Source organism: Rhinolophus sinicus, chromosome 3 (assembly GCF_057876585.1).
Source record: "Rhinolophus sinicus isolate RSI-liver-muscle chromosome 3, RSI-T2T, whole genome shotgun sequence".
NCBI lineage: Eukaryota > Metazoa > Chordata > Mammalia > Chiroptera > Rhinolophidae > Rhinolophus > Rhinolophus sinicus.
Genome location: NC_142503.1, coordinates 64,215,677 through 64,287,765, shown reverse-complemented (window position 1 = coordinate 64,287,765; position 72,089 = coordinate 64,215,677). Strand labels below are relative to the sequence as shown.

Genomic DNA, 72,089 nt, shown 5'->3' with positions numbered 1-72,089 from the left:
TCAGCGAAGTGCTGAAAATGAAATAAATGGTAGACAAAACAGACAGGATTCCTTGTACTCACAGAGCTTACAATCCAGGAGCCAAAGACAGTCAATTAAGGAAGCAATCATGTAAAACCTTTCAAGTGCACACTTAGGTTAAGTATGAAGAGACTATGGGAAGCAAACAGCAGATATATCTAACCTGGTAGGAAAGAGACAGTGCTGGGGAACAGGGTTGCGTACAGTTCGCTCAGAGAACTGCAATCCAGATCCCTTGATTCCCAGGTCAGGGCTCTTTTCAAAATCTCATGCTGTACCACTTCATTGTACCTCCATTAGGAAAAGGTCTACTCAGCCACCACTAGGGCTGCCTACCTGAGCTCTTCCGTCTGGTTAGTAAGCAAGTCCACTCAGTCAGTGTTGGTCACACCCCAGCAAATGGAGTGTTTATCTACTTCAGTCTGGGCATCAGCTTAATCACTTGTTGTACATCAGCACTTAACACACAGAACTTGACTTTGCAAATAACAGCATGAGTGTATTATGCCCACGATAACTATTAAAATGTGACCTCCATTAAGTAATAGCCACTACTGGATACTAATGGTTAAAAGGGTAAAATCAGTCCTAAATAAGGATAAAGTGTATACGAGGTCTGACAATTATGTTCACAAACCTGCTGCAACGATGTTGCTAAACTTTTTTGATATCAGAGGGATTATTCATTATGAATTTGTACCAACTGGACAAACAGTTAATCACGTTTACTATTTGGAAGTGCTGAAAAGGCTGCGTGAAAAAGTTAGACGACCTGAACTTTTTTGCCAACAATTCATGGCTCTTGTATCACGACAATGCACCAGCTCACAGGGCACTGTCTACGAGTGAGTTTTCAGTCAGTCACCAAATAACTGTATTGGAACACCCTCCCTACTCACCTGATCTGGACCCCAATGGCTTCTTTCTTTACCCAAAGAGAAAGGAAATATTGAAGGAAGACATTTTGATGACATTCAGGACATCAAGGGTAATATGACAACAGCTCTGATGGCCATTCCAGAAAAAAGAATTTCAAAATTGCTTGGAAGGGTGGACTAGGCTCTGGCATCCCAAGGGGAGAACTTTGAAGGTAACTGTAGTGATATTTAGCAATGAGGTATGTAGCACTTTCTCTAGGATGTGTTCATGAACTTAACTGTCCGACCTCGTATTCTTAGTTTAATTTACTCTGTAACTCCAAAATAATATGGCTCCGAAGGTAAAACCAGATGAAAGACCCAGGCCTGTTTCACCTGTGCTAGGCCATTCTGGAGGGCCACTTAGCATCATTGTAACAAACTACTTCATTAGGATGGCTATAATAAAAAAGATGGACAGTAACAAGTGTTGGAGAGCTTGTGGAGAAATATTGGAATTCTTTCTTTCTGGAGGGAATGGAAAATGGGCTGTCACTTTGGGAAACAATTCTGGGTATTTTCTTAGAAAATTAAACATATAGTTTGGTGCTACATGATCCAGTAATTTCACTTCTATATAACCAAGACAATTGAAAATGTACATCCACATGAGAATGTGTACACAAACAGTGGCATTATTCATAGTAGCCAAACAATGAAAGCAATCCAAATGTCTATCAACTGATGAAAAAACAAAATGGGGGATATCCATACAAGGAAATATTATTCAGACATAAAAAAGAATGAAGCAATGATATATGCTACAATATGGAGAAATCTTAAAAACATCATGCGGAGTCAAAGAAGTTAGACACAAAAGGCCACATATTGTATGCCTCCACTAATATGAAATGTCCACAATAGGCAAATCCGTAGACAAAAAGCATATTAGTATTTGAAGAGGCTGTGGGCAGGGGAGGATGGAGAATGGTTACTAATGAGCATGGGTTTTTTGGTGGGAAGGGAAGCTGATGAACTTTTCTAAAACTAGATAGTGGTGATAGTTGCACAACTTTGTGCATAACTCTGGGAATATATGAAAAAAGCCCCACTGAGCTGTACAATTTAAAAGGGTGAATTTCACAGTATGTGAATTACACCTCAATAAAACTACTAAAATTGATGTCTAAGGACACGTAGCTTTTATAGAAGTCATGAATATAGTTAATATTTTTATGCTTTTCTGTCTACCCAAAACAGAGTATAAAATTGAGGAAAATGTAAGTTAATTCAAGCCTAAAAATAGTTTTACCATAAATATGGAGCTACTTTATGCAAGTATGACTTTTCCACTCCATTGCCTCTGTTCTCCACTTCATTTCCATTCATATACATGAGCAAAGCCATTGAATGTGACTTTTCATTCTGACCTGGTACTGTAAACTTGAGTTTTATTTCTTCTCTAATCTTGTTCTCCTTGCACTTCTCTCTGTCTCTGTGTTCTCCATGTCCTCAGGCAACTCTTCCCATTCTTTGGTGACACTGAGAACACCCATCTTCCAGGTCATGAAAACACTTGCCAAAGGGCAGCTAATGTGCAGGACACTGAGCCTTGAAGCACATCCTCCTCCCGGATCAGAGCCTCTTCTCCTTCTGTGACCCCCTGCCTACCTGTCAGCGCTTTCATTGTCTAGCTGTTGACCTTGTATCTTTTCCACCCTTTTTGGTTGGATGGATCTGGAATTATTAACCAAACAAAGCGTGGTTGCTAAGCCTGGAAAGACCAAAGCTGCTCACAGACTGCTTCCTGTTTGCCCTGCATGGTGTGGGCAAAGGGTAGGGCAAGGCCTCATTCTGCTTATGTCTGTTTGTACAGGAGATGAGGAAGGCTTTTTGTGTCTTGCTTATCCAGACCCATTCATTCAAAATTGCTTTCAGGATCCATCTGCAGTAAAATCTGAAAATGTGCTATGCACAATTACACAAGCAAACACAATGTCCCAAGACAAATATGCCCTATTAGTAAGCAGGCCAGAGTTGAAGTAAAAACAGGTGTTTCCTATATTAGGTCTGATTGCCTACATGTGTGGCTACTCTGAAATTATTCCTTAATTACTTTGAAGGGTTAGCTCCAACAGAGAGGGAGAGAGAAAGCTCCAACAGGAGTCCTGAGGGCTCTTTGGTCCTCTGCTGAATTAAAGCTTAAGTAGTTGAATCCTGTAATTACTTAAATATTTTTAAAATTACTTAAATATTTTCATGGCCCATTTTTCCTAAACCAGCAAATTATATATTTCAAGTACTAATTAATTTTCCTCTCAATATTATTTTTGGATGATGACAGGCTTTATTAACCTAGTTACCCATTTTGATAGGGACCTTACTTGATTTTGTGCTACATGGTCGATGTGCAAAATGTTCCCAAACTTGGAATCTATATCATATTATGTGACTATAAGAAATTAATTATATAAAAAGAGATATAAGGAGGCATTCTGCCATGTTTGTGTTGCCAACACTGGACCACTCTAATCAGACCTGGAAAGCAGCCATTTATTTCCGGTAAGTAGAAAAGACTGATGATTTTGTTTCTCAACCTCAGTATTTTCTATGGAAAAAGGAGAACAGACCATGCTAAGAGCCAAGAGACTGCCTATTCAAGGGGACTAATTACATATAATATAGGAACACTAACTATATTCTTGGTATTACAGTAGGCACTAAAATGGTGGGAAAATTATAAATTGTAGTCTCTACCTTCAAGAATATTAAAACTAATTTGGTACTTGGAATGCATAAATAAAGATGATTAATAATAAATGCCAAAAAATGGGATACATTCCCATGTATGGTGAAATCTAGGGGTATGAGCTGGGTAAAGATAACGTGGGAAAATGGGATAACCTAGAAACTTCAGTTTATTGACATAATACTAAAAATGGATTGATTCTGAAAATTTTTATGACAACCCTTAAATCAAAGATATTAAGGATTAAAAGCATTAAGTAAAGAGGCCAATTTCCCACAGATAAAGAAACTGGACCCTGGACCCAAACCAGCTAGGTTTAACTCTAAGACCCCATGCCCTTAAATGCACAATATTCCCTTTGATCTGAGAGTATGTCCATTCCTAGTTCTTCGTGCAATAATATACTTTCTTTTATTATACTGTGGTGATGACAGCAACATTTGTTTAAGTGTCTTTACTTGGCAATAAACTAAAAGTTGGCAGCTCTGTGTTTGTTTACCCTCCTCTCCAACCCTTTAATTTTACTGACCCATGAAATCCCATAGTCTGGTAATTACTTCTCTAGATCTAAATTTCTATAAAGGGGCAGATAGTAAATATTTCAGGCTTTCTAGGCTATACTGTACCTTTTGCAACTACTCAGCTCTGCTAATGGAAAGCAGCCATAGGCAGCACATGAACAGATGAGTGTGGCTGCATTCCGATACAATTTTATTTATGGACACTGAAATTTGAATATCAACATTTTCATGTGTTTCAAAACATTATTCTTTCAGTGTTCCAACTGTTTAAAACTGTAATGACCATCCTTAGCTCTCAGGCTGTATAAGAATAGGTGACCGGACAGATTTGGCCCTCAGTCCATAGTTGACTGACAACAGACTAGACAAGCTGTTAACCCATGAGAACAGGGAACAAGAAGACGTATCCTGATAGTTTCCCTTAATGTAAATATATATCGTTTTTAATCAATTTTCCAGAGCAAAATTAGTCACATAAGACGAAATTCACTGTTTTAAATCCCAACTATAAGTTGCACAGATGAGTTATAAACCCAGCACAAAGAGAAGGTACAGCTGGCTGTCTAGGTGGACATTTTCAGCTGCATGTCCCATCACAGTCCCTGTGCTGGGAGGGATGGCTTCCAGAGCAGGACAGCCACCAATCCATACTGAGTTCAGGGAGAGACAGAAAGAGAAAAAAAATGCAACTTCCTAGGGACTCACTTGTGCAAAACCATACGGGTAGGAACACTTGTGTTCACTTTGAAAGACAATGAATGCATAAATCAAAGGATTGGATTTGGCAAAGGAATAATTGAAGGTAAAGTTGCAAACATGGTTAGAGGAGGGCTTAAGGAGAGCTAAAAGTTTGTATCTTATTTTGGAGGTCTAAAGTTGAAAGGGAGTTATCAGGAGCTTCACCTAATATATGGATGTTTTGTTTTGTCTATATAGTGTTTTTATATATTTGAACCAATCTGTCAAAATGCAGTTTCTCCTGAAAAAAAAATCAGAAGATCTGGCAACACTAGCCCAGTGTTGCTCTCACCTTAAAGAATATGAGTACCCCGGTTTTTCAGTTTCAAACTCTTCTTACTGACTTATGTCTGTCTCGTTTCATTTGTTTTTGCTACAGCAATATAGAAACTTCTCTCAGATCATTGAAGCCATCATGCTGTCATTCATGTCTAGGCCTTCACACACACATACACACACACACACACACACACTCACACACACACACACACACACTCACACACTCATCATCCAACTACAGCCTGGCATCTCCTACCTATCCTTCAGGGATAACATTAAATATGCCCTCTTCCAAGTAGCCTTCCATGATGTGCCAAATTTGAATCAGACATTTCCATAGCATTCTGTACCTTCCTGGCATTTATCCATTAACAAACATTTATTGAGTATGTATAGTGCCAATTACTGTCCTGGGTGCTGGGAATACAAAATTACGTCCCAGTTCTCTTGCAGCTTAAATTCTAATGGAGGGTGACAAATATTAAGTTAATAAACAAGTAAATAAGTAGTATGTAAGATAGTGACAAGTGTTATAGCGAAAAGTAAATCATGATAAGGGGGCTGAGTGCTACTTCTGTAAAGTGTTTAGGGCAGGCCTCAATGATAACGTCAAATTTGAGCAGAGACCTAGAGAAAGTAAGGGAGCAAGTCATGTGGACGTCTGGGAGAAGACTGCCAGGCAGAGAGGAGAACAGGGGCAAAGGCTCTGAGGTGGGCTTGTGTTTGGTGTCTGAGGTCAGGGTGGCTGGAGCAACGTAGGAAAGGTGGAATGTGGTCGGAGAAAAGGAGGAAAGGTGGTCAGATCTAGGCCTGGTGGGGCCATGTCAGAACTCCAGCTTTACTCTGAGTGACACGGAAAGTTACTGGAGAGTTACAAATGAGCGGAGTGCCGTGATCCGACTCATTTTTAACAGGATCATGCTGGCTGTTGTGTTGAGGGCAGACTGTGGCAGGCGATCAAAGGACAGAAAGAGGGAGATGCATTAGAATGTTGCTTTGGTATTTTAAATAAAAATTGTGTTGACTTGGGCTAGAGCAGTAGCAATGGGAATGAAGAAGAGGAATGGAGAGCTTTGAGAGGTCTGAGATAGAATTAATCAGATGGGACAGGTGACTTGGTGTGAGGAATAAGGAAGGAGAAGTCCAGGAGAGCACTAATAAGCTCTGGGTAGCATCATAACTGCTGTCTATGTCTCTAAATCCTTCGTAAGACAGAAGCTCAAAGAAGCAAACACAATCTTTTTTTTTTTTAATTTATTGGGGTGACAATTGTTAGTAAAATTATATAGACTTCAGGTGTACAATTCTGTATTATATCATCTATAAATTCCATTGTGTGTTCACCACCCAGAGTCAGTTCTCCTTCCATCACCATATATTTGATCCCCCTTACCCTCATCTCCCACCCCCCACCCCCCTTACCCTCTGGTAACCACTAAACTATTGTCTGTGTCTATGAGTTTCTGTTTCTCATTTGTTTGTCTTCTTCTTTTGTTGTTTTTGGTTTATATACCACATATCAGTGAAATCATATGGTTCTCTGCTTTATGTCTGACTTATTTCGCTCAGCATTACACTCTCAAGATCCATCCATGTTGTCACAAATGTTCCTATATCATCTTTTCTTACCGCCGAATAGTATTCCATTGTATATATATATACCACAACTTCTTTATCCATTCATCTATCGAAGGACATTTTGGTTGTTTCCATGTGCAAACACAATCTTGTTTACAATTTTATCCCTAGCACCTAGTGCCGAGTGGGCCCTCAAATGTCTGAGTAAATTAATAAATGAAATATTATTAAAAAAAGATTTTGGAACCAAGATGAATTTGGAAGACAGAATGCAGAACGATAGGCTTAATTATCTTGGAAAAGTTGAATGTTAAACCGTCTGGATTTTCAAGTGATGAGTGTGAGTGCTGGGGAGTTTTTACATATCACTACATACTTTAAGAGATTTTGCCTCCAGGAAAACCTGTAAGGAAATAAAGATTTTCATCAGAGCATGGATCACAAAATGGCAGTCCAGCTCAGTATGTTTGGCTCACTAGATACTGGTCCCCACAAAGCTTTAAAATGTTCAATTTAGTGACCAGCATTTAAATCACTAGAATTCTTGTAAATATGTATGTTTCTAGTTTCTTTTGAAAAAATCAAGGTCTGACCATATTGGCCTCTTATTCCTTCCTGGCAAATGCTGGCTGAGCTAAGTCCCATCCACCATGTGTAGTGGGACTGAGTTATCCTTTGTCCAGGTCATCAGATTTGCCCTCGCTCTCTGGTATCCTCCAAACACCATGAATGTGGGAAGGTTCCCTTCTGTCATCGTATGCTTGCTCTTTTCACTCATTTAGTTATGTTTTCTGTTTTGGACCCAGAGGGAATTGTTGTTGTCAGTTGTATCTGCTCAGTGAGCTTGCTCTGTACTCAATGTCACTTCCCCACCTGCCTCCCTTTCCTCAGCCTTCGGAAGCCAGTGGCCTCAGCCTTCCTTTCTTTCATCAGTAATGGAGACGTGACGACCTCCAACCAGACAGAGGCTTTGCCATCATGGGCCTTAAAGTAGCAGAAGAAGAAAATAACAAATCAACAAATAAATGATTACAATTATGGTCAAAGCTATGGAGACAAAGAGAGTTTTCAACAAGAGAGCAGATATGAAGGGAAGATACAATTTAAGTAAATTGTTCAAAGGAGGCCTCTCTGAGGAGGTGACAGTTTAGCTATGTGAAAAGCCAGGGAGGGAGGGTTGTGAGCTAAGGGAAGAGCATGACAGACCTCCTGAAGCAGAGAGGAACCTGGTATTTTTGAAGCATTAATAAAAGGAGGCCAGGGCTGCTGGGAGACTCTCGGGGGAGAGAGCCTGAGAAGATTAGAAGGGAGGCAGGCAAATCAAATCCTGTAGGACGTTATGGGCTATGGGAAGAGTTTTTGCTTTATTTTCAGTGTCATTTATTTTCAGGTACCCACCTGATCTATAATCGGTCCATAATAACCATCAACAGTTGTTTTCAAGAAAGGATCTGTTAAGGAACAGAGTTAGTGGAACTGTAACAGCTGTATAAGATGGCAGAGGGGCAGTAGAGTGGGGGAGGGGAGTTATCACTTTGTGAGGGGTATAAATGTCTAACTATTACATTGTTTTGTCCACCTGAAACAAATAATAATAAAAAAAAATAAAGAAAGAAAAGAAAAGAAAAGAAAGGATGTGGAATGTTTTCGTATTTAACTAAACTCACTGGTGGGAGTGAACATGTTACCTCTCTTGGTGGAGGTGAAATTTTAATCAAAACTTTTAATTAAAAGAATAAATTAACTATGGCAAAATGAAATGAATCAGCAGAACTCACAGAGATTGAAACATGAAGACTGATAATCCCTGAAATGATATATTTGGATAAAAGAGGTTTGACCTTGGAAAATGTTTGGCACAGGATTAAATTCAAACAGTAAAAAGTGAGCTTGAAAATATCATCAGGCTATACTTATTTATTATTTACACCAGCACCCCACTTATTCAGAGGTCATTTATTGGGAAAATTTTGACAAAACTCATCAAACTGGGAATGAAAAAGAAAATGGCTCAGAAATTTTAAAGGAAGCTGCTAAAATCAGGTACTTTGACAGGGAACAAGAATGATAGCTGACAGTCTTGCAACAAGGGTAGAGAAAGGAAAATATTAAAAGTAGTGGCAGGAGTTTCGCAGGTTTATCCACCTGGAGCCATAAGAAGTGGGCAGACAGCTTCAAGGGGCTCCCTCGCTCCTGAGGAGGTCAGTGTCTGGATAGCTGTGCTTTATTTATTTATTTTTCATAGTGACAACCCTGACAGGAGGAGGTAATACTGAGACATGCTATAGAAAGTCAGTTTTAGAAATTGGAGAAGGGTGAAAACTATGAAAGAAGGACTCCTTTCTGGAATGATTATATAGAATCAGTAGCGTAAGTGGCAGGCTTTGTTAATTCCATCCGCAAATAGTCAGAACTGCTTTCCACATGTTCCAGTAGCAGAGAGACAGAAACCCCCGCCTCACAGAGCTAACATCGGCATGTCACCTGTAGAAGGCGTTGAAAGCCATATGACGGGACGAAAACCTCAAGCTTCAGATCTGGGATGTTTGTTTACGTGGCATGTACATTTTCAGCGGATGCTGGGCAGGAGGGCCACCAATCAGGTGTCTGTATTTGCATCTAAAAGTTTGCATAGAGAGGCAAGACGCTCCTTAATTTTTACAACCAAGTAGAAGATGTATTACCTTCTTATTCTGGTATCATCGCCTCAAATGAAACGCTTTTAATTACTAGAACAATGGTGTCAAGGTTTATTATCTGTATCTCTGTATAAACAACTCGATCTTATTTCCAGAGGTTATTTATAGTTTGCCTTAAATGAAAGTCACCTATTGGCCACTCTGATTATTTCTGATAGCACCTAATCACTGAGAATGAGGCTTCCATGATTCATTTTTTAATGCACAATTTCTCTTCTATAAAAAAGAAATTTCCTCTTCTGTTTATTCTTTACAGAAGTTGGAGACAGCGTTGCCTGTACGCGAGCCAGGACAGCGCTTACTCAAGGACATGCTGCAGGACAGGAGGCCTAAAGCCCTGCTGGCTGTGTTTGGTCATATTTCAGTCGTTCAGGTTCCAGGGGTGGCTTTCTTGCCATATTCTTGGATTCTTGTTTAACATGTATTATTGTCATGTGCCTGTCTTATTCTTTTCTTATATCTTTATTTCAATTGACTCACTTTTTCAGCCTAAAATCATTTAGAAAGGACAATTTATATGACTATCACAAATGGAAACTTAGCATCAATGATCACTAATACAGGATACCAATAAAATAAATGCTCTGTTGCTTGCCAAAGCCTCTGAGTCAAATGCCCGCTTTCACTTTATTGGCAAACGAGATTAGCAGGAGTTTTAAAAGCATACTAGCACCAAACTGAGCCATTCTTGATGGTATCACAAGGCTAAAACAGAAACTACATCTCTTTAAGATTCAATATTCTTTAATTCGGGGATTGGTGAATCACCTAAAACCATTTCAATTGCCACTGGTAAAACACTTGAGAAATAGGGAGATTTTTCTAAGAAACAATGTCTATTTAGTTTACCATGGAAAGGGACTGATCTCCCAGTGTTTTGTGTGTTCCATCAGGCTCAACACAGAACTAGGTATAGGACAGACACCTCGTAATTACCAGCTTGATGTGGAGAACGATGACTCCACCCCTGCCTCTGCCAGACATCCACAACATTGCTTCTTATGGTTACAAGGATTTGGACATGGTGAGATGGCTGAATTCCTGGGTAATTAACTCATAGTGCTAGAATATTTGACAGTGAATCACCAACACCACTTTTGTATGATGATGACACAAAAGTAGCAATATAGTATTTGCAAAGGAAAATTCACTTTGGACCTAGGTTCAAATCTAAGCTTAGGAGCTGACTAGTTTCAGACCTCGGCCAGGTTATTTCATCTCTCTGGCTTTGGTTTCCTTGTCTGTAATATGGATCTGGTAATACCTTTCTCATAGGGATGTTATCAGGAAATGAGGTAACATGGCATATGGCTGTAATTTATAACACAGAGATAGGCTACACTAGCTCTAAGGCCTTATATTGCAGTTGAGAAAGAAATAAGATATCTATTAGGAGAGGTAGGCAAACTTTAAAAAAAATCATTTCTATAGATACAAATTAAAGAGAAATGTTGAGAAAATTGTGCAGGCATTCCAGATCAAAACTCCAGCTCATTAGAACTAACCAAGGCCAGTTTATGTTAGTTTGTTTTTGTCTTGATTCATCTCGATGGTTTTCTAAATTCTTCTCTCTTTTGAAGCATGGATACATCTGTAGTATGAAGCAACAGATGTGCCACTTTACCCATCCGTGTTTTAAGGATGTTCTGCAAATTGCAGGATTATTTTTAGATTTAAGGTTTTCACTTGATGCCAAAGCATTTCTTCTGATTAGATCAATATACCAAAACTTGTGACTGAGTCTAGTTACCTGAAAGGCCAATGAATCACACCCCATGTACACTTGGGAAACAGTTACTCACGCAGACATCAACTGCATATTGCCAACCCGGAGTGGCTCAGACTATCATGGTCGATAGAAAACCACACTTGAGTCTCCTCTAACGGCGCTTTACAGCGATCCCCAAAATACCTCCTGTAGCTACTTTAACACATTATTGTGATATAGTCACAATTTCCATTTTCCTTTTTACTCTGTTTCACTCTTGATTTCATAAAGAAATTCAATTCCCTTAAATGGAATTCAAATTCACAGTTTCCTTTACTTACAGACCTCTCTAAAAGCAATCTGTTAAGCTTCACTGTACATAGGTAGTAGTGAAATAAAGTTAATCTGGAAAATAACTTTGTAGACCAATTGTAAATCATATTGTTTACATATTTTCCTCAAGGGCAATTAATGACTCTGCCTGAGTCAGAACCAGTAGGATTCAAAATTGAATTTACCTATACACATTATGGTGAAAATTAACAGAAAAACAAATATTCCATTGACATTTTCTAAATAGCTGATTCTGATGTGTTTTGAGGTTCAGAAACAATGACTTTGAGGAACTGCTTTTCATCATACCATGCAAGCTCATTTTTCTGTATTCATTCTCCCTTAACAGAAATAAACAGGATTGTCTGGGTTTTTTGTTTTTTGTTTTCTTTATAATTGTTGGGGGTCATGTTTCTTGATTGGCTGAAGTCATTCCTTAGCTACTTGGAATTTCTGTGACAGGATTTCTAAAGAGGCATCAATTGCCTTACTTTCTTTCATTTAGTCATTCATTTAACATTTATTAAGAACTTGGTAGTGCTCAGCACTGAGTTAGATCCTTGGAGGTGATACATGGGCGGCAGGTGGTACACAAGGGTGTATGAGACTAGGTCCCCGGCTTCCAGGGGTTTACAATCTAAGATTATATAGAATTGATATAAGTAATTAAAACTATATGACAGAAGGAAATGAGAGATGCCCTATAGTGCTGTAGAGAAATTGTGGAATAATCGGAGGAGAGGACGTAGGTCAGATTTTGGAGGATGGGCAGAACGTCAGCAAAGGAAGATGGTGTAGAAGGAGGGCCTCAGAAGAGAACTTGCTTAGTATTAACTCATTCATTTTAGTCTGATGATATCCTTTACTGAGCAACTGCTAAGGGCAAGACACCTAAAACACTGAGAGATAAAAGTATGAATATGAAATAATCCCTGCCTATAAGCATGACGTCCACGAGGTCCAGCATCCAAATTATAGAACTTCCAAGAATAGAGAACACGCAATACTGGTTAAACAAATGAGTTTCTGGATTGTCCTTCAGATTTCCTGAACGTGAGTTTCCAGATTGAAAGACACACTAAGTGTCCGACACAATGAATGAAGCAGACTGAAGTACACCACTGTGAAATTTTGGAACACTGTGGGAAATTTAAGATCTCCAGAAAGAAAATCAAGAAAACAGGATTCGTGGTAACTTTGAACTTCTCGACAAAACTTCTGGCAACAGTTAAGACTTCAGAGCGATGTTTACAATATACCAAGAAAAATTATTTTTCCAACATGGAATACACATCCTACTAAATTTTTGATTAAATATGAGGGTAGATTTAAGACATTTTCAGATATGTGCCCTTTCTCAGGATTCTATTAAAAGGTGTGCTTTATGAAAGGGAAAAATAGCAAGAGGGTAAAAAATATAGGATCCAGGAAATTGGCTCAAACTCAAAAGGGTGGTGAAGAGAATCCCTGATGACGGAGCACAAAAGTGTATGAAGAGGGTCCTGTCCAGACAGGACAAGCCAGAAGCCTCTGGGAGAATGTCCTGAGGAAGACGAGAATGATGGATCTGATTGGATGGATCAGTATGGATACATTTGAATTAACAGGAGATTCAGACAAATGGGTGAGAATTCAGAGATGAATTGGTGATAAATATACAGAAAACTAAGAACACACATGACTAAGTGTATAAAAGGAGGGAAGTAGTCATAGTAGACAATACGCCTCGGGGTGAATAGACGTTACATGGTCTAATCATAGAAAACACTGACTATATGTTTGAGTAGCTTAGTGATATAACTGTATGAAGAGACAGAAGTTACTATGTATGGCTAGAGCACAATGGTGGTTAAAGAGAGCGAGATGCTGTTAGGTTAGATAACGCCTAAAGCTGAAAAACATCAAGGAGAGGGAAATATTTAGAGATATAGAAATAAAATGAAGGTAGAATACTGAAAGCTAAGAAAGTAGACAGGGTTGTGTTAGAAGAGCTGGAAATAGGAGAGACGAAGGAAGGCAGAGGACTGTTGCTTTTCATAATACGCCTATCAGAAGTGGGTTATCTAATTATGTATATAGCGATACAAATAAAACACCAGGTGTTTTTAAAGGTACTCTTTTTCTTTACCATTTACCCAGGGAGTCTAGGTTTAGGGAATAGTTGTACTTTTTAATGGCATATGATCCAACTAAGCAGCAACCAGAAATGCCTTTGAAGTTCTCTGCTGGCCTACCTTTTCTGATCTGTGATGATGCGATCTTTGTGTCCCAATGTCTTAGACCAGAGTCCTCCCTCACGAGACTGTGACTATTTGAACTAGCTCTTGATATTTAGAGGTTTTGGGTTGATCTTCCTGACAGGAAGTAAACCCACAAAGAGCTTCGAGAGTTTAAACACTGACAGAGACACATCCAACCATGCACAGCTTGTTCTGATCTGAAAAGGCAGCAAACAGCAGAAGCATCTTATAGTTCCAAGCATCTGTAACAGTCAATAGAGGGCAGAGAAACTGTTCTCCTAGCAGCTGGCACAGTGCTTGATACTTGGTAAAAGCATAATAACATTTACTGAATGAACGAATGAATGAATGAATGAATGAAATATAGAAAATTACTTTTTGAACAGCTGATAGGACAGTCTGTATATGCCAGTGTAAAACATTTGGTTACTTGCTTTCCCGTCTCCTTTAAATCCAGCAAGGCAAGGATTTAGAAAAAGTCAAAAGCCCAAAGGGACATTATTAGAAACATTTTATGCACAAATTTCCTGTTCCTGGAGTTAATCCTAGGCCTTTAAGATTTATAGCCCACATACCGGTTAATACATTTTCTGTAACACACCCAGTGTGGCAATGAGTAGAGCAATAGCTTTCAAAATGGTTTTCTTTATAAGGACACTTCAATTCTGTGAAAATCCTCGAGACAGATGTCCTGCGCTGATTCCTGGTCCCTCATCTCTGCTCAGACAGAATGGCCCTGGTTTTATCTTTTTTTACATATGAGAATTCCATCCAGAATGACATCTCTACCACTTACAATGTTTAAAAATCACCGATGTAGGAATGTGCTGTGTGTCTAGCAGAGCTGGGTTCTACTTCTTGTTGCCTATTTTCTGGAGATATTGGGAAGGATATTGGGTCTCACCACACAGTGGACAACATTTGAGCCAATTTAATTAGAATCTCAAAGGACAGGGCCCCTCAGCTGACATCTAAGTTTTATATACATGTGTGCATGTGTGTGCAGCATGTGTGCTACACACATGCTACACACACACACACACACAACTGAGTAAGCATCCACTGGGTAAAATATGCTTTTATTGTTCTATAAATGTAATTCATAACATAAATCACATTTCCTTCTATAAACAGAAAACTTGATCAAGTTTTCTCAAGTAAGCTCAGTAAAATTATTGCTCAGTTATTTTAATTTCAAACTTAGGCAATGTTAAGGTTTTGCCCTTCTTTATTTTTTTCCCCAATGACATTTAAATTCCAAAGAGGGTTTGTGCAGGTGTGTGCCTGTTGGGTATATGTGATCAACAGGCATTCTTCGTTCTCTGCTGCTATTTAAGTTGTCTTTCCTAACCTTTGAAAACTGGCTTTTATGCCCCCTACTTCTGAGGTCCTCACATGGGTTCAAGCTTCTCAGAGTCCACTGGTGTCCTCAGCCACTTCCAAGCCCCGTTAAGGCTGCACAGTTTCAGCTATCACCACACTACTGGAAGCCTGAGAGAAACTCAAAGGGGTGTTTCATGCTTTCTCATGCCCTGACTCATATTATTCCTCCCTTGCCACTGTCCTGGGAAACATGTATGCAAGGCTGCCAGCACTCTGAATTCTCATATGGGAATCAGGCATCTCTCTCCAGGCCTGTTAATCAGCCAAAATGGACTAGAATGATCATTTAGATTGATTGGGAATCTCTTCTAATTGGTCAATACTTGTGCTGTTCTGGTTGTTACATATTTAGAATGATGACTCTATTCTCAATCCCCCAAATGACAGAAAGCTCAGTCACCCCTTCTCTCTCCTAGATGTTGGTCTGATGGGCACAGGAGCTAAAGTTCCGTGCACATAATCCACTGGTGCTTTGGCTTCGCGGTAACTCTTTTCCCTTAGCGTAGGCAACCTTGAGCTAGTCTCCAGAATAGGAAACCATGGCTCTTCACCTATTCTCTTTCAATTCTACTGTTTATAGCACAAACGTTATGCCTGACTTCCTTTGGGGCTTGGCCTCTTGTAGCTTAAAAGAAACTGGATCTTGAATATCAATACTCTTGACTTTATAGATTACCTTCGCTTCGTGAGGTTTAAATTTTATTTTCAGAGATACAAAAGCTGAGCACTGACTGCTTGTTTTCTTTTTGAATTCTTGGTATAAAACCCCACATCTTCTCTGAAGTAATGCTTGCTACTGACTAAATAGGAGAGGAGGTTGGGAGCCCTGGCTAATATCTCAAAATTCCCTCCTGCCATACTCATAAGGTGATGTGCCTGTCCAATCCCTCCTTTTTTCAAACCCAGAAGAAAGCCCAGAAATTACAGAGAAGCAACTGGCCATCGTACTCTTCAAAGTCATGTTAGCAGTAAAACAGTTTGTAATGCAACCCAGGGTCATGAACAAACAATTTTTGTACCAAAATAAGTCAAGTTAACAGTAGGAAGATGGGTTTCTTAGGTAGACTGAATGAGGGGTTCGGTCAGGGAGGTAATCCTCTAAGTTCTCGGATGTTCTTTTGTACACAAAATTGCAATTCCAAACAGAGTCCCAGAATCCCTCACCTCTGCCCCGGCTGCACACACAGCAATGGGACCTGGGCACATCTTTCCTCATAACCCAGCATCAAAAGGGCAGAAATAAGAACGCGAGATCTGCAGAAAAAGCAGAAGGCTGAGGACACTTATAACACAAAGACCAAACTGGGAACTTGAGAATTCCAGAGTATGGAGATGACATGTTCCCAAAATAGAGAGAATGGAAATTTGGGTAAAGAGATAGAATTTAAAAGAGGGATGGACAATAAAAAGTAGAGAGGAAAGGTAAAGTTAAAGAAATAGAGATGATTATAAGTGACAGCCCTTAGAGGTCTAGTGAGAATTCAAAGGGACCCACTGATTGTCTGGGCACTAAGGCCAGTTCTCTCCTGCAAGTTAAGGTAGCTACACAGTCTTTGTTTTTCAATTCTCCACCAACCTCACTCTGCATGTTTTGAATTTATCACCAGAAACCTGTATATGTGCTCAGTCTAGGGACCCAGTGGCCAAGGCAGTTGTATCCACAGGAAAGGAAGAGTTTTCTCCTCCACGGACAACAGTAAATGTTTTCATAGTGGAGTTTAGGCCTATAGAGGATAATCCACAGGAATGGGGAAACTGATAATATTGTGTCCAGGACACCAATGCAATCCCTAAGGAGAGTCAGAGATACGCTCCTTGAGATTTCAAAACAGAGAATTTCATGCGGGTTATGGATACATGTGTCTTCTTATTTTACAGAAATTGAATCATATAGTATAAACTTTGCTTGTTAATCCTATAAAATGCTGTAGCCAGACCTGCTTATGGAGAGAGCTATTAAATGCACATAAATGGAAGGTTCCCATAATTCAGTTGTAAAATAAAGTACATCACACAAGTATGTCACATTAAGCATCTCTTGACCCAGAACCTGGAGAATACTAGGTGTCAGGATTGTTGTGTTGCAAAATTATTACCTTACCAGCTAGAATAGGTTGTTTCTGGGCAATGAAACAAAACACTCTTTGACTGATCACTCTTTGCCCTGGGCCTCTCAGATGTGTCAGATTTATGGCCTGCTCAAGCTGCTGACCACGGATGTGTCCCTGGGGGAAGAAGAGGAGGCTATTCTTGGTCAGGGGCATCCCTGCCAATATTGTTCTCACACCCTTTTGCTGCTTCATACAGCTGGTGAAGAGAACTCATCAGTGCCTATAAGTTCTATTTCCGTCATTTTTGAACCCAATTACAGTTTTCTCAAATCCAGGCCAAAGACAGTGTGGCCTTGGACAAATTGCTTAATCTCTCTAAATCTCAGTTTCCTGGTGTATAAAATGGATACTAACAGTAGCTTCCTTGTAGAACTTTTGTTGTGTGAGATTATATGAAAAAATCCATGAGGGTACTTAGCAGACGGGTGGGGACAGAGAAAGTACTTAGTCAGCTACTATCATTAATGTTATTAACCTGTCATTTTCCACATGGAAATTGATATATTGCCATGTGGAAAAACTATTGATTTGCATGATTTTAAACAATTGAATAGTTTTCCATTGTATGAGTGCTCTATGGTTTATTTAACTAATCAAATATTGGGGTCATTCAGATTGTGTCTATTTGTTTGTCTATTACACTTTCAGGTAAAATTAGTTGATGAAGTATATGGTCTATGTTACTCCCTCCCAAATCCCCTCAAAAATTACAGTGAAGGGATTTTTTTTTAAAGGCATAACCTCATGGAATGGGGAGGACAGGCGTGGAAGCACTAGCCATAAAATTGTGGAAGCAGAAAAACATCATTCAGCACAATCAAAAAAATTGAATCTTAAGCCAGCAGCAGGGAAAGCAAAGAACTAACCCTTTCTACATCTCAGAATTCCCTTGAGCCTTAGGAATTGGCAGCACCAAATAGCTCTGGAAGCTGGGATGAAAAGAGATACTAAAACAAACAAACAAAAATATTACTTGAAAATCTGCTTCAGAAGCAACCACACCCTAAATCCCCTCATCACTCTCCACTGACAGGAAACCACTTGTTTGCCACCCTAGCCAAAGACTGAAAGTTTCTTCCCTGGAGAGAGTAAAACAGGGACACCGGAACAGTTAAAAGTGGAGTTTTCATATGGAATGAAGTGAGGCATACTAGAGGCCGAGTTCCCCAGGGTTCTTTTCCCTCTGGCAGCTAACCCTTCTCCAGCCAGATTGGAAGTTGGGGAGTCTTCTCTGTGAGACTTGACCAACCCAAGAGGAAAGACTTAATGAGTCTGGCATCAGAATTTTCAACTCAACTATCCAGCTACACCATCCTACAGCCAAGCTGGCAGTTGTCAACCCCATTGAAGTGATCACAAGCTCCAATCAGCCTTTCCTTGCCTCACTCTTAATTAGGTGCAGAAACAAGGATCACGGGAGATTTTGGGAATGCCTTTATCAGGACAGATGAAACTGAAACCAAACAGGAAAAAACAACTGGTGGGAAACTTCAAAAAAGTGAAAATACTGGCATGAATACTCTCAAAGACATGAAAAAAAGTATTTCAACCATGAGAGAAGAACAAGGACAAATACAAAGGAACATTCATAAAACAAAAAAAGATCTCTTGGAAATTAAAATTCTAATGGCAAAAATGAAAAATTCAGTAGAACGGCTGGAATATAAATTAAGAAAAATTTCCCAGAAATAACAGCAAAAATGCAAAAGGATTGTAAATGAGAGAGGTAAAGATCATTTTTATCTATTAAAGACAACGATTTGGTGGAAATATTTGAAATAGAAGATTTAAATTACATAAGCCAGCAGATTTTGCAGCATGAGATAAAATCAGAAAATAATTCTATTTCTAAAAGATGTTGAAACTTTAAAATATAGAAAACAGGAAAAATTTATTCCCAAGTGCCGGAACATCTAGGCAGACAGCAAGTACTTGAACTCTATTAGTGATCTTTCTAAACTAAGTGAGTTTTATGCCTAGCACCAACAACGTGAAAAGCTGGTTACACAAGGCTTCCTGGTAAATGACGATGTTAATGTACCTATTTTCCAGGAGAACTGAAAAGGCCTAAGCCAAAGCATAGACCAGTGCAGAGAACATCCTCTTTATGCAAATCTCTCCAGCTAGTCTTCACAAGCTCCAGAAAGGGTGAGGTAGGATGAATGAACTCTCAACTCACGTGGCTGCTTCTCTGACTACTCTGATTCAGCCAAGAGAAATTACTGAACAGCAGACTTCTTACCTTTATTTCTTATATTACTAAGATTCATTTGGAATGTCCTGGAGGTTCTATATGCTAGTTAGTACTGAGAGAATTTTGACAAGATCAAGGATACCCTAGCAAAGTGAAATGGAGAATTGAGACAATTAAAAAGAAATCCTAGACCTAGTATGTCACTTTCTCCGAAACAGGCATGAATTGAGAGGAAAATCTGAAAATTTTCTGTTTCATTTTACATCTGGTCTTAATCTATGCTTATGCCTTGCAGAGGGGTGCAGAGAATTGTCACATAAATCTGATCCATGGATATTAACAGTCATTCCCTGCCCTCGTGCTCAGTAGAAACACCTAAGCATACTCCACGCTACACCAATGCAACCATAATCTCTGGCTGTAGGTCCACGGCTTCACTGTTGTTTAAAAGCTACTCAAATGATTCTAACTTGCAGCAAAAAATTGACAACCACTCATAATCAAGTCTATAATTTGGGCTAACTAACACTTTAAATTGACTATATTTCTTTAAAGGTTAGTAATTGCAAAATGCCTACTTTCTTTAAAGCTGTGTAGATATCATTCTTAAATAGACAACTGTGCTTTTTTAGTTTAAGTGGTTTCATATTTGGCACTTGGCTCTCTTCCCTAGTTTCCCAGCATTTAAATGAAGTAAGTTGGGAGTTCGGGTGGGTAGTGGGGACGGATAACATCTTAGAACTACCTAGATGACCTGCAAAAGACCAGTATCAGTCAGATTTCTACTAGATTGTATGAATAATGATCCTATATGTAGTTATACATCTTTACAGGAAAGATTTTAAAACTTACTGTCAGGGCATTAAATTTGGGTCCAACATTAATAAGCTCTGGAAATAAACATGGGTTATTTTACTCTTTGTGAGAGGGTCAGAGCCCTACAGCAATGTGTGAGCAAATTATCACTTCCCGACTAATGACTGTCTTCCTAATTGGCTCCAGGGAACTTACATATACTTTTTCTTTCAGTAATTACTCTGTATTTTTCCTCCAGGCTCAGTGGCATTTTCTCTAAAGAGATAATAATAGAGCTAGCCTAACAGTGGAAAATAACCTCAGGCAGTCTATTTGAAATGCTAAAAAAAAAAAAAAAGAAAGGAAAAAAAACAAGGAGAGGAAGAGAAGAAGGAGGAGGAAGAAGTGAAAGAAAAAGAGGAAGAGGAAGAAGAAATGAGAAGACAGAGAAGTCCAAAGGATGATGATGATGACGAGGACAACAAAAGAGGAAGGAAAAGGAGCAGGAGGATGGGGAGAGAGAGGAGGAGAGGCAGCGGCAGCAGGCAGGCAGGAGAAATATTAGTGAAAGGGCTTTCATAGTTTCTTATGAACTCCAAGGGTATTTGCCAAAATTTGCTGATTCCAAAGCCCCATTCTATCCAGAATCATAATGGGAAGAGGGATGTTCAGACATATAAATTTTAAACAGGCAACCCCAGTGAGATTTATGTATAATCAACCATTTGAAAATCATTGGCCTACGATATGCTAGGTGCCAGAGGTGCTGTCCGATTTAACTCATTTATTTTTCAAGCTTCCAGTCTTACCAAGGCAACAAAGGGTAATAATAGTTTAAGATAACATAAGCTCAGGGACATACTGCTTCTGGGATTAATCTGAAACCATGGACAGTTCTCTTTGATGCAAAGCCAAGAAAGTGACAAAGGAAGACAGACCAATAATCATGACAGGTAGCTTTTCCTGAGCACTTCCGTGTGCCAAGCCCTGTTCTAACTGATTTACATGATTCAGTCACCTTCAGTTCTCATAAATAGTCAATATTATTTCCCCTACTTCACAGATGAGAAAGCCGAAGCTTCAGGTTAAGTAAATTACGCTAATTAGCTACGCTAGTAAGGGCAGCAAAGACTCACTCCCTCAACTGCTGGAACTATTAAGCACCAACTATCCCATGCAGATAGGGACAGATGCACTGAAGCCCTGGGTTCTAGTTTTAGCTCTGTCAGAATAACTATGCAAACTCTGGTGGCCTCACCGGCCTTGGACTTAGGTTAGCTGTCTGTGAGATGGGATTGGTAATAGCAGCGCAGTGAGAAGCCAGTAGATATGAAATCCTTGTGAAAAGTATAAAGTACCACGTAAATGTCAGGTATCGTTATTGCCCTATAGTCATGGTACCCATGGGCTGGATCTAAACATTCCCACATGAAGTTAGGAAATAGAAATGAAATAATTGTGTTACTATTCAATTACATTGGTAGAATCACAGGCTGGAGGACAAGGTGGGGGAGTAAACAAAATTTTTAAAAAGGTGGCCCCTTTGACTATTTTCTATGTGCCTCAAGCTCTGACCACCACTCCTGATATTGCCAGTTGAACACTGACTCATGCCGTCACACAATACATTTCCAGCGTACTTAATAATATAGAGTCAACATAGTACCTTATTTTTTTAAGGTGCCATTTTTAGAGAATGTGTTTGAGGGAGCAACCCTCTAGGGCTTCCCATTACCCTTAACTCAGTCATGGTTTATCCCCTGCCATGAAATCAAATCCCAGCTGCTAAAAGAAGGCTCTGGCACCAAAGTCAAATGTGTGAAGTCAGCTGTGTGAGCTGTGGGTAAATTTCTTTACTATTCTGCATTTCAGTGAACTAAAGCTAATCACATCTGTCCACTTCTCTCAGCAGACTTACAGGAAAAATCAACCAAGAATATGCAAGACTATGATAGAAATAAAAAAGGAAGGGGGAAGCATGTTGGAAACTAGTGAGTAGGAAAAGAGAATAAAGATATGAGAACTGAATGCCAGAGCTAAGCATCCAGTTAAGCTCTGAAAACATCTCCCCATCCAACAACCTTCTGCCCACTTGAAAACACTTTTATTGTAACAAACTGTGGTGTATCCAGGGAGCTATTTTCTCAATAAAAATAATGATCATTTACTGGCACTAGACAATGTTGTAGGTATGCTATATATATTAACTGCATCAGGCAATTTACTATCACAGCCCCATTTTACAAATGAGGAAACTAAAGCAAAGAAGGGTCAGAAATACGTCCAAAGCCCCCAGCTAATAAGTGGCCGAACTGGGATTCAAACCCAGCAGTCTCGTTCCAGAGTCTGCCCTTATCTCTGTGCTTACTGCTTTTTGACATAGTGTCTATCTAGTGTTTGGGCCAGTTTGTCACACGATGTCAGTTTTCCAGTCAACTCTCAACTCAACTTGCAAATAAAATTAAAGCCTCTGCTTCTGCTTTGTCCAACAACAGAGCACCAGGAAAGGAGAAACTAGATCACCAGCCACTGCACTTTCTCACATCCATTTTCCCCCCAGGTTTCCCAGTGTCAACCCCCCATATTTCCCATGTGTAGGTGGGGCTCCACCCTAGATTTCTAATTAATCTGGCCTGGAGAGTTAGAAAAATGTGAATAGTCTTAAGTTGACCCCATTGCCTTGCTGACATCCCTCCCAACCCCCATCAACAAGTCCATCTCTTTCCCAAGTTCATGAGCTGGGAATGAACTGCTGCTGCCAGTTAGGCTTCTCCCTGGGATGTAACACAAGTTTGCACAAGACACTGGACTCACTGGTCTTTGCTTCTTTCTTGCTGTGAGTAACGAGCTATGGCTGCAGCGTGGCCAGGTCTGAGCACTATGGGAAAGAGTCTGCAGGGGGTTGTAGGGGCAGGATTGCTGACACAAATGCTCAGAAGAGACAGGCAGATACCTAATGGCATGGAGTAAGTCAGGCCTGAGAGAAAATGGTCTTCAAGCACCTGATTCTATGTTTTGTTTCCCCACTTTTGATAGAGTTCAAGATACCTGAACTCTACCATAAGAAAAAAGAAAGTGGGAGAATGCATAATTGCAGAATTCACACTGTCTCAGGGTCTGAGAATGGTGTGATGACTGTTGCTGTAAGGCAATTCAGACCCATATTTTCCAGTTTTTAAAAGAAGCCAGGAAACCAGATTTTTACTAGACTTCTCCTGAGTTTAAGTGTCAGAAACTAAATAACTTCTGGTTTAATTACAGACTAATTAATTACAGACTTTTTCTTAATAATAGTGACTATTACCCAAAGGAAACAGGTAAGTCTATATAGCAACCGGAAAAAAGTTAAACCTATTTCCTCACTCCTCCTATATTTCGTGAAAATCTTGGAATATTATTTTGAAGGGCTAGAAACGTTCTTTTCCTTGACCTCAATGGTTACACAGTGTTCACTTCGTGATAAATCATTGAACACCTTATTGTGCACTTTAGTGGAGATTCTTTATTTCGCAGTAACAAACGTTTTTAAAAATTTGTTTTCTAAGACTAAAGAGATATGGTGATCTAAAGATCTCTGAACATATTCTTACTTCCTGCTCATACTAGCTTTGCTTCTATTACTCTCCAAGTAAACTTAATATATGATTAATTGTATCACTGAGCAGTTGGGAGCAGTCATGAAAGGCATCTCATTCACATGATAATTCAGAATAGAAATATAGTCCTTTTCAGTTTCCGAATTATCCTATTTTCTGTATAATCAGACAAATCCAATGCTATTAAAATGAACGTAAGAGTGATGATTTGCTCTTTTAATTGATGATATAAAATATAACACTGATGAGCCTGAAGGTTATTCCTCTGACCCACACAGCAGAATAGGGCTAGCCCTTTATATGATGATATTAAGATGGACTATACATATATTTGCACCGTTAGCCTTAGTGAGCATTCATTTCTTCTGCAGCCCAGAACATTGTAGCAAATAGGGTCCATCAGATAAAATTCAGATAATTTCAGAATAAATTACTGATATATATTGTTTGGATGGGAATATTACTTTCTTTCTTTGAGAATGTAGTTTGTCCTAATAAGTACACCAACCGAATGTTTATTCCAGGCTTGCACGATGCTCCATTTAAGACAAATGTCTCATTAATGAGACACTGGCCTTGTTGCCAACAGTCTGCCAAACTGATTTGCTTGAACAATAATAAGAAAGGAGCAAGCATATTCCTGCTCTCATCATACCTACCACTATTAAACATTTGCCACAAGTTTCTTTTGCCTTGCTAGCACTCAGTATCTGTCTGCTGCGAGAATGAAACACCCTAGAGACCTTGAGGCCACAACTCAGGCTGAGGCATGAAGGGAAAAGAAGACAGCTCACCCAGCGTTCAACACTCACGTGATGTGAATTTACAGAGCTGACAGAAGAGCTCTGAATCTGAGCCCACTCCACAACATCTCATGTGAGAGTTACATGGCTGTAGTACACTTAACTGCATCACAAGGCTTATTAACATTTACATTTGTTTTTGTTAAGAAGCTTTCTGCTTAAAGAAATTATTAATGTAGTTCTCAGGTCTGCAAACATGGAGGCAAACGAAGAATTAGCCCTCGGCTTCCTCCTCCAAGTGTAGTTTCATTTGGCTTCCTGTAAAGGCTATCCTTTGCTTTCTTTCTCCACAAACTCATATACCTTCTTCCCAATCTTATTCCCTTTCTCCTCTTTCTGTAGAAGAGTCTGCGCCCCCAGGTGGTTGGGAGCTTAGAAAAAGAAAAAAGAAAACCTTTCGCAGATGAGACTTTTAATCCCCTGCAATTTTACTTTTGGGCTGTGTCCAACACGTTTCCCGAGAGCTCTAGATACGTAGTCACGAACCTAACCACACTTCTCCCTTGCGGTCAATTTCCTATTTTCTGTTTTAAAAAGGCGCAAGGTACAGGACAAAAGAAAAACAGCTTGGTGCTGGCCAGTTGCCGGAGAGCGGCGGTCCTTGGGGCTCGGAAGGAAGGGCAGCTCCCACCACAAGCGTGTGTGGCGCTGTCCATTCCCCGGTGCTGAATACTACACCCCCCGGGCATCGCCCGCCAGCTTCAACCCTCAGGATCCGAACACCCTCCGCTACCATAGACTAAACTCATTTCCCTCGAAGAGGGGAGAGGGGGAAAAGGTATCATCTGCTTATTCTCTTCCCACGGAAAAGCATTCTTCCACAAAGAGACATTGTGCGTTTTAAGGGAAAGTAATAGCACAGTTTCAGTTCAACACCAAAGTGAAGAGAGCTCTACTGAGGGAAAAATGGAAAGTTCAGAGTTAATGAAAACTGCTCTTTCTCTCCGCGAATCAACACAATAGCATTTGAGTCCTTAGACCCTCTTGTTGATGAATAAAGAAAATATATTTCTGTTTAAAAAAATCATGTGATTAATCGTGTTTCTGATAAGCACTGTAAAGTGGGAGGTCTCGGGCGCTGCAATATGTGGAACAGAATTTTAGACCCTGTTTGACAGGTTGAGACTCAGAGGGAAGAAGGAAATCAACTTGCTAACTAAGGGTTTGGATGGTTAAAAATACATTTTTTAAAAGTATGGCTTTAACGTTGTATTCCAGACGTATTCCTTAGGCAATTTAATTCAGTTTCTGGGGAGTAGAAGCTTTTCTCCTCTGCCCTCGCAGCCTGTCAGATCCGAAAGACTTAAGAGCCCTGCTCTTCACAGCCGGTGCTGATACCCACAGAGCCATTACACACGCGAGAGAGAGAAAGAAAACGGAAAGAAAGGAGGGAAAGTGTGCTGCACTGCCAGCCTTTGGTTCTTGGTGGTTCTATTCCAATGGGGCACTTCCCTCTGAGAAGTGAAGGTGTTTATCACAGCGGCAGCATTTACGATCCGACAGGAACACAGGTAACTGATCCCAGCCATCGGTGCCTTCCTTTCTTAATCCCTCCCTGCTTATTTTACCCGCCTCTCCACCCCGCCGGGAATACCATCCAGATCTTAGTCCAGGTAGATCTGACGTCAAGAGATGGCTTTCGTCGATTTGACGTGTAAACACTCATTTCCATTCGGGCTGGGAAGGGCTGGGGCTCCACTCCGCCGGGCGACCGAAGCGCTGCACTCAGCGCTCGCCGCCGCCCAGCCTCTCCTCGCTGTGCCTCCTCTCTCCTCGCTGAGAAACCAGAAGCGAGAAGCGGTCCAGAGCTCGAGGGTGAAAAGGGCGAGTCCTTCTGGCTTTTCTCCTGTCTTGCTTCTTTTCCCCCTCTCCTTCCCACTTCTGTGCAAGCGAGTGTGTGAGCCATGGAGCGAAGAGCCTGGACTCTGCAATGTACTGCTTTCGCTCTCTTTTGCACTTGGTGTGCATTGAACACTGTAAAAGCGAAGAGGCAGTTTGTGAACGAATGGGCGGCGGAGATCCCCGGGGGACCAGAGGCGGCCTCGGCCATCGCCGAGGAGCTGGGCTATGACCTTTTGGGTCAGGTAAGAGTTTGCACTTTCAAGAAACTTTGTGGGGCCCAAGGGGACTGGCGGGAATGGAGCGCGATCTCCCAAATGTGAGCCCCAGGTTGCGTTCTCCTGAGCTCGGTGGTAAAGGACAGGAGCTTCTCCAGCTCTTGCCCCTGACGCGCTTGGAGAGAGAAGCCTTGCATTATTTATTGTTTGGGCTGGGCGCAGCCAGGCAGAACGGAGCCGCTGCAGCTGGGTAGAGCTTATTCTTGCTGTTGTCCGCTCTGGAATTGAAATCCGTTCCCGCGCGGTTTGGAAGAAAAATCCTTCCACGCTTATTCACCGAACTTGAGATGCACGCAGGCTCTTACCAACCAAGCGCCCCCGGGAGAGGCAGTGAGCTCCGTCCCCTGGGATTCAGCCAGTCTGCGTCAAGAGCCGGCTGTTTCCTTCTTTTCAATATGGCAGCATCCGATCCAAGTCCTGATGCAAGGGTCTAAGCAGGCTTGGGGGGTGTCCCTGGGCAACCTTTGGGGGCACGCCCAGGGTGTTGGGAGAGTGCCAGCGGCTGGGACTAAGGACTCGGAGGCTGGGGGTCTGCCGAGTGGCCTGGGGTGCCGGCGGGACAATAGGCGGGTAAAAGACATAAACCAACTATCCACTCCTCTACCGCGAGCCCCAAGTCTGAGCTTCCTAACTTTTCTTGGTCAGACCCCCCTGAAGGGTCAAACTGCAGAACTGACTGGGGAAAGGATTTCTTTCTTTCTTGTTCCTCAGCCAAATGCGTAATAGCTTCCCTTAGGGTTTCAGTTTGTAATGGAAATTGTTGCTTGTTCAAGTGAGAGCTGGGTTAATAGATAGCTGGGGCCGGGGAGGGGGCTTTAAGGCCTTGCGAGGGGGCGGGGTGGGGGTGGGGCGGCGCTGCCTAGCGGTGCCATTCGGGGGAACTCCAGGGCGTGTGAGTTCTGATCTAAGCTTTCCTTTTCCTTGACTTAGAATCAAGCCCTCACCCCTTGCCTTGGAAGTTGGTGTGCATTGAAGCGGGGCAGGAGGGAGTTGTGAAACATTTTGGCGCGCGTTTTTTCGGGAGGTGGTGGTAGAGACGCGCGGCTGAAGTCACAGATGAGTAATCAGCGTGGGCGTTGGCGATTCCGTAGATATAATACGCTGGGGAATACGTCTTCCTTTACCAGAGGCTTCATTTTCCAACTTTATGCGCCAAACTGTCTTTGAAATTCCAAGCAGGAAAGTCAGTACAGATTGACTTCTCCGTGTCCCAGTAGCAGACCAAGACTTGCTTTTGCTCAGACCTTGTTCTGTGCCAGGCTCCATGTTAGCGGGCTGAGGACTAATAGGAGGGAAAGACATTTCCCAAGAATCAAAAATCTGGAGGAGACTGGTTTAGAAACGAATGATTGCAATTGCATGCCTTTGGTCGTAATAGAAATTGTATCCGGTGTCTCAATATTTGTTGATGGAAGGACTGAAGATGGAAGGAAATTTGGGGAGGGGTGAAAGAAGACAGCACAAAGGAGGAAATATTTGCACAGAGTTTAGGAAAAGAGTCAAAGGTTGCCAGGAGAACATGATGAGATTTGAAAAGGCACTCCAGGCATAGAAAACAGCTTGTGGGAAACCAGGGAGATACAAAGAAAGCTGCTTAGTATAGTAGGTTGGACACTGCAAGTATTTGTTGGGATCTAAAGAAAGAGGGAGTAGTGGGGGGAATTGTACTGGTGTATACTGTTGACATCATGGAAATCTTGTGTGTACTATGGTGGGAGAGGAAAACTGGGAGCTGATCTGTATGCTTTGGACTGCTAATTAGCACATGGAAGGGGATTGGAGGAAGGAGCAAAAACATCCCTCTTCCTCTTCTCACCTGTTAGCCCCAGGCACACATCCAAAACTGGATCGCTCATTATGGGAATTGCCTTTCAAAATCATAAATCCCAAAACTGAAAAACAATGTGTCAGTATTCTTGGTAGGATCTCTGTGGAAGGATGACATAGTCACAAGAAGCTTTTAAAAATAGTGGAGAAAGCCATCTATATTTACACATGATTTGCATAGGCTATATTTTCTGTAGCCATTTCTAGTTAAAATGGCATTACTGACAAACAGTTTTAAAATAACAATTCTTTGTAAAAGACGAATAATGCTTTTCTGGTTCTGCTTCTCCCTTGCTTACACTAGTTTAGCATCACTATCCTGAGCTCCTTAAAGCCTCAGGGTAAAGCTAGGATTGGGGTTGGGCAACCAAAAGCAAAACCAGTTGACAGTACAAAAAGAGCTAAGCGTTGGTGATCTTTTCTTGTGGCTAAGATTCTTTCTTCCCAACTCCATCTAAAGCTTCTAACAGATCTACTACTCCCTGAGGTTCAGTCTTTGAGCAGGGCCTAAGCATCTCTATTTAAAAAGGCTCCAGATGATGATAACTATACAATTCTTCTGAAACAACCCACGGTCAATTGTTTCTCTTAATTTAAAAAGAAAAAAAAATACAGGATATTTACAGAACCTGGTAGCTTCAAATTAAGTACTATTTTGGATAAAGGGACACTAGCTTAAAAGAATAACCAACATAGTTCTAAATGGACCAAAAGTGTTGCCAGTCACCCAGAGAAGTTTACACCCTCTATGGTAGAACACCTGTCTGAAATGTGGTATGCTGAGATTTACCCCAAAGCCTTAAAGAGGAAAGTCAAGTGGTCACTACTAGCTTATAACAATCATCAGAATGGATTCAATGCTTACATTTTATAACAACAACAAATTGTTTTATCTGGATGTGGCACTGACCCTACATTGTCCCCAAAGGGTTTGCCAGCTTTCCACAAGTTATTGTCCCACAGTTGTAAATTTGATAAAATAGGTTTTAAAAAAAATAATGTCTACCAACACAATATTGTCACATAGAAAAACAAATGTAGTTCCTCTGAAATGTGTGAAACAGAAGCATCAGCAGCCCCCAAGTAGACTGGGAGCCCAAGCAATGATTTCATAAGGCTCATCTCACTCAACACAGACAAGAAAGGGAAGTCTGTAGCAGTACCTACCTCATGAAGAAAAAAATCAACTTCAAGTACAGGGAATGGAATTAATAAATGTTGTCTGTCTCTAATTTAGTTGGGTTTCAATCCAACCCATATATACTTGTTTTGGAAAGTGGATTGTTATTTTATTTATTTTTCTCTTATAGATTGGATCACTCGAAAATCACTACTTATTCAAACATAAAAGCCATCCTCGAAGGTCTCGAAGGAGTGCCCTTCATATCACTAAGAGATTATCTGATGATGATCGTGTAAGTATTGTGCCTCAGTCTTCACACCAGTAACTGACTTACCTGCTTTCTTTGTGATTGCCAACAAGAGCCAAAGCACATGCACATGTGAGTCTTCTATACCATGAACACATTTATCTGGAGTGTTTCTTGTTAGTTCCATAGGGTTATAAGTGCACATAATAATGCACATAATAATATAACTGGATTGGATTGGTTAATTAAATTATATATATATATATATATATATATGTGTATATATATATATATATATATATATAGCATAAAACATACTATACATATATGATATTTATGGTCTGACAATTAACTTCGCGTACTTGTTGCAACAATGTTGCTAACATTTTTTGATATCAGGATTATTCATTATGAGTTTGTATCAACTGGACAAACAGTTAACCAAGTGTTTGGAAGTGCTGAAAAGGCTGCATGAAAAGATTAGACAACCTGAACTTTTCGCCAACAATTCATGGTTTTTGTATCACAACAATGCACCAGCTCACATAGCACTGTCTGTGAGGGAGTTTTAGCCAGTAAACAAATAACTGTACTGGAACAGTTGATCTGGCCCCCAATGACTTCCTTCTTTACACAAAGATAGAGGAAATATTGAAAGGAAGACATTTTGATGACATTCAGGACATCGAGGGTAATACGATGACAGGTCTGATGGCCATTCCAGAAAAAGTTTCAAAATTGCTTTGAAGAGTGGACTAGGTGCTGGTGTTGGTGCATAGCTTCCCAAGGGGAGTACTTCGAAGGTGACCGTAGTGATATTCAGCAATGAGGTATGTAGCACTTTTTCTAGGATGAATTCGAGAACTTAATTGTCAGACCTCATATGTAATAGTAGCTCAGAAATTTGGTCTAAGAGCATGAAAGTGAATATTGAAAATAAAGTGACAGCGCTAATGAAAATGTTTGACAATACAATCAACAGCCTTTTATTTTATGCCTATTATGTACCAAGCATTATAATATCTGATGTAGGGATGCCAAAGAAATATAATATATGAACCTTGCTTTTAATAACATTTCAATCTAATTGAAAAAATAACAAAACATTCTGCCATTTCTATTTAGTTTGGTTATATAGGAAACTAGTGTTTATGAGGGAGCTTTAAATCCATGTCTTTATGAGGCAAATGTTTTCATTAGTATTGTATTGTTTTGATCTAAAACATTTGATCTCTTTTTTATCCTGGTTTGTATACATATTCAATGGTGAGGCGATGGCAGGAAATGTCTTGAATAAATACAGACAAATAGTGTGGGGACGATTTGAAAGTATATATAATGTACCTATTGATTTTTGAAGTCTGTTTTCAAGGTCAGCAAACATATCTATAGAAATGTTGAGTATTTTGGGAGTATGGCAGTTTGTATACACAATGTTGCCTTTCCTTGAAAATGTGCCATACTGGTGGAAATTTACCCTGGCTGCCCTGATATTTGTATATATGATTTCTGTTGCCTAGGACAATCTAGAGAATTCTGGAAGCTTTGTGAGAACTAGAACACATCCTTTCAACTTCCCAGAAAGAAAAGTTAAGTGAGAGAAAGGTGATAGAACTGTTGAAAGTACATGGACTTCATAAACTTGTGAAATAATTTTCTATTTCATTTGTTCTGCCACTAATAACATTTTTAAAAAGAACAAAACAGATTATGAGGATAGCGAATGACTGGGCCTGATGGTTACTAGTGTTCAAATGTAAAAAAAGCAACCACACTCAGACAAAGAATGCTGTGTCAGGACCACTGACGGTAACCCAGAGCTCATACATACCCATCGTTCGCTTTTACTCAAATTAATAGTGAGGTGTGGGAGATCAAATCAGGGGCCCTGAACACTACTTTAAAAGTTTCTTGCCAGTGAAGTCTTCCCTTCTTCATCCCAAGGCAGATGGCTTATTGTCTGTGGGCTCTGAAAAGCAGGACCACTTTCCAGACTCTGGCTAGGCTTAGTCCTTTGACAAAACAAGAGAGCGATTTCCTTGTTGACTAAATGCATGCCTGACCTTAAGGCACAAGGAAGTCAAACTGATGTCCCTTCTCATCTTCATAGCAGAAAGTTGGACAGAGTGGATTATACTGAACTGTTATTATTACTCAAAGAATCTCACTAAAATGAACAGATGCCCCAATACCATTCTTTAGGTATTTCCTCAATAGTTGATTTGAAAGAGAAATCTCAAGGAATAATGAAGAAGAGCTAAGAATTTCCTCTCTGACATAACTTCATAAAAAAAGAAATCTGTATGATCCTATAAAAATTATCCCCAGAATAATTTAATTATAGGAAAAATTATAGAACCCAGAGAAGCTTGCAGTGGAAGGTTGGATTAGGTAATCTTGAATGCTCTTTCCAAATCAAAAGGATTATTTACAATTAAGTACATGATACCTATTCTATACATAATAGAAAGGTACCACCAATTTGTTCCATTCCATTTGGTCTGCTTTTGTACAGATTACGATGGGATTTGGAGTCAATGACACTGATCGTAACACTGTTTCCAACAATTGGATGTTTATCTGATCAGATGGCAGAGTGCCTCTTCTTATATTCCATTTTTTTCATTGTTTTTGATTGCCATTTTACTGCTTTCTTTTTAATGGGGAATAATATCCTTTCAAATTAGCCCTCTGAATGCAGCAATCCGCTATAAGACTATTAATGAAATCTCCAACTGTAAGTTACTCTCTCCCTCAAAAATTAGTACTTGCTCCCAGCAGCCAGCGTTCAAAGACCTACTCAGATGCAGGCAATATATTCCAAGCATTGAGGTATTTTAAGCCAAAACAATTAAGCTTGAAAACACAGGCACTTTAAAAATAAATTATAGTGACTAATTTCTAGCTCTCAAGTCCTTCCCAATATTTATAATAGGTTAGCAGTAGATTTTCCAATTGAAAAATTCACGACAGTCTTAGTGGATGGTTTTATCCTTTAGCTGCAAATTATTTTTCAGTTTTTATTTTTGGGTCTGACTCATAAGTATTCTCACAGTAACAATATCCCACCACGTACTCGACTATCACGTGTACAACAGAGAGGATATGTTTTGGGTAGGAAACAGTCATGTTGCCCAGCAAAATAAGAGCAGGGTGTTCTTTCATAATGACTGTAACCACAAGGCAGCCCCTCACCCTCTCAGGGCCCCCAGTGTGGCAATAGCATTATGCCATAAATGTGGGGCAGGTAATTTTTGTACTGTCAAATCTCTCTGCATAATACATGAGACCAAATTAATGGTAAGTGTTCATGGTCAGTAGTGCTCATCCGTCCGCCTGGACCTGTTTCTCAGATGAAATACTCTTAAGCAAGAGACTGAAGCACAGGGGAGCCAGAGTTTCAGATTAGCAAAGACATTGCTCCTTTCTTGTCTGGTGTAACATTCACAGTTTCTGCCTTTTATGTGTAAAGAAAGAGGAATTAAGCTGTAAGAGCACCACAGCAGCAGTCTCTGGGATCCCTTAGCTTGTTGACGCAGTCCATGAAAATGGACAAGTTTTCAGCTACAAAGCCCTGGAACCTCAATGTAAAACTGGGTATTATGGTCCATTTGCTGATGAGAGCAGGCTGAATTTTTACTTCCACTGTGATAACTGTGTAAATAATTTGAGGGAATCATCCCTTCACTGACTGCTTCTCCTTCCCCCAAAAGTACATTTTACTGTAATGCAGGAAATGGTCATCTCCCCAGTGGGCAGTCCCTTCTTCTCACAGAGCTGCTGGTTTGATCTGTAGTCAAAGGAAAACACGGTGGAGCTGCTTGAACTCTGAGGGGGAGGGGACTGGAGCTAGCTGGAGGGAAAGTGATTACACAGCAGTGGCTGTTTGTTGATTTTCTTGCTGTACAACTCTTTGTAGGTGATATGGGCTGAACAGCAGTATGAAAAAGAGAGAAGGAAACGTTCAAGTCGAGGAGACTCAGCACTAAATCTCTTCAATGATCCAATGTGGAATCAGCAGTGGTACTTGGTGAGTACTTACAGAAGGACTGTGTGGGAACTTGGTTATTTATTTTGTTACAGCTGCACAATGGATTTTTTTTTTTTTTAAATGAGGGAGAATTCGGCGGAGAGCTAGTTACCTAGAGACTAGGGCTGATGCGACCTTCCAAGATCTGGATCTTCTGTTTTACTAGGTAAGAGTGAAACACAGATCTTTAGCTGCTGTGAGAGGAGGGCCTGTTGCCTTTCCATCTTCTGAAGCTTATCTGGAGTAAGTGCAGAAGAGCCATGTCTTGCAAGTTAGAGCTTCCAAAACAGTACTCATGGCAAACGCTTGGGAATATGCTCGTGTCTGTGTTTCTTGCTGTCCAGCTCTTCGCCCCTACACTGTAATGATCAGAAAAGTTATCTGGAAAAGAAAACCCCAAATCTCCTCTCTCAGATACTTGCTCCCTAAATCACTCACATTTGTAAATAGGCAATTAAATTGCAAGTCCTGGTGAGACCACAGCCTCCTGGGCATTCCAGGTTCTGCTTTTTCTTTCAGAAAACTTATGAAAATATCCACAAATGACTGAACCAGACGATATAAAGTAGGTTCACTGTGGCAACTGAGGCTTGGGATCTGGGGGAAGATGGAAACACAGGACAGCAAACAAAGCTCAGGTAGATAGAAAGCTCGAGCATGTCATTATAAGTGAAAGAAACTCAGGGATGAGTTTCTTCTTCAAAGCCGTGTAGCCCAAAGAGAAGGGGCACAGGGTGATTCATCCTTTTGAGTGATCTTCCACTGGAACAATTGGGAAAAGAACAGCACTCTTACATTTCACTTGGCCTTACCCTCAACTTTGTTTATTTCACATACTCGCCTTCTTCTAAAGCGTACAGTGACCCCAGGAAAAGGAAAGATGGCTCTCCAGACGGTAGAGGCAGTTCTCATTGTGCAACACTCAAGCCCTGATTGCCCCAATTCTTCTTTGTTTTTCCTTACCAGCGAGACACGAGGACGACCGCCTCCCTGCCCAAGCTGGATCTCCATGTGATACCTGTTTGGCAAAAAGGCATCACGGGCAAAGGAGTTGTTATCACTGTACTGGATGATGGCTTGGAGTGGAATCACACGGACATCTACGCCAATTACGTGAGTCTGGGCCTTCTCCTGACTTACAGCTTTGGGAGCTGTCTACACAGACACATAGTTAGGACACGTAGATGCTGGCCCTGGGAAGGGTGGGCCAAGACTTTGCCAATTCCCTCACCCCTCTGCCAGCCCCTAGGAACTATTTTGGATCAGTTGGCATTGAAAGAATCTCGTGGAACCAAGGATTGTCCAAAAGTATGTGCACTGGGGTTGGGGAAAGGCACCTACACCAACTCCTTTATTAAAAGCCATTCAGATCCTGGGCTCCACGACACTGGCGGTATTAAAGCCATCAGATCCAGCCTGATGGCTGAGATCATTCTCACCGCCTTCCTCCTCACATCCCTGATAGGTCAGTATCTATCACATGAAGTTATGTGAATGTGATTCCTTTCATGCCAATTCAAAGCGTACACTACACAGTGCAACAATAACCAGCTGAGGAAAGAAAAGCTTATTCGAAATGGGAAATAAGTAAATGAAAACTATTTACTTAATTGTTTATGAAGCTTTCCATAGTATCTTAGGCCTTTGGATCAGTGTTTCACCTTTAAAAGTGTCCCTTTTTTTACTCTCATCCTGTCCATTCACCCAACATTCCTCAGCTAAAGTGCAAAGGAAAAGGAAAGAAGAGATAAAAAAGATGATTGGAAAGTAGGAATTATTAAAAGACATGGAAAATGTAGAGAAGTGGCAGCAGTGGAGATAGAATTCTTGTGTGGAAGATGTTTAAGTGTAGTGATCTGGTTGGAAAAGGGGATCGGACCTGGAAGCTTACCTTGAATTTCAAGTACCGTCTCTTTAACTAAATTCCATGTTTATTTAGTGTAACTGGGGAGGCTGAAGGAGATCACTATGGACTTAGCCCCACCCCACAGCCACTTCTTTGCACCTATATTCATTAGAGAGATGAATGTCAAAGTGTCACTAACTAGCTCTATATCGCTTAGTCAAATTATTCAATTTCTCTGGGCCTCAATTTTCTCATCTGAAAAATGAGGTGGTTGAACTAACTAAACTGATTCCTCATGGTTCTGATATTCCATGAGCTTCTATGAGCTATCAGTTTTGTAACATTCACTGAGAATTTGATGCTGGCTCCCTTTTCTGACTCTGCCTGGTTTATGGGTTTAATAAATAATCAGCTTCTGGCCCAGAAACTCTGAAATGCAGACTTTCGAGCTATCGGCCAGGATAGGAATGGGACAGGGGTAGAAAGCTTAGGAAGTGCTGCTTTTTTAATAATGCTAAGTGTTATTTCTGTTGTCTCTTTAGGATCCAGAGGCTAGCTATGATTTTAACGATAATGACCATGATCCATTTCCCCGATATGATCCCACAAATGAGAACAAGTAAGTAAATGCAGATTCTGGCTGGGGGTGGGGGGATAAATACTTTAAAATGCTTTTACCTTGTTTGAGTTCTCAGATAATGTTCAGGCACACCATCCATATATACCACAATATTTTGTTGCTTTTAAAACAAAAACCGAAGCGTCTATTTTTATATTCCCTTTGGCTTATAGAACCATATTTCAATTAAACTTTCTTTTATAAGAATGTTACTGCATAGCTATAGCTTTAGAAAGAATATTTGGGACACAAAGAATAAAAACCTTGAGGCCAACCCTCCCACCCCCAATTCTTCTATGAATCTTTGACTCTTAGCAGCATGCTTGACGTTAGCATGAGAAGAAATAGAGACGACCAAGATAGCATATCCTCATAGCTTCCTATGGGGGCTGCAGCTGTGCTCCCCAGTTCCTTCAGAAGAGCATGACCAGACATCACACAAGAGAAAGGTACCCTGAGGCCAGTGCTCAAATTCAGCACAGTCTCTGGGGCATTGGACTGTTAGTAGCATGTTCCAGAGTTCTTGATGGATATTCTAAAGTGAAAGGGAAGAGAAAGAGGAAATCTTGTGATCCCTAAATTAACTCTCTATAGCAGCCATAGGGTGATGAAGGAGGCCAAGAGCCAGACCTGCCAAAGCAAGAAGCCAAGTAAAGACCCAGAGGCAACGGACAGTTTAACCCTCTTTCCTAACCCCAAAGAAACTTCACTCTCTAGGCACATAGCCCCAAGGGTCTGTGCCCATATGAGAACTCCTGTGTGCATAATGATATCTCTTATAGGCTTCAAGGAGACATTCACACTTTTCCTCTTTATTTATTCCACCCAGTAGAGCTTGCACCAAAACAGATCAAAGCTAAGGCAAAATTAGGGCTTGCTGCTAGCCCTAGTGGGGATGGAAAGAGCAAGCAACGAAAATCTCTTTGTGGCTGCCACATAAAGTGCTTCCCTTTTCTCTGTATGGCTTTCTCTCTCTTGGACTATTAGCAATTAACTTAGGTCAATTAAGTTCTCTCTCTCTCCCTCTTTCCTTCTCTGTCTCATTCTCACTGTCCTGCTCCCTTTCTCCCTTATTCTCGTTCAGAATTCCCATGTGGTTGATACAGTAATATTGACCTAAAGTTTTTTCTTTGCATGGTGCCCCTCCAGAAGACCAACATACCCCAGGAAGGGGTATGGACTTGGCCTCAATTTCTGGGTGTATATTTATTTCTTAAGGAGAGGGGAGGCTTAGGGAGACTTCCAAGGTACTGCTTTTTTCAATACCACTTACTTCTTCTTGGGTTTATTTCTTAAAGGGGTTAACTGTAAACATCCCCTAGAAAGTAGAATATTCCAGTAACAATGCAACAGGAAATATGAGGGAGTGCCCTTGAAGGAAAGTGGGATGTCCCAGGAACTTACAGCAGGGTCCCCCAGATAAACTTTCAGCCATATTTCTTAGTCAGGGCTGTGGGGGGCCAGGAACTTCTGCACTTTTGGAGCATGACCTTGTGATGTTAACCTGGCTGGTAGTCATGACTTTGCTGATTACCAGTATAGAGGGTGACCTTGAGGCAATCACCTCTCTCTGCCTCTGTTTTTCATTTTGTTTCCTAAAAATGGGTGACAAGTCACCTGCTCCCTACCCTCCTGAAAGGAACTTCCTAAGGAAATGGCAATAAGTGCTTGGAAGAAAGGGGCCTTCATTCCTTCTTGGAATTAAATAAAAATGACAACTCTCATCTCACTCCCTTGGCCCAGAGTAAGAGGAAAATCTGCTGCCAGCAACATGAGGAGACTGTTAGCCTGAGGTGTCAGCCTCTTTCCTAGGAGGTGCACCCGGAGTCTGGCCCCAGGATCCAATATAGGTTATCGTGTATGTGGTGGCAGCGTGACTGATAGGTGAATCCTTAGTGAAATGACACTCTCTCGAGTTTTTCTACTCATGAAAATGGGGCTAAGATTTCCCTCTTTTTTCCCCTAAAAAGGGGACTCTCACATCGCTGTATTTATAATATAATTCTCCCAAATCACAGATCTCCAAAGGCCCCCCAGGAAGCCACCCATGTCATCCTGCTTATTTTGTGCCTGAAAACTCTGAGCTTCAGAGCACAGCCTACCATGGACCTTCCACGTACCACAGAGCTAGTGTGGCAGAGCCAAACAGTTCGAAGTATAGACTTTGCAGCTGGATTTAGATCACATATGAGATCGGCCACTTAGTAGCTGAGTTACCTTGACTAAATCATTTAACTTCTTTGTGCTTCAGTTTGATCACCTATTAAAAAGGGATAATAGTAGATTCTACTTCATTGGGTTATTATGGGGACTAAATGAGTGTGTATATATAACTGGCTTGGAGAGTGCCTGGTACATTGAGAAACTTAAGTGCTTGCTGTGATGATGATGACGACAACAATGAAAATGACGTGACTGATGATGATGACGATCAAGGGCTTGTCATTTAGTGACTCAGGTAGACCTCTGTCAGCGAGAAATTGGCATGACAAGGATAATATCATGTGATAGGAGCAGAGGCAGAGACAAGTCCATTTTCTGAGCTGGTTCAGAATCTGCTATTTAAAAATTACACAATAAGCAACTATCTGTCAGGGTCCTCTAGACTATCAACCAAAAAGTGGCATCCCTCTCATATGTCAAAGTTATAATAAGAAATAGAGTTACCCTTCAACCATGTTGTCAATCATAAATCCCTCAACTTTGGAAAACGAGTGGGCCCCTTTTATTTTGGCCTTCTAGCAATTAGAGACCTGTTTTCTCCCAACTCCAGGGCATTTTGGCTCCAAACGATCTGTGTTTCTACTGTTCTTTATTACTATGTAAATGAGATTAATAGAAGCTACACTTGAATTCTCATCTGCAAATCAAAAGAAGAATCACTAAATAATAAAGCCTTAAAAGTGCAGGTAACTCACTATTAAGCTGGCATGCATCTCTAGTCAGTATTTCAATACCAATTACAGATTATTTTTCAAGTTAAATAACGTGTGTGACAAGGATGTTTTAACCAGTATAATAGAAGTCTTTAAACTATCTTGTGGAATAATTTTTTAAAAATCAATTTGTTTAAATGCCAGTTACTACCATTGTTCTAAGATAATAGAAGGTTATTTTATCTCAGAGCCTGATTTAAGGGAAGAAAAAAGCTACAGGTCTATAAAAAAAATGACACAGAACCACTTTGATGAAGTCTTTCCTTTTTCTCAAGACATGGAGGTGGGAAGTGAGGATAAGAGGAGGAAAATATATCAACCCCAATTTGTAGTATGATCCTGCTGTACCTTTCAAGAAAACAGTCCTCATTATAGAAGGAGATAAATAATAGGTCGTGTCATGTTGCATCATTTTTAGGACAGAAGTACAATGCTGGAGATGTTTTCCAGCGGGTTGATTCTGTTGGCTGAGGCTGAAGATTTTGCTCTCTGGGGCCCTGTCTCCCATCCTGTGTAAATGGAAATACAGGCATTGCTGACCTGGGGATGGGAGGTATGGGCGGGGGAGGGAAGTACATTTCCCAGAGAATGACACGGAATTTCTCCTTCAAGAATGGCAAAGAGGGTTAATCCATCAAAGATGCTGCCTTCTATGTGTTTAATGTACATACAGTCCTCAGAAAATGGTCAGGATAGCTTCAGTTCCAAGTGAGAGAATCCTAACTCAAAGATTAAGTAAAATGGGGATTTGAAAAAAAAAAAAACACGTCCCCCAAGGGATGGTCTAGTTTCAAGCATTGCAAGATCCAGTAGCTCAAATAATACGCCATCAAGATACCCATCCCTCTATCTCCAGCTACCAGTGCTGCTCGCTCAACTTCCCTTCATTCTCAGTAGAATCTTGCCTGGCAGCAAAATCCACATGGCTCACATGGAGCTTGAAGCTCAACACTCTGGAGATAGAACATAATTCTCATCTCCAGAATCTTCATTAATCCTTGCAAGCTGCCTGGAAGAAAGTGCCTCGTGACCGAGAGAATCACAAGGAGTGAGGGAGGGCCACTTCCCAAAAGGGGAAAATTCTAGGAAGCAAAAAAGAATCAGATGTCTGCTACTCTAGGGAAGACCTTGAATTAAAGATAATTATATTGTTCTGACTTTGGATTCCTATCCAATATGTGGAAGAAGCAGGAACATTGTTTAGTGGAAGGAGACCAGGAAATCATCTTTGGTACTTTAGGAAACAGAATAAGTGAAACAGAATTGTTTTGGGTGACCCAGTCAATTCTGGATTTTTATATTCCTTACCAGGCTAAATTAATAGATGTGTAGTGTGGTAGTGTCTAAAAGAAGCTGGTTGACAGTTGCTCAGAGCTAATCAGTTCTGTCTTTTCTTCTATGTCAGTACATCTGGTCCACAGCTCCTCCAACAGCCTTCATAATGCTCCAGATGCTTCCATAATGGAATAAAGTTATGAGATAAACACATTTACATTAAAGTTTTCTTACTTACAGGCCCTCTGGAGGTCAGGTGGTGGTGGGAAAAGACAATTGTTATCCCCAGAATTTCAGAATTGATGCTTTGGGGGTGGACTTTGATCTGTTTTAGAGCTGGATTCCCCCCCTCCCCCCCCCAATACTCTGAAATCACACATTACCTGACTGCAAAAGCAATCTTGTTCAGACTGCTGACCCCAGTCAGAGTTGCAGAGAACCCTGTTTTCCCAATTAGCCTGTAGTGTCTTCTTAAAAGCTCCAACTCTTCTCGGCACCAGAAACCCTTCAGGTGTTTTAGTTTGGTGAACGGTCAGAGGAGGAGAGGAGTTCATGAAAAGGGACTCTGTTCTGTTGTGTCCTACTATGACTGGTCCAGGATAACTAACTCCAAGGAAGTCACTGGGGGAGAGGAGGAGGGTGGGGAATGAGGAGCCACTTCACTATCAGAAAATATGGAGCAAAAGCCATTTATTTGGAAACAATTTCTGAAAGATTCAGAGTTGCTCATAATTATGTCCATACCTAACACGTACTGGGTGCTTACGACATACCAACCACTGTTCTAAGTACTCTATACACAATATCGTATGTGATGTCAGAACCCTTTGAGGACAACTAACTTACCCAAGGTCCTACTACTGATTAGTGGAAGAAGCTAGAATCTGAACTCACGTACTCTGGCTCCTGTACCTGTGTCCTTCAGCTGATACCTACAACTTTATCTAATGCTGTTGGGAAGAAAACCAACAACAAGGCTGACAAAAAGTTAATACATCCATGTACCATGGATTTATGCACAAAACAAATGTTTGTCCTCATTTATGTTTTATAATTTCTGTTTTTCAATCCTCAGACATGGGACCCGATGTGCAGGAGAAATTGCCATGCAAGCAAACAATCACAAGTGTGGGGTCGGAATTGCATACAATTCCAAAGTCGGAGGTAAAGCAGGGGGTGCTGTTCCTGTGGTTTTGCACTTTTGATAGGAGTTTTGCATCACCTGGTATAAAGGAGGTGGGGTGTGGGGTTCTTCAACAACCACTGGAAGAAATGAACTCCTTGTAAAATTTGCAGCAGGACTTGAGTGTGATTTGTGAACAAATCAATGGACCTGGATTCCTAGAAAATGGTAGCTGAATATAGTCCATACATCTCTGTGGGGGGGAAATGGAAATGTTGAACAGCTTTGGAACCAAATCTAATTTTCTCTGTGTTCTGATTTAGAAAGGTTTGTTATTGAGTGCTCAGGAAGCAGAAGGAGGAGGTAAATTTAGGCAGTCTTTCCCTGCCTCTCAATCTCAATTCTGTAGTTCTGCATTTCATAGCAAGGAACAGTTTTTTAAAATAAAAAGAATATGCTTGTTATATAAAGAAGCCAAAGGTTGTCTTTAATAGCAGATATTTAGAATCTCTAGGTTTTTCAGTCAGGGGAAACATATGGTAAGTTCCATCACAGCTATTTAATAAAGGAACTATTTACAAGAGTTAAAAGGAAACCAACAAGGGATAACAAACGGGGACAGATGTTACCACCTTTAGGCATAAAGGATCACGAGGAAGGAGTCAGTGGAAACTGGAGAGAGGACGCTGTGGCCATAGGCGAGAACCACTGGACAGGTGCTATGGCCTGGAGTACAGCAACAGAACTGTTTCTAGACAGGGACGATCCAGCGGAATGAGTGCCTCACTTTCCCCTCATCCCCAACCTCCTGCTCCTATCCTCAGTTGGCTGAGCCCAGTGGGAAGAAAGAGAACCCACTGATACAGTCCATGTTCCTGTGGAGAGTGGATTTGTAGGGGCTCACAGAGACGATATTCCCTTTTCTAAATCAAATAACTACATCCTAGCACATAAAATGCCTCTCATTAGTATAGCACTCTCTTAGATTTTGTCTTTCCTGTTTCCTCTGATACTAGCATCAGCAAAGTGCCATGTTAATTTAAAGAAAATGAAGGCAGAAGCACAAATCACCTAGAAAAAGAATTCACTTTTTAAGTCATGATGAACTAAGTAGCTAGTTTGTGGGAGAATCATCTGATCCTTTCATTTTATAACGGAGACATCAGAAGCAAGATTCTCAAGGAAAGGGGGGCAGTGTAGAACTAAAACACAAGGCTTCTGATTCCAAGTCTACCTGTTTTTTTAATTCGTTATGCCACTCTTTGATAGTCTAGCCTCAAGTGCATTTTTTAATAATAACCTTCATTTTTAACACCTACGGTATGTTCATCACTCACCCTACAACACATTATAGGCAGTGTATCCATTTGGGTATCAGATCTGGGATTCAAGTGCTGGCTCCCCAATTTCAAGCTATATGGCCTTGGGCAAGTCACTGTCCCTCTCCGGCCTCAGTCTCTCCATCTGTAAAACAGGGAGAATTACAGTACCCACCTCATATGGTTGTCCTAAGGATAGATGAGTTCATAAGTTTAAGGCATATAGAATGGAAGCTGCATGTATTATCTCCTCAATGCATGTGAGCTGTTATCCCCATTTTATAGATGAAAAAACTGAAGCACAGAGAGGTTAAGTGATTTGCCCACGACCATGCACCTAGTAAGTTAAGAAGCTGGGATTTTTTTCTCAAATGCATTTTTTAAACAAATATGACTTTCACTAATCATGTCAATTACATGTTCTTTTACCTACAATCCACGGTAAATAGTAGTGTGGAAATCTAAGACTGTGCACTCCATTGCATTATGAGCCTGAAGCCAGGAATAACCAGGTAACTGCCGGCTTCTGTCTAAACTGCTTTTGCCTTCCTGGCTCTTGAGTACATGAGTCTGATGATGGGTGACAGCCTATTGGAAAGCACAAAGAACTACCGCGTCTGCCTCCTCCCGATGAAAAATGATTCCCCCTCAGGAGTGAAATCCATGGCAATGATTTCATCCTTGAGATTATTGAGAAGAAAAGGAAGCATGTTCCTTGAAAATGTTTCTTAGCAAACACATAATAGAATGGCCTCTGGGTTATTTTTAATCAGTGCTTAGAAACAAGAATTCTTTCCTTATTTGTTAGTTTCCTATTGTGAGTAGACCTTTTCAAGCTGCATGGTTTCCCATACAGAGTCTTCTGCATGGCACGGGTTGGGCCACAGCCATTCATGGTAGAGTCATAAGCAGGTGTGTCAGGGGAGGGCTGTTTGATGCCTCTCTCTAAAAGCTCTCCTGTCAATTTCAGGTTATTGCTATAGTGGAAAGAAGGGAGACATTTTGTAATCCACAACAACCATGGCCACTGCACAGCGCATACAGTTATCTCTAAAGGGCAGAAATGAAAGCTTAAAGAGGCAGTGACTTGTACCTTCCTTTGTGCTGCTAGCAGCTGGGTCATGGGATATCCAATGATTACCCTGCTTTTGACTCTTTTGATGGTCCTTTTAAGAAATGAATATTAAGAGCATTGTGCCATCCTACATGTACATATTGACATCAACTTATGTGTTTGTTTGTTTTGCTGTTCAGGCATAAGAATGTTGGATGGCATTGTGACCGATGCTATTGAAGCGAGTTCAATTGGATTCAATCCTGGACATGTGGATATTTACAGTGCGAGCTGGGGCCCGAATGATGATGGGAAAACTGTGGAGGGGCCTGGCCGACTAGCCCAGAAGGCTTTTGAATATGGTGTTAAACAGGTAAGATGCTTAACATGGATCCACCTGAAATGGAACCTGACCTTTTGGATATGAGGAGAAGGGAAGAAAATTTAGCTCATATGGAAAGAAATGGTTGTGAATTTCTTGTATCGTCTTTACCCGAAAATAAAACCTAGCTGGACCATCAGCTCTAATGTGTCTTTTGTAGCAAAAATTAATATAAGACCCAGTCTTATTGTCATATAATATGACCAGGTCTAATATAATATAATATAATATAATATAATATAATATAATATAATATAATATAATAGACTAGGTATAATAATATAATATAATATAATATAATATAATATAATATAATATAATATAATACTGGGTATAATATAATATGATATAATATAATGTAATACCAGATCTTATATAATATAATATATCATATAATATCATATCGTATAACACCAGGTGTAATATAATATAATACCGGGTCTTATACAATATAACACCAGGTATTATATTAATTTTTGCTCCAAAAGATGCATTAGAGTTGATGGTCTGGCTAGGTATTATGTTTGGGGAAACATGGTAGTTGGTTATGACTTAAAATGCATTTAGAGAGCCAAGTCATTCTTCAGATGGATGGAAGTTAAAGGTTTAGAGATTTCTTTTCCCATTTGGATCTGACATTCAACAAAAAGATTCATTACTCTTAGGATATTTACTTACAAAACACTTGGATGTGTCCTTTCTCATTTTCCTGCCGTTTTTGAATTTTTACACTAGGTAAATTAGTACCTAGACTTCTTGCAAGTGCTCTGAAAATGCACTCTTAAATATAACTCTGCACATGCCTGGTGAATACATGTGCTTTGGTCGTGCTGTTCTGTCACTTGGGTTTACTGCATTGTTGCCAAGATTCTAAGGCCTTGTTCTACACAGGGTGAAACAAAAGAAGAAACTTTGGAGAGCACACATTGAAAAATCATAGAAAGAGTGGCCTTGACGAGTTCCATTCAATGGAATAGTCCCTTTTAATGCAGCTGCAAAGCAGATCTGAATAATGCCTGATTTTGTCATTCTATCAGTCAGCCAGAAGATTCAAGCAGAAAGAAAGAGATGAAGTTCAAAAATTCAAGGGTAGTGATATAAGCCAAGGGAAGAGTGAAAAAATAGGAGCGAGAGCTGAAGGCCAGACTATGAATCCGCATATTAAAGCAAAAAAAGGAAAGAAAAGCAGTCTCTCCATCCCAGCGAGGGTCCAGATAAAAGAGGGCTGGCAGAGCCAGAACCCAGTGGCTTATAATATGAAGTCTCGTGAGATTTCCAATACTGATGCTGGAGGACCTGGAGTTGAAACAGACTACAGATAACTGTCTCCATGAACTTCATGCATGTATTTGTTGGAGATTTCATTGGGGTGTGACTGTGACTACAATAGATGTTAATTGATGTGATATATTCTGGCTTTTCCTTTAGGGGAGACAAGGAAAGGGCTCCATCTTTGTCTGGGCTTCTGGCAATGGGGGGCGTCAGGGAGATAACTGTGACTGTGATGGGTACACGGACAGCATCTACACCATCTCCATCAGCAGCGCCTCGCAGCAGGGCCTGTCCCCCTGGTACGCTGAGAAGTGCTCCTCCACACTGGCCACCTCATACAGCAGTGGGGATTACACCGACCAGAGAATCGTATGTTGCTTTTGTCTAACGCTCTCTGCTTGGGGAGAAGAGCATGGCTTGCATTCCAAAGTATCCTTTGGTCAGTATCTTTGGTAAAATCGATTTGTTGAAGCTGCATGTCTCAGTTGGGGAGACTCATGCTTTACTCACTAGAAAGGCTGGCACATACTGGAAGGTTTTCTCTCAAAGGGACAATGACGCCTCTGCCAAGAGGATGTTGCCTCTCGGTCATTTTTAAACTCAGCGCTGAGAGGCCACCAATCTGTCATTACAAATGGGCCGAGATTCCAAATGTCTCTTCAGCTTGTGTGATGCCTCCCTGAAAAGAGCCTTAAAGGAGATTTCAGGGTTGTAGGGGCTTTATCACCCTCTCCTTATTGATCCTGTAATAGCAGGGTTATGGTCTGACTTGCCCTCCAGCAGATGATAAAAATACAGTGTGTACACCAGCTATGTCTCCTAAGAACAAACGACCTACAGGAAAATAACAGTCTAAATTTCCCCTGAGGTGAACTTCTCAGCATCCAAATAAGCAGTTCAGGAAAGTTACATGCTCAGAGAGCATCTTCAGCCCACGCTTGGCTGTGCCTTCACTTCCATGAGTCAGAATGCCAAGGGCAATTACTGGATTTCCCTTCAAGGGCACGACAAGGGAGGACCATTCTGAGGCCTTGAGAACAGAGAGGCACTTTTAATTTAAAATTTTAAAGCCCCCAATTTAACTCCTGACACAAAAAGAACCAAGAAGCTAAAGTATGTAGATCCTAATCTCAGTGAAATAACAGGTCACGATCCAATCAGACTATGGGTGAACCCCATAATAATTAGACCTTGAAATGTTTGTAAAATTCATATTACTAGCATCTCAACAAAATTCTTAGAACTCCTGTCTTCCTCAAACAGGATCCCTATTCTGGAACTCGGCCTGCTTTTCCCATCTACTCCAGTTTAGACACTACAACTGTGGTCTTCACTTAAAAGCACTGGCCTCCCTCCCACGCCCATATCTTCGATTATACAAATAATAGACAGTGACATTCTATCCAGGGCTTCTTTATGGTGGGCATATTTTATAGCTTTTGCATGTGGCACATCAGCATGTTTTCCACTTGTGTTCAGAGCCCCTGGCTGTCGTCCACAGTTGCTTGTGAGAAAATGGCCTGTTATGCATTTCACAGTCACCATTTCATATAGGCTGTCCCTCATCTGAACTTCTCTGTGCTAAAGTAGGAGGAAGAATTTCCATCTTTGTAAAGATTCGTCCTTAGGTAAATCAGCCCTAGGAGAGACAGCTGGTGAATTCTATTTGCGATGGCTGTACTAACATAGCCCTCTCTTACGCAAACCTCTTCGTCAGCACTGTTATCTCTGGGGGCTCACTTACGTCAACAGGTAAAAAGGGCAACCTTTCTTCCGCAACCCTCTGACGAGCAGAGCCACCATAATTTGAGAAGTTCAGCAACTCCAAGTGGGAAGCCAAAGGAGGTGATAATAGATCAAATTATTTTTTTACACCTCCCTCCCACACCTTGAAATCTCTAGCTTAAAACCACAGTGTGGGAGCCTGGGTGGGTGTCTTGTTAGTAATCCTTTGGCCCAACTACGTGTTCAACCAGCAGCACTGTGGTCCTTATGGCAGACTGATTGGAAGTCTTTTAGGGTTCTTCCCTTCATCTTGGCAATGTCTTCAATTAAGCTACAATGATTCTGGGTAATTCTCTACGTGTGATAATATTGTGTAAAAGTGCTTTCACGGACAGGATCTCATTTCAGCCTCAGAATATGAGTCAGGAAATGTCAACTTCGTTTTACAGATGGGGAAACAAAGTGACTTGCCCATGGGATACATCTACTGAATTGCAGTTTTAGAATTGCGACCCAGGTCTAAGTCTAGCACATTTTCCACTTGGAAAACTCATCATTTTCATCAACATGCACTCACTCATGTACATCAAATTACATCAACAGTGAGTGCAGACCACACCCTAGACACATTTTGGGCAGGTAGTTCGAGTGGCCAAAATCAGAATTGCTTTACATTCTTGTGCTGGAGAGAGTCAAATGTCAGTCTGAAGGCAAAAGGGAATTTTGCATGAGGCAGAATTTCTAAATCTGCCTGACCCAACACAATGGGCCTGATGATTAATGGGCCAGCTTGATTCACAGTGATTCTGAAACAGTCCCTTTTTCCAGACAGCATTTCGTTTGGGAGTCTCAGAGGAGAAAATATTCATAGTGGGAGTACTGCATCCCCAGAAAAGGCATCCTGATGCCAGAATTATAGACAAGTTGCATATAGAGGAGAGGGAACTAAAATATGAGCAGATGGCACACATCCGCCTATGGTTTAGAGGAGGAAGTAGGGAATCGAATCAGCTGAGTTTCCTGATCACAGCAGATGCAGCGCTCGGTGCGGTGAACCCCCCGGGACAGGATCGCACTCTTCACATGTTCTCCCACGTTTCTTTCCTTCCTGATGCCACGCAGACGAGCGCGGACCTGCACAATGACTGCACAGAGACTCACACCGGCACCTCGGCCTCGGCACCCCTGGCCGCTGGCATCTTCGCTCTGGCCCTGGAAGCAAAGTAAGGCCCAGAAAGCTTCTCATCACCTTTACTAAGGCTGCTTCTCCTTGATAATAATGTATATCGTTTGCTGAATACGTGGTGACGGTAGAAAACCACAAAAAAATAATAAAAGTAAGCTCTCTTCCTGTTAGCATCTCAGTGTAGATTTAATGCACACGTATCTCACAAAATCTCAATACACGCATTATGTTGTCATTTTTAATCCACCCTACGTTAATAACTATATTAACATATGTTAATAATATAATAATATAATACTTTCTCATGTCTCCATCAGTATTCCTTGACCTTTAAAAACTCATGCTTTCCTCCCAGTTCTCCTCTGACTCAGCTGCAAGGCCTTCTCACTTCTGTTTATTCCCACCAGGAAATACTTTGTTCAGATAATTTCCTGTGGGTGGTATTAGGAAAGATAAGTTTATAAAACATCCTTTGTCAGGTTATATAAGCCCAACATGTCAGGGGACGTGAGAATGAAAAACAGGATTTTTATCTTTTCATAGTATTCCGTTATATAAATGAAAATTTTATTTATACCTAATCATGCTTAAATACCCTTGTCCATAAATATTGGTTGTCATCTCTGATAATTTCTTTGGGATAAACATTCAGAATTGAATTTTTGGGTCAAAGGGCAAGCATGTTGCAATGGTTTTGATATACATATTGCCAGGTTACTGTCTAGAAAGACTGTAACATTTTATATTTCCACTAGTAGTATATGTGTGAAAGGGCCAGTTTCCCAAACCCTTATTAAAGCTACTTTTATTACCTTTTAAAATGTTTGCTATTTTAATACATGAAAATGGTATCTCATCTTCATATGCTTTTATTTCATTACTAATGAAGCTCAACACTTTATATTCTTTGGCCATTTATCACGTGTGATTGCTTGTTTATGACCTTGATTTTGTTTTATGGCCTTAGTTCAGAAAAGTTATTAATGCCTGGTTAGTTTGACATTTACCTTTTCATTTTATTTACACATAATTTTTAATGTAATGAGGTTAATATGTATGCAATTATATTTGTCAGTCTTTTTTCTTTAAGGCTTTTTCCTTAGTTTTTACACTCAGAAAAATCTTTACAACCCCAAAATTAGATAAACATTTATTTATATGTCTTTTATGATGCTTCCTTTCCTATATTTAGGTCCTAAATTCCCCTGGAATTTATTTTTGTGTCTAATGTTAAAAATGGATGTAACATTTTTCCTCATAATAGGTACCTAATAGTCCAATACTTAATACAGAGGAAAAGCATCTAATTGGTTCACATTGTATGTCCACAACTTTTATTCGTCCTCATTTCTAGTTTCTAATGTTGTGTGGAAAGAAATATTTAAATGTCGAGTCAGGCGCTATGGTTGCATGATAGAGGAAGCGATTAAACTTGTAAACTTCTATCCTACCTAATAAGGACGATACCCTAGAAGAACAGCCATGTTCTCTAGAGAGGGAACAAAGCAGTGTCCTCATGTCATATTCAGTACACAAGGTTTGCAGTAATGGAAGAGTGGAAAACCATGGTTCCTGCCACAGCTGGAAGAGTCCTGAAGTGGCTGAGTCTTTGTCCAAGAGAGTTCAGAGTGGCTCCAAGAGCCCCCAGGGCAACCTGTGGAGGTATGATTCAGCCCCTGGTATCTCAGCTGTGAGATGGCCACAGTGGCTAAGCAAGCTAGGCCTCACAAGGCTCATACCAAGAGTCTACCTCCTTGGACAAGCTGGGATGTCTGGTAAGGGAAGAGTCAAGCCAGGTGCTCAACTGGCAACAGAGGGGCCCTTGAAACTCTTGGGCCCAACAGAAGAACTATGTTTAGAATCTGAGTTCACTTGTAACAGGAAGGGAGTAGACAGAGGGCAAAGTCTATGGGCACGAGCTAAGATTGGCATCAGCAAATCCAAACCCAATACAAGGAAAAATAATCTAAGCAGTGAAAAGTACAAGGAACACCTGGCTTCCGGTTCTAGGTATATGACTAACTCTGTGAGTTTACACAGGCAAGTTACTCCCAATTGAGGGCTCAATTTGCCATCTATAAAACGGAGGGGTCAGAGCAGATGATTTTTTTCGAACTTCTTCCCTGAGATTCTCCAAATGGAAATGGAAGGTGTCAGCGTGTATATTAGGTTGGTGCAAAAGTAATTACTGTTTTTGCAATGACTTTTAACCTTTTAAACTGCAATTACTTTTGTACCAACCTAATAGATCATCCAACATGAATTGTTGAGATTGGTGGTGAGAGGTCCAGAGTGGAAGAAAAGTAAGGTCCTATGAAGGCAAGCAGTTACATACAGGTGGTGAAACAGGCTTATGATATTTATGATTTCAAGATATAGCTCCAGGGAGCTGTTAAAACAAATATTGTCTTCTCTACCCAACATGTCACTATAACTAGCCAGGCCCATCCTTGTCTAGTGATCACTACATAGAAATACTCATCTAGCTGAACAGATGTAATGTTAATTTTATAGAAAAACTGAAATCTTAACATTGCAATCTCTGATTTCTAAAATTTCAAACCTTCTTTGTCTGTACCCGGAGAAAATGATCTAAGAATAATCTAGCTTCATTAATCTCATTTAATTTCTCATGGACCATTTATAAAGTAGTGGGCCATGTGTTGCTATGAAACACACCCATGAGTTTCCAGGAGTCCCTGTACGTCTTTGAAACTAGATGCAGAGTTGTTTGTGTGTGTATTGTTCTGGGGAATGGTTTCTAGGTTCCATCAGATTCGCACACTGTTCATAATTTAAGAGACATTAAGAGTCTATGATCTCCCTGGTGCATATAATAAGAATTTAATTCCTTTGATTTTGATTCAGTCATCAGTAAGATGGACATAATCTGTTTTAACATTTATATATATCCTGCTAAAGTACATACAGATTATTGAGATGTCTTTTCTCAAATGGACAGCTGTCTGAACTCCATACCAAAACAATTATTTCAGAAAACCAGAATGCCAGAATTTCTAGAAGTTTCCCGATCAAGATTGGGAAAATCATTTAATCATGTGCCGGTCCTCAAGGAACAACTATGGAAACCAAAGAACTCTGGGCTAAATTTATCAAGAATAGTAACAGTCAGTATTTAGCAAGCTCTTACTATGAGCCAGACCCTGTGCTAACCTCTTTATGTACAATATTAATTCTAATCCTTACAACATCTTTGTGGCATAACAACTATTAGTTGCATTTTATAAATGAAGAAACAGACTTAGAGAGGTTGAAATGTGTAACCAAGATCCCATGAAGAGATTCAAACAAAAGTCTGTCTGACCCCAAAGCCTGTGCTATCAGCAACTACGCTACACCATCTGCCATGGCACTGTGAGGGAGAGCAACAGTTGAGTGGCAGCCTGCCATCCCCTTGAAGAAAGGGGGGTTAATAAGATTAAGGCTGATAAAGAAACATCCTAACTCTCCTGTGTTTATGAGCGTCTCATAAAAGGCTCCTTGTCACAAGCTACCTACTTACTATGCTGCATTAAATATAATGTAGCTGGAGCACTGGGGAATGGGAAGAGGAGAGGGAAAGAGAAAGAATCATTTCTGGCTCAAATGTGATAGAGGAACTTCTTTACCAAGAAGAGTATTTCTCAAATACCAGCATCCGTAATAATCACCTTGGGAGTTTATCTAGTATGCAGAGTCCCAGGCCCTATTGCCAGCAACTCAGATGCAGATGTTTCTGGGGTTTAGCCTAGGAATTCCCATTTTTAACAAGTATCCTAGGCAGTTTTAATGCTAATAGTTACCTTAACCCAATTTTGAGAAATAACTGCTATAGAGTTAATTTACAACTGTTTTTTCCTGCAACCTCATCCAGCTATGATTGTGAAGACGCCCATCCAGGTACTTAATAGACATTAAACAGAGAGGCATTCCTTGGATAAATGCCTATGGCACCATTATTATGTATTAATAATTAGTATACAAGAAAGATGGCAGACAGTAACCTCAGTGTCCTATGGAGAGAGCAAAGGAATCAGGATAATTTTTAATAGAGAGCAAAAATTCTGTAGTGAAACATTGAATCCCTTTACATCTTTGGAGATATTAAACAAACAGATGAACCAATCTTCTGTTTTCATTAAAGGCTGGAGAAAGGGAAATAAACTTTCAATGATGCATGAAACCTTTGGATAAATAACATGAAAAAAATCCTTGACTCAGTGGGTTGTGAAATGTTGGAAAGTCTCCAGGTTAGAAAATCTACAACATGCTTGGCTTATATAGGTGTGATTAGAGGCTGAACTAGATAGCCTCTAAGACTTTTTCACTTTAGAGTTTTATGTGTAGATGACTTTACCTACTCTCTTCTAATTAGAAGCAATGCTTAATATCAATGTTTAATTGCACAACCCTTATTTTCTATAAACATAGGCTTGATTAGCAACCCAATGCAGTTTTAGAGTTTTTAATTATTGTGGATGCTATTGAGCACTAATTAACAAAGGAAGGCTGTCAGGAATGAGATGCACTATTATGAGCAGCCCTTTTTCATTTATGAAATGCAATCACATAAATGAAGAATAAATCTGTTAGGAAAATAGGCTTAATTTTCCAAATTGCATGACAATGAAGCCCCCTTGAATATTTTGCAAAGAAGAGGTAAAAAAAATAAAATAAAAAACAAGAAAACCGGGAACTAAATGTAAAATAAATGCTCTGCTATAGAAAGAGAGGAAGCCTATGTTTGATTCCCGTGATTATCAGGCCCCTGCCTTATGCCTCCTTAGTCCACTTCCTGATTCCAACTTCCATACGCCTCACACTCATAGTCCAAATAGGAAGGTGGTGTGTTGCCCATTGACCATCTTGATAAGAAGCCTTTACCCAAAACTTCCTTTAAAACTCTGGAAGGAAGCAAGAATTCCAATAAAATGCTTTATAGGACAGAATGTTTCCACCTTAAGAAAATAGCCACTGCTCCTCAGCTAGTTAATTATTCCTGAATGTGGGATGGCCATTGTGGAAACAAAATCTACAATGAGGTATTTATGATATTGGGCAGATAGGAGGTCTGAATAGTAAGGAATTCTGGAGATGATTATACTCAACCCTCAATTCTTACAGGTAAATCAACTCAGGCCAAGGGAGCTAAATGACTTGCTTAAGGTCACACAGGTCTTTGGTGGTAGAATATAGTTTAATATGCCTTCTAGTATTCCCTATTCTGACTCCCATAATTTGAAATGACTTCTAATTGTCTTAGTTGTATGCTTGTATTCTTTTTTCCAATTCATTATCTTAGCTATAACATAGAACTAGCCAGACAGTTTTCTTCAAATATAAATAATGGGGGTGCCAAAAAAATGTATATACATTTTAAGAGATGTTATCTATGCTCAAGCAGTAGTTCGCTGTAATCAGAAGGGTCTGGATGCTGATGGTAACCACTCTGAGCACCTCTTGTAATTGCAGAAGTCAAATGTGACTTGTATTCATCTTTTGCTATCGGTATATATTGAGTGTTACAATTAGTATTAAATATTAATACACACTTCTTAAAATGTGTATATGTTTTTTTGGCAGCCTCTGTATAAAATCACGCCCTGCACTGAGATATTTTCATTCAGTAGATTTAGGACGGACAAGAAGAATTTTCACTATTTACAAGTGTGCAAGGTGGTTATGGTGCAAGCACTTTGGAACCCAATTAAAGCAACAAACCAAGAATGAAAGAGTTAAGCTTTTAATTGCTTATTGTGATGGCATAAGCCAGAGTCTAAACCCAGAGAAAAAAATAACTCCTCAGTCCATTTTCCCCCATGGAAAGGTGCCCCAGTCAAGGGTCAGGTGGAGCAGCACATTCATGGGGGCCATCTCACTGTTGAGGAAGCCCCAACAAAGGGCTCTGGTCATTTCCTGAACTCTGGGGTAAGGGTAGAGCTTGAGTTAAGGTTAGGAGTGGAGAAATACTGGGTACTGAGTTAGAATGGGGATAAAATGTCTTCAAGGCTTACCCCACTCCCCCATAGGGAAGCCTCAGCAGAAGCGCCTGAAGGCCTCTGCCCAAGTTCTCAGATAAGGAAACTTAAGAATGAAGGCATGGGGGGCTAGGAATGTAAATATGGGAAGAGCTTGACCAAGGAGTCCTGTGTCCTGGACTCCAACTCCCTGGAGAGGCCGTGATGCGCGGGCTGTGCACCCAGGCTGGTGTGGGGAGGGAGCTTCCCAGTCAGGCCTGCTGGGTAGCCTTCGCAATACCTGTAAGGAGACCTGGGCTATGAACCAGGAGCCAGACTCCTCGGTGTTTAGCAATGTATATTGCCTCTTTCTTGTCACCCGGGACAATTGAACCAGTTTATTATTGAGTCTAAGGAGAAAATAGCAAATTGAGTCAGATTCCTCTAAAGGCTGTTTCACAACCTAAGATAGAAACATTGAGGATGAAACACTCGGGCACGTATGTATTAAATAATGCTTGATTGGCTTGACAGAAACAATGCAGGTCTTAAAGCTGAGGAAAAACTTGAGATCTTGAAAGAATCCAATGACTAATAGCAATAAGTTTTAAAACTCTATTAGGGCTATTTAACACTTAGGCACATTCAATCATTCAACCAACCAGTATTTACTCAGCATATACTCTGTGCCTAGAATATTTCTGAGTGCTAGGTACACATCAGAGAACAAGATTGATTAAAATCTCATAGCTAATTCAGCAGGGGAGACAGATGTTATTAATATACAAAACAAATGAGTTGCCCAGTGTGCTAAAAGTTGGTAAGTGCTATAAAAGGAAAAGGTAGGCCGATAGAAGGAAAAGAGAGCCCAGCAGTATGTGGGGAGAATTGAAATTTTAAATAGTAATCAGGAAAGGCTTCATCAGCATTATAGTACTAAACCCGACAACCCCACACATCTCTAACTTATCTTTATATTGTTGCTAAATTAGTTTTATTAAGACTTGTGATTATACCATTTCCTTGCTCAAAAATCCTCTGTGATTCCCCGTTGCCCAAAGGAGAAAGTGTAAGCTCCTCTCCCTGGCAGTCAAGGTTCTCACCGTCGGGTTCAATACTCCCCATCAGCTCTCCCTGCTCCAGCAAACCCGACCACTCTCTATACTTTGGCCACATCCTGTATTTTCCTCCCTCGCAGGTTTTGCCCCACTGCCTCGTCCTCTTTTCCCTCACTCCATTTCTCCACTTTCTACCCACTCTTCAAAGTTCTGTTCAAACACGTCCTCCCAGCAAAGCCCTCTAGATTTTCCCATCCCCAAAGAATTCTCTCTCCTCCAAACTCCTACAATGCATTATGTCATGAACACGGCATTCGACAGATATATTATAGTTATAAAAAGACTTAGCTCTGATACTGGATTGTAAGCTTCTGAAAAGCAAGAACCACCTCCTTGAATATCCCCACAATGTTCAGCATAGTGCCTTGCAAGAGTGAGCTCAAGCAGCTCAGAATTTCTCAACACTTTTGATATATAAAGAAAAGAGGCAGAAAGTATGAGTAGGCGGCCAGCCCATGTCTTTACGATCTGAGTCTTCTTAAGAAGGAAGTCAAGGCCTTATCTGTGGGTTCATAAAGCCAAAAGGGCCAAGGCTGTTCATGGGCAGCAGGAGACTGGAAGACACAAAGGATTCGCTGTCATTTTTAATTTTGGTTCCACTTAAATTTAAGTGATTAGAAACCATGCACCAAGTTGTACACTTCTACGATCCTGAGGACAAAGTTTTACTCGTACTAGGAAGCGCTTAACTTGCATGGTATGGGGAGAAGTTTTCAGTGCTGTATTTGGAATTTTGAATGGCAGACATACCAATAGTAAGTACCCCAGAATTATATAAGTATAGTTACAAAAGGCACTTCCTAATCTCTGAAAAGAGATGCTTGTTTTTAGCACTTGGTTTTGCAAGGCAACTTTATTTTGTCCCTGAAAGATATTTTGGGTCACTTTCCCTCTAGTCCAAATCTCACCTGGCGAGATATGCAGCACTTGGTTGTCTGGACCTCTGAGTATGACCCGTTGGCCAATAACCCTGGATGGAAAAAGAATGGAGCAGGCTTGATGGTGAACAGCCGATTTGGATTCGGATTGCTAAATGCCAAAGCTCTGGTGGATTTAGCTGATCCAAGAACCTGGAAGAGTGTGCCTGAGAAGAAAGAGTGTGTTGTCAAGGACAAAGACTTTGAGCCCAGGTGAGTTTCTCAGGAATTAATGTGCGCCCATGGCACTATGGGATATGATGTTTGTCACTTTGCTTAATTCTTTTCTCACCTACCCTTCTGAAGTAGATGAAGGTAGCATTTACCATGTTCCCTGTGCGTCCGTGGGGGAATCATTGAGAGATCAAAGATCTGAAAATAATATGAGCATATTTGCATTTTCCTCTCATAGCTTACTTACCATCTAGCAGTGAGTTTAAGTTGCACTGTTGACTCATATACCACTAAGAAAAAACATTGCTAATTAAACTATTATCACTCATCAATTTTAAGAGTCATCTCAAATTCAAAGATGTTAAAGCATTAAAAAAAATGCATTTTAGAATTGATGAAATACTGTTTGGCCAACCAGTATTATCCAAAATCTCTTTCCTCAAGAGCCTCACTTCATGCCACAGTGCTATGTGATTCATGACCTTTCTCCCATGAAATATCCTTTATCATACTGCTTTTACATAGACCATTATCTGGCCCACTACATCTAGCCACAGAAGCAGAATCTGCTATGACTCTTTTGTTGATTCTATCATGGCAACTATGATTATACTGAAGATCCATTCACATAAAATACCCAAGTGTGGGAGTCTTGGGGGGCATACATTAGGAAGATAAAAATCATTTCTTCAGAAGGTCTTCTTAAGAGGGTCTATTGCAGTAATAGACCACTTCTGATGAGTCCCAGGCAAACCTGCCTGAATCTGATTCGATATAAAATAGCATTATATTCAAGTATCTGTGCTCTTAACTATTTTCTTTTCTTTTTCTTGTGCTAAGAACACTTAACTGGGTTCTCTATTCTGTTCCATTTGTCTATATGTCTGTCTTTATGCCAGTAACTTATGTTTTGATTACTGTAGCTTTCTAATAGATTTTGAAATCAGGAATGATGATGCCCCCAGTTTCGTTCTTTCTCAAGATCGATTTGGCTATTTGTAGTCTTTTGTGCTTTCATAAAAACTGTAGAATTTTTTTTTTCTGTTTCTGTAAAAAGCTTTCCATTCTCTATGCATTAAAAATCATTTCTAGCTAATCCTGAATTGGGTTCTACTCATAATAGGGAGACACAACAGTTTAGTTGCGTATCCAGTCAAGACTGATATGTACATATTTGCATAAACTGCAAGGCAGAAGAGATACATTTTATTTATTGATGATTCTTTAATATATTTAGAGCCCTGAAAGCAAATGGGGAAGTTATCATTGAAATTCCAACAAGAGCTTGTGAGGACCAGGAAAATGCTATCAAGTCCCTGGAACATGTACAATTTGAAGCAACAATTGAATATTCCCGAAGAGGAGACCTTCATGTCACACTCACTTCTGCTGCTGGTAAAATTGTTTTTAAACTTCAAAAATTTCTTCTTAACCATTTACTTAAAATTGTAAGCATAAATTGAATTATTTCAGATCAATTAGTGTTTTTGTTTATTTATAGGACTAAATCTCCCAAAAGATGTTTTTGGATCTTAAAAAAAGATATGCTTCTTTGTTTTTGTTTTTTGTTTTCATCAGAACACTGCTCTGCTCATTCTCACTGGTCCTTTAATAAGCAGAGAATGAGGTCCATTTAAATAATATCAATTAATACATCTTTCTGGAGTTACACATTTTCAAACTGTGTTCATTTTCCCAGGTCATTACTGATCTATCATTCTTTTCTCTCAGGTAACACATTAGTGAAAATTACTCTGATAATTAATTAAGCTAAGAGATTAATCAGACACATCCAAATGATTAAAAAACTGAGAATTCTGATCCATGAAAGAGGATTGAAAAGACTAACAAATTTTCCATAATGATCTGATTAAGGCAATATGATACGATATGTGGACATTTGCTCTTTCCTGAGAGGGTACTAATTCGGATGAGACCTTGGATGGGAAAGAGATTGTAAACACAAACCATAATCCAACCAGGAGAAGTTGCCCCAAAACTCTTTCATGTTTTGGTAGGATTCAATCTCTGACTAAATGCAATCTCTGCAGGTGATGTTATGAGGAAAGATGTGCTATCTCTAAATTACCTTCTAAGATATGAACTTCTTAGAGGCTTGGATCAGGCTCTGTGAATTATGCTTTTCAGATATCTTAGAATTGGCCTGAAATATTGGTGGAATGCTTTTTCATCGATGGCCTTGTAGTTAATTTGACCTTGTCACTTAGAAAAATTATTTATTGATCTATAGAGAGCTTGGATTTGAAGATTTAGAGTTACTCCCACTACCAGTTTTGTTTTTTTTATGACAAGAGATTATTAAATTAATACAGCTTAATTTTTTTATGTCTACACTAGATTATAGACTCAGGCACCTTTTAAATTTTCAGGATTTCCTCTTAAATTTCAAAATGATAGCTCCTTTAAAATGTATTTTAGGTCTTTGACTCTTCTTTAATGTAGTTTGTGAATGTCATTTTCTGAGTTCTCCTTATTCAAATAAACCTTAATCAATATATTCATTCATTATTTATTTTTCCACAATATTTATTAAGAACTTATTATATGCCTGGCAATGTGTGAAGTACTGTGGATAAATTTTTTTTTTTCCTTGTGAATGTCTCTATCCTGGTCTTATGCTCAAATGGGAAATTTGGAGGACTAATCTCTCCTAGCTTTCATCTTTATTTTCAGATACTAGAGTGTGTCCTACTGTCATAGCTGTTAGAACTTTCATTAACTTGTGTTTGTTGCATGAAAATAGGAACCAACACTGTTCTATTGGCTGAAAGAGAGCGGGATACATCTCCAAATGGCTTTAAAAATTGGGACTTCATGTCTGTTCACACATGGGGAGAGAATCCAGTAGGCACCTGGACTTTGCGAATTACAGACATGGTAAGTATGAATGAAAGGCTGCAGAGACACAAGCTCACTTTTAAACACTTTGAAGGAGTTTGAATGTTGTTGTCATCATTAATCAGGGCCCTAAGGAACTTTGAGTACGCCTTAGTAGAAGTAAGGAAAAGGTGTCCTGCCCACTTGGCTGCAAAGGTTAAAAAAATAAAAAACGTTAGGCACTGGCCATAGAATAAGGAAGAGAACATAGTCTCATACACAACATGATAGACTGGGACAAATCCAAGTGTTCCCATGTCAGAACGTAGCCAGCCACGTGACCTACTCAGCCACCAGAATGAGCTGTATTCACAAATAGAGTTAAATGCTCAACCAGCTTTGCTATCACACTCTGCTGGGGTACATGAAGGAACTCTTACAAATACTTACTGCTATTTAGAAGTAGCTTTCTATTTTATATCAAGTCTACCAAATTTTATTTACACTTTTAGATTTCATTTTTAGATATTTTAGATTTCAGCACATTAATTTTAACACAGTTGCTGAGCCTCTGCAAAGTATTACTCTTCCCATAAATGTACAGTGTTTAACAGGCTGATTAATGCTGAAGGCTATTTATAATGCTCCATAGAAGCTGACTTTTTTTTCCCCAATGGAATGTGTCTACGAGTTGATAATTGGTAAATATAATTCTGTTTATAGAAGTTACAGTCAACTTTTCAAGAACACACCCAATATAGAAAAGGATGTTCATCTAGAGAGTTCTTTTTTAATTACATGAAGCAATTAATCAGTGTTTAAATCCTTCAGCCTGTAAACTGTCAATTCTCCTAGAAAGAGTGAATCCAGTGAGTTACTCCTTTGTACACAAAGCTCTACACATGGAATGCACAGACTTTTTAAATTGCATTTTCACTATGAAATCCTTTTCAGATATTTTGAAGGAGCTTGTTGTAATGTTACTCAGAACACACCCTAAAATTATGTATGCTTGTTCACCAGTCCGGAAGAATGCAAAATGAGGGAAGAATCGTGAACTGGAAGTTGATTTTGCATGGGACCTCTTCTCAGCCAGAACACATGAAGCAGCCTCGTGTGTACACATCCTACAACACCGTGCAGAATGACAGAAGAGGGGTGGAGAAGACGGAGTTGGGGGAGGTCTGTGCAGCTATGTTCTTCTGGGCATGCTCTCTTGTGAATTGTAGTAGACAGCGTAGTGAGGGAAGCTGCCGCTGACTTGAAGGCAGGGAGTGAGATAAACATGGATGGGGAAGAAAGGGACTGGGAGTGGTACATTGTTTCTCATAGGATGAAGCCTATTGTTTTATCCATTTATTCTATTCTTTCATCTAGAATTTAGATATTGAAATTAATGAATTCAAAGTTATTAAATTCCCTAACATGGATTCTACTTCATTTGTCATAGTGAAGGAGACCACTGCTATGAGTACGCACACTCGTATATCCATCATCTCAGTCAGTCTTCAAAACCACCAGAAATGGAGGGATTCTCATTCCCATTGTATAGGTGAAGTCAGGGAGATTAGAAAGGTGCCAAGGGCACATCAGTAAATGGAAAGCTGAGGACTGAAACCTGAGTTAGTGTGACTCCAAGCAAAGTGCTCTCTGCCTCCCAAACTGCCTCTTGGGCAGGCAGAGGGCATGCGCGGCGGCTGGCCTGCCAGGCACTGCATACTGAGCCTATTTCCCTTTGTTGGTGGCATTCTGTGTTTTAGGATGAGACCACGGAAGAGACCCTGAATGAGAACCCCCTGACGGCCAAAAGCCTCAGCAGGAGCGGTAGCGTGGGAAACAGAAGGGATGAGCTGGGAGAGGAGAGAGCCCCGTCAGAGGCCATGCTGCGACTCCTACAAAGTGCGTTCAGCAAGAACTCACCAGCAAAGCAATTGGCAAACAAGTCTTCAAGTACAAAGCTCAGCATCCCTTATGAAAATTTCTACAAAGCCCTGGAAAAGCTGAACAAACCTTCCCAGCGTAAAGACACCGAGGACAGTTTGTACAGTGACTATGTCGATGTTTTCTACAACACGAAACCTTACAAGCACAGAGACGACCGGCTGCTGCAAGCTCTGGTGGACATTCTGAGGGAGGAAAAGTAAAACAAGTCTGTGGTCCTGAGTTGGGAATATTCATGCTTCTTCCTTCCCCTTAGATTTTGCCTGTGTCTGAAGTGCTTGTTTTGGTCATTGATTCTTATGCTTATAATATCCTTTGTGATACTTTTTCTTTTTCTCCCCAAACTGGACATTTGTAAAGGATGAGCTCAAATAGTACGTCCAGCTTCCTGAATGGATCATAGATCTTTTAAAGCACGTCTTCCCTGCGTACACCGGTAAAATGGTTGTTCTTTCCGGAGCCACAGTTCACACGTGGTCCTGGTACCACATTAAAATGCCTCTGTGAGCCTTCCCATTTCATTTCTTACAATAACCTGGGCAATAGATGAATTTGAAAAAGTAACCTGCTAAGGATGATAGGAAGGAACACTGTTCTGATAGCTCGTCCCCTGCCTTTGTCCTGTAGTTCTTTGAATTTTGATGCCAAAGAAAGCTTTGGAAAGTCTCTGATGAAAAGAGTTCACAATTAGACGCATACCCTATCTTTTCTATTCCAAAGCAGTACTTATTCAGGGAATGATTATCTGGTCATTTGGGGAAAAGCTGATTTATTTAGATCTAGAAACAGACCTTAAAATCTGCATTATCTGGTTGGAGCAGTTTTAGAACATTCATCTTTGCTTAGTGTGCCATGTATAGGCTTCTATGGCTCTAAAGGTGACGAGACACATGCATTGTGCCCTGGTCTTCCTCAATTTCGCCTTCTGAAGGTTTTCCTCACCTGTCTCCTTTCTCAGACACAAATTAAATACTGAGAGAACTAATTTATACTACTTTCTTAGAACAAACTTACACTTGGGACTTGCCAAATTGCTAGTCATAATTTTTTTTAGCAATAATTACTGAAAACCACTCATAACTTAGAGAACCAACGTAATAACAGGAAAATATTCATGAGAGGAAAGCCAATGGAAGATTTTGCTTGTTTTCAAAATTGTATTCATTAGAACAGATTTTACAAGATCTTTGAGACTTAGTGGTCATTCCTTGACACTAAAGGCTCTTCTTCCCCAATCTGAGAGCTGATAGTATCCAAATTCTCACCAAACTGCTTCCAAGCTTCAACTCAGAGGACACAAGCTGGCAGCCCACAGGCCACATTTGTCCCTCGGGTAGATTTTATTTGGCATGTCAAATGTTTTTAAAAATGTGAGTGAATCAGTTCATCTGAATAGTCAGATTTCACATAAAATCTGATTCTCAGACTCATGTTCCGTCATGGCAACAGTGGCTGGAGCCAGCTAGACCTGAGTGCCAGGTCCCCAAGGCACCCTGCTCCATGCTGCTTACGATGGGCACCTTACTGGTCAGCACTCGGTAAGCATTTGATTTGGCCCACTCCTCCACTAAATGAACACGCACAAAGTGTAAATGCATTCGGAAAACAGATTCTCAACTTCTTTCAGGCAGGGTCTGTGTGATAATCAATAATTATGAGAATTTTCCATTATTTAATTATTGGCCCCCAAAATGTTATTTCAGACTCCTGAAAATACCTCTGATATCTATCAGGTTGGCGCAAAAGTAATTGCAGTTTAAAAGGTTAAAAATAATTGCAAAAACTACAATTACCTTTGCACCAACCTAATAGTTTGATGTATTCATTCAATCTCACCTCACATGGATGCTCATTTATACTAATTCATTAACCGCCAACCCCCTAGCTTCCCATTCTCTATATGTTCATAAAGGCTCTGGTCACCCATAATGCTGGCATTCTCCCTTTGGGTTTGCTATTTGCAATTCTTCCATGAAGTTTGAACGTCATCAGGCCACACATGAACTGTACCAGGAAAAGAACTACATCAAACAAGACCAGGAAGAGAACACTAGTCTGTCGCTTTGATTTGAAGTGTGCTTGGTAAGACAAAATCTCATCCCCTAGACTACCATATGAATTTGTGCAGAACAAATTTATTTCTAGAACAATACCCATGATGCTTTGAGGATGTTCTCCTAAAAGAATTGCAGTATCACTCTGTCCTTGGAAGTTTCACATGTTGTTTGATATAGAGTGTTGGATAGAATTTTGGAAATTGCAACACATCAAAAAGTATTAAAGTTGAAAAGGACCAGTGAGTTATTAGATAAATTTTCAACTAAAAAGCAAAGCTAAGGTCCACAGAGGCCAATAAATAGTAATAAAAGAAAACTCTCCTTTTCTCCATTCCTAGCCTAGTGCTAATTGCATGAAGCTTTCTTTTTCATACTTGTAATAGTTTCTCTTCCTGGTTAAAATCCCAACCAACTCATTGGATTGTAGCCGAAGGTTCATTCTAGAGAAGCTTTAATATTTAAAGAAAGTCATGTTTGAATGTTTCCAACCTGGAATGTATTGTTCAGACATAAAATATTTTTGTTAGTCTTTCTTAGTGCCTGTGTGAATTTTTGTGAAAATGTAAAAGAAGAACCTTATATAATATTTCCCTCGAAATTTTAAACTATATTTTCTTTACAGGTATTTATAATGTACCAATGCTTTTATCAAACAGAATTTTAAAAGGCATCATATATTAAAGAACCAAAATTTTCCTGAGAATAAGAAAGTTTCATCCAATAAAATATTTTTTGAAAGGAATGTTCCTCTGTCAGTAAAAAAAAAAAAAAAAAGTATAATATGTATGTGTTGTGATATTAAAAGTGACATTTGTCTAGTAGCCTAATGGAATGTGTAGCTGAGTTTAACATGTGTGATCTTAGTATTCTTAAGGGAACTCCCACATTATACACTTGATGTATTAACCAGAATATGTAAAATATGCTTATAAATCAGAAGAATAAATGATTTCTCATTAAGTCAAAAACAAAAAAAGCTCATGTTTCCAACAAAACTAGGATCTCCTCTTACTGTGTTTTCGAAATAAACTGCAAAAAAGAAAAATTGAAGGTTTGTAGTAAGACATTAATTCCTTTTTAGAAAAATGGGCTTTCTCAAAGGCAATTTAAGAATTTACTTGAATAGGTATATTTCATATTTGTTTATAACTCAGTCTTTCACTTTCTGACAACATAAAAAGTTGTATGAGTGAGCCTTAGCTGAAGTGTTGAAGAAAAAAATCCTAAAGGGACTTACTGCATGTGAGAGAAATGATTTGCAACAGTTCACTAAACATGACTTTGTTTATAGGCCGTATTATAGCAGCTAAGCATTAAATCTTTCCCAACTTTGATAGTCTGCCCTCAGGCCCACTTTTCTCTCTCGATTCAAACCTCCATCCCTGGGATTTCTACCCACCATTTCTGAATCTGACCTTCCTACAGGAGTGTTGGTTTTCCTTCACACGCCATTCCTTTCTCCTAAGTCATAATTATTCAATCAAACTAAAATACTTGTATTTTTTTCAAGAATTCCAGAAGGATTGTTCTAACCAGCTTTTGTCCTCCACATCCAGCCATCTTTAAAGTTTTCCCACTTCAAAAGAAGAATGTTTTCCTAAACGCCTCATAATTTTGCAAGTCGATAGCACTAACACACATGACAATGATGGTTATTCATGCCATTCCCTCTGCCTTTGTGGATAGAGTGTATTTTCTTGGCCCATTAATGTTGAGCTTGACCATGTGATTTGCTTTGGTCAGTAGAATATTGACGGATGTGATGCAAGCAAGGACCTTAAATGTGCTTGAATGGTTTGACTTGGCTCTTGCTTTTCAGTGAGCCAGTGCTATGAGCAAAAGGATGCCCCAAAGAAATACTGCCCCTTCAGCCTGCTTCCAGAACAAACATACATGCAGCACATCCACATTCTGGAACCAAATCTAGCCAACTCACAGCATGAAACAGAGTTGTCCAGATGAAAGCTGCCTAAATAAACTGAACTTGTCATCTTGGCAACTTGTGAGTACGCAAATAAATGCTTGTAAGCAACTACGTTTTGAGGCAGTTTGTTACATAGTCTCCCTATGTCAACAAAACTCACTAATAAAATAAAAGTTCCATTTGTTCATTCCACTACCAATACCACCCCTTTCAAATTGTGCTTTGTTGAACCTAGAATACAAAAAAAAAAAAAAAAAAAGAGCCAGTATTAAACCATACATCTTTAAATACTGATCCCACAGCTAAACAAAGACCCTGCCCAAGCTTTGCAACTTTCATTTTGAAAGGTTTGTCTTAACTTAGCTCCTCCAGAAAGCAGAGCCTCAGATAACAAACGACAGGTAGTTTATTTAGAGATAATAGCAGACAGCAGAAATGATGTACATGTACCCACGGGGAGTATGGAATGGCATTGATCAGCGCAGGACTTCCCAAAGACTAGAATGGTTATTTAACCAGACAATGTATTGGTAGAAGATAACTCAATAGACACCTACAGTTCCGTCAGTTTCCCATTCTCACCCCATCCAATGCCTTGAAACTCCATTCACCTCTCTCAGAACTTAGATGCAATGCCTAGGATAAAGGAAGAAAACCTAATTGGCTAAGATCAAGTTCACACCACTCATTAGAAAGGCAACTCTTAACAAAAACAAAGTTCTGTTATAAAAAAAAAATGAAGTAAGTTTTGCTCACCTGGGTTTTGGCTTGCAATTTTTACATTTGTAAAATTCATATTGCCTGTATTCTTGCTACATACAGATACTACATAAGCATTGCTCTAGCATCCACGTGTGGACAGGGAGGTGACTGTGGTCATTATGAAATGCTTCTTGGATATCTAAAGTTTGAAGCAAAAATTTTAAGAGGGATTTGTAATGAAAGAGAAATGTGTGGGTTGTTTCAAGTTCTCTTGCCAAAGAGAACCAGAATGAAGAAAAGCCACCTGTGAGATCTTACCCATCCTAACAGAGCTCTCACAGGTGGATCAAGCCTGTCTCGTTTATCGGAACATCTGCTCCCTGGCTCTGGTCATTCTTCACCAGCACTCACTAAGCTTTCACGACGTGAATGAATGGCCCAGAATCTGCTGCCATCTTGTTATGATGCTATTTTTACTTAGAAACCAAAAAGCCACAAGATTTAAGTTATCAACTAGTTGATGTAAATCATATTGTTCCAATCATTAAAAGGGGGGGGAAGTCTGAAAAAAAAAGTCTTTGTGTTGGCTAGTGGTGTGGGCTCTTGGATCAGACACAAGTGAATTTGAGTCCTGGCTCTACCATCTCCTAGCTGTGTGCCCTTGAGCAGGTTACTTCACTTCTCTGGGCCTTATTTCCTCATCTACAACAATGTTGTCTACCATTAATAGCTTTGCTGGTACAATTAAATAAGACAATGTAGATAAATAATTTATGGTTATGGTAATTTATGGTACAGTTCCTGTACCCACTAAATAATCAATACAGGTTGGTTTTTATTACTAGTGAGAGCATTGTTCTTATTATTGTGGTGTTGGGAAAAAAAAAAAAAAAAAGGAATTTAGAGCCAAACAGATTTGAATCTGTAGCTCTTATCTACAAATTCCATAAAGGAGAAAATATTAGAATCAATGAAGAAGCAAATAAGATAAATTGTCACTAGTCAAGATTGTGTTGCCTTGGGAATTGTCATTCCAAAGTGAACTACACTGGAAATCATTTAATTGTATCCAGTGTAGACAAGGCTGCAATGAGACAGGAATGCTCAAAGTGACAGGTGAGACTCAAAGAGCAGTTACGAAAGGCCACGGAAAGCCAGAGGTGATAAGTGAAGAGAAAAAAGATTATAAGAAAGGAAATCATTTGTATAATTTTGTCTTACGTCTGATCATATTTTGTGTAATAAGTTGGAGTACCAATTTTCAAATACAAACATTTTATCAAGCATTGAAAAGTGTTGATATTAACAGTGAAAAACAATAAGTTCCATGTATACTCACAGCACAGTGCACAGTTTAAATGACTTCTCACAAGAATTGTAAAACAAATAGGAAATAAATAATATTATTGTCCCAACTTGTAGATTAGTAAGTTGAGGTGGTGACAGGCAATATGGTTTGTTCAAGGTCACACAGATAGCAATCAGTAGAGGTGAGATTTTTAACCTGGCAGTTATTCTAGAATCTAAGCTTATGCCTTATATTAACAAGACAAAAAGATGACGTAACATGTTAAAAGGTATTTATAGTATGGGAATCAAATGAGTACTGTGTGTCTTATACAATCAATTCTTTTCTGCTTGTTGAAATAATAGAAATGTCTTTTATTAGTTGAATATTTACTATATGTTAATATAGTCTATATTTATAGAATATATTCTATAGAGAATATATATATTCTATATTTTTTAAATGATGAGAATAATTCATGAGAATAAGATATATTATTTCTAATGCTTGAATAAGTCTACAAGTGAAGTATTTTTACAGATAAAAACTGAGGTTCAGAGAGGTTAAGTCAGTTGCCCAAGGTCACACAGCTCAGTCAGGATTTTAATACTGGTCTATCTGACCCTATCTTTTCACTATGCCACGGTTTCACTTTTTAGCTTTACTTCCAAATTTTTCGACCTGATGCCTTACTAGGCAATCTCATACTTCGAGGAACAACAAGATAGATTTTATAATGCTTCTTAACTTCCAATTTTAGAAACCACAATAAACTTAAAAGTGAAAAGGGCAGTTATCCTCATTGGTCACGATTCCTTGACTTATCTTGAAATAACCAAAGTTCTTCTTTTAGGGGAACAACAGGCCAACCTGATAGCTCAGCCATCTTTTGGATCAAGCATCAACCCCATATAAATTTATGTGTGTGCAGACCCAGGGCTGCCAAAACATACTGAGAATCAGGACATGGAGTCTGGGCACCGACTCTAGGAGTTTTCTTCTGTGCTGGGCCATTTTATTTCTCTCCCCATTCCTTGGCTTTCCTGCCTGATGCGAATGTGTCTTTTTTTTTTTTTTTTTTTTTTTTAATTTCCCAAAGTATGTTCTTCAGCATATTCATCAATGCTGTTTGTGTGTTGAAAAGTGAGTCCCTGGTCATGTACATTTGTGAAACACTGAATGAAAAACTGAGCTTTTCATATTTTTTTTCATTGTAGTTCTTAAAACTCCCTTTAATATACCGGTGTGCATTGTGACACTTCAGGATAGGGATGCATTTCTACAGACAGAGTCCCCTTTTCCTGGACCATCTTCCAGAACCAGTGTTCTCTCAGCTCACCTGAGAAGATATTGTCTTCCAGGTAACTATCTCCAGTTAATACTTTCTCAGCTTGACTCTGTGTTCTATTAGAAGTCAGGCTTACAATCGCCACGTGCATGATTAATTCTGAAAACGTACAGCTCATGCCTTCTCCTTGCCTCAGTACGAAATGCTGCAGTACCACGCAGCTGACAGAAAACAGGTACCAACTGCTATCAAACAGGAGATGAGTCAGAGCCCACCAACAGTGACACAGAGGGAGAGCTGGAACTCATCTTCAAGGGGAGACAGCTGAGATGTGGGAAAAAAGAGGCAACCCCCCCAGTCACTCATGTCCTTAATAGATAGAGCGGCTATTGTTTCAATTTGTTGAGTGCAGCTCAGTTTATCTCTGTTGTCCAAGCATAAATTATTACTTCCAAAGTATCTTGTTGGACAATAATTATATCCTATTACTAGAGCAGAGGTATGAATTGCCTTCTTGACTTGCATATGATAATGCATTTGCCTAAGTTGTGTTCTTCCCAACACAATCAGAGAGTCTCAGAATTAGAACGGCTTATTTATTTTTCTACCCAAAGTTCCTATACTTGAGAGGAATGCTGGGAAGAATTCTGGGAAAAGCATTGCCCCTTTGTAAAGAGAGACACAGAGAAGAAAGCCCCTTCTCTTTGTTCTCCATACTTCGCTGTGTTTGTATACAGTGTCTGGGACTTTGCCAGCTATCTTGGGAACTGTCTTTGTAAAGCAAATGCGTTTCTTGAAGAGCTCCACAATTGCATAAGCTTCAGGTCCCATAAAACCTAGTTCTGCCTCCCCTGCTCATCTCCCTGATGTAAATCTCCAAGTCTATGAACTCTGTCTTTGAAATCTACCCATTCATCTCCACCTCCAATCCCACTGTCCTGGTCCCCACTGACCTCTTTCAACAGAGTTCCCATGGGTCTCTTTTCATGCTGTGATGTTCCTAAATTGTATAACTTGTTACACCACGCTCTTCTTTAAAACCCACTGTACTTAGGATAAGAACAAAATTCTCAACCTGTTTTGGAAGCCCTGGAAATCTTTGCACTCATCTGTCTCTAAAGCTTCTTGTCACCTTCCTGCTGTACTCTCTCTGAGTGTCACACGCTGGTTTCTTTCCTTTTACTGCAATGCCCCAAGTTCGTCTTGGAAACACACTATACTGCAAGAAATTCTGTTTCTCCGATTCTTTTCTACCTACTCTTCAGAGCTCAATTTTAAAATCCATTCCTCAGGGAAGCCTTTCTGACCAGTGTGCTGGATTAAGCCAGCACCTCTGACATATGCTCCCATACAGCATTCATCACAGGGGCGATCACATATATAATTAATTGTTTTGTGTCTCTTTTCCCTGGATGGAATACAAGTCCCATTAATATCTCTCGTGTTAACTGCTATATTCTCAAAGATTAGAACAGTGTGTTGCATAAGAAGGTGAACATTCAATATATAGCTAGGGAATATTTTGTTGAGCATTTGGTTTATCTGCAGGGCAATGATCTGCTTTGGAAATTAGAAATGGGGTGGCTCAAACAACATGGATAGCTAAATCGAGCACTTCCTTCCTAGAGGGGCAGCATAAATACTGGCTCTAAACACAGAGAAGCCGAAGTGGTTTCAATTCTGACTCTGGGACTTACTACCTGGGTAACGTTGGATGAATTATTCTTCCATTCTCAGTCTCAGATTCTTCATCTGAAAAATGGAAAGAGTAATTATATTTATTTCCTATGTTTGCTTATTGGCACACATTTGTTAAACATCTGCTATAGGTCGGGCCTCTGATAAAGGCCAAAAATAATGTGCTACATGGATGTGGAATCCACCCTCACTATTTTTATTCATTTTTGCATCCCCAGCCATAGCGCAATGCCTGGTATATAATAGCTTATTATGTATGTGTTGAATTACATAATATAGCTCTTTATTTTCCTACCCATTTAATGTACTGTTAAAAGTGCCAATGAACAAAACTAGAGAAAAAGAATCACAGCTGATATTCATGGAGGACTCACGCGGTGGGGGTGGCAGGAAGAATGCTGAGCGTGGTACATGGATCATTCCGTTTAATTTACATTCAATGATGTCAATCCACCTATTATATCCCCATTTTATAGAAAGGGAAATAGAGCCCAAACAGCTGGAGTCACTTGATCAAGGTCACGTAGCCAGTAGCTGGTGAAAGAGCATTGAAACACAGGGAACTTCACTATACTGACAGCACCTTAAGTTACATCAAACTCTAGCTGAGAATCCAGAGTCCCAGGGAGAGGGGATATGAGGAAACATTCAAAACTCAGAAAAGGAAACATTGACATCAGAAAAGCCGCAGGAAAATGTCTTTCTTCCCTTTCTCTGGCTATTTTCATCTAGCTGCTTAGTTATCTATGACGATGCATTGCCCCTCCTCTGTTTCATGTTCCATATCAAGTAGAATAGGCTGCACTATGTCAGGCTGCATAGTCTTATTCAGCTCTACATTACAGGTCGTCAGTTGGAGCACTGAATCCTAAGAATGCCAATTAAGTCTATGTACTTTGATATGGAAAGGCACTTAAAACCCAGTTGTCGTCTATTGATTATTCCTCATACTGATTTCAAAGTACCTCAATGAAATAACACAATAAAAAGTAGATGAAAAACAAGCCATATGCCAGATGTATTAAACACAAGAAAACCGACAGTATCTGAGAGTAAGTAACTAAGTCAGTAAGTAAATAAATAAATAAAAGCGTGTGTGTGACCTGGCAAAGCAAACAGCTGCCCTAGGAGACCAAAAGCTGCACTCACTAGCACATCATATCAGTAACCAATTTCAGCAGTCTCCAGTGCACATGAAAATAGTACTAATAGTACTAAAGACGGAGGGCCGGGGGGAAAGGGGGAGGGTGCTTGTGGTAGATAAGGGTAAAGGGGGGTCAAATATATGGTGATGGAAGGAGAACTGACTCTGGGTGGTGAGCACACAATGTGATACATAGATGATGTGTTACAGAATTGTACACCTGAAATCTATGTAACTTTACTAACAGTTATCACCTAGTATTAAAGAGGCTTTTTAAAGCTTTGTTTACTTTTTATATCTCTTAAACAATTATTAATGTGACTGTTATTGGTCATTACACCCAATTTCATATTCAGA

The 72,089-nt window shown here is 39.9% G+C and overlaps 1 protein-coding gene across 1 annotated transcript; it reads left to right on the top strand.

The window, feature by feature from the left end:
• The first annotated feature begins 26,296 nt into the window (after window positions 1-26,296).
• PCSK1 (proprotein convertase subtilisin/kexin type 1) lies at window positions 26,297-64,738 on the top strand. Its single transcript, XM_019727905.3, has 14 exons — window positions 26,297-26,689; window positions 29,860-29,964; window positions 33,839-33,949; window positions 34,916-35,062; window positions 36,338-36,414; window positions 41,701-41,789; window positions 44,322-44,494; window positions 45,932-46,144; window positions 48,623-48,723; window positions 56,658-56,891; window positions 58,090-58,247; window positions 59,617-59,750; window positions 60,714-60,872; window positions 61,451-64,738. Exons 1-14 carry the CDS (start codon window positions 26,510-26,512, stop codon window positions 61,832-61,834), a joined length of 2,265 nt encoding a protein of 754 aa, XP_019583464.2. The 5' UTR covers window positions 26,297-26,509; the 3' UTR covers window positions 61,835-64,738.
• The last annotated feature ends 7,351 nt before the right edge of the window (window positions 64,739-72,089 follow it).

Coding starts and splice junctions, on each gene's coding strand:
- PCSK1 (XM_019727905.3), top strand. CDS start 26,510: ATGGAGCGAAGAGCCTGGACTCTGCAATGTACTGCTTTCGCTCTCTTT. Junction 44,495..45,931: donor TTGAATATGGTGTTAAACAG/GTAAGATGCTTA, acceptor CTTTTCCTTTAG/GGGAGACAAGGAAAGGGCTC. Junction 60,873..61,450: donor AGAAGACGGAGTTGGGGGAG/GTCTGTGCAGCT, acceptor TCTGTGTTTTAG/GATGAGACCACGGAAGAGAC.